At 43.4% G+C, this 72,089-nt stretch overlaps 1 protein-coding gene across 3 annotated transcripts; it reads right to left on the bottom strand.

Moving 5' to 3' along the window:
• Nucleotides 1-40,986: 40,986 nt before the first annotated feature.
• LOC122556940 (T-cell leukemia homeobox protein 3-like) lies at nucleotides 40,987-64,630 on the bottom strand. 3 transcript variants are annotated; one of them, XM_043704180.2, is made up of 4 exons: nucleotides 64,228-64,630; nucleotides 61,336-61,573; nucleotides 42,068-42,295; nucleotides 40,987-41,989 (listed from the first exon to the last, which is right to left on the bottom strand). In XM_043704180.2, exons 1-3 carry the CDS (start codon nucleotides 64,628-64,630, stop codon nucleotides 42,085-42,087), a joined length of 852 nt encoding a protein of 283 aa, XP_043560115.1. In that variant the 3' UTR covers nucleotides 40,987-41,989; nucleotides 42,068-42,084. The 3 variants fall into 3 exon arrangements, with proteins under 3 accessions (XP_043560115.1, XP_087851185.1, XP_043560114.1); XM_087995059.1 differs by having other exon boundaries at nucleotides 40,987-41,986; XM_043704179.2 differs by having other exon boundaries at nucleotides 40,987-42,295.
• Nucleotides 64,631-72,089: the final 7,459 nt, after the last annotated feature.

Below are 72,089 nucleotides of genomic sequence, written 5' to 3'. Positions count from 1 at the left end.
TAGAGTACAGTATTACTGCCTCTCCTTTGGATAGAGTACAGCATTACTGCCTCTCCTTTGGACTGAGTACAGTATTACTGCCTCATCTTTGGATAGAGTACAGTATTACTGCCTCATCTTTGGATAGTGTACAGTATTACTGCCTCTCCTTTGGATAGAGTACAGTATTACTGCCTCTCCTTTGTATAGAGTACAGCATTACTGCCTCTCCTTTGGATAGAGTACATCATTACTGCCTCTCCTTTGGATAGAGTACAGCATTACTGCCTCTCCTTTGGATAGAGTACAGCATTACTGCCTCTCCTTTGGATAGAGTACAGCATTACTGCCTCTCCTTTGGATAGAATACAGTATTACTGCCTCTCCTTTGGATGGAGTACAGCTTTACTGCCTCTCCTTTGGATAGAGTACAGCTTTTCTGCCTCTCTTTTGCATAGAGTACAGTATTACTGCCTCTCCTTTGGACAGAGTACAGCATTACTGCCTCTCCTTTGGATAGAGTACAGCATTACTGCCTCTCCTTTGGATAGAGTACGTCATTACTGCCTCTCCTTTGGATAGAGTACAGCATTACTGCCTCTCCTTTGGACTGAGTACAGTATTACTGCCTCATCTTTGGATAGAGTACAGTATTACTGCCTCTCCTTTGGATAGAGTACAGCATTACTGCCTCTCCTTTGGATAGAGTACAGCATTACTGCCTCTCCTTTGGATAGAGTACAGTATTACTGCCTCTCCTTTGGATAGAGTACAGCATTACTGCCTCTCCTTTGGACTGAGTACAGTATTACTGCCTCATCTTTGGATAGAGTACAGTATTACTGCCTCTCCTTTGGATAGAGTACGTCATTACTGCCTCTCCTTTGGATAGAGTACAGTATTACTGCCTCTCCTTTGGATAGAGTACAGCATTACTGCCTCTCCTTTGGATAGAGTACAGCATTACTGCCTCTTTTCAGACAGAGTACATCATTACTGCCTCTCCTTTAGATAGAGTACATTATTACTGCCTCTCCTTTGGATAGAGTATAGCATTACTGCATATCCTTTGGATAGAGTACAGCATTTCTGCCTCTCTTTTGGATAGACTACATCATTACTGCTTCTCCTTTGGATAGAGTTCAGCATTACTGCCTCTCCTTTGGATAGAGTACTTCATTACTGCCTCTCCTTTGGACAGTATTTCATTACTGCCTCTCCTTTGGATGCAATACAGCATTATTGCCTCTCCTTTGGACAGAGTACATCATTACTGCCTCTCCTATTGACAGATTATAGCATTATTGCCTCTCATTTGGATAGTGTACAGCATTCCTGCCTCTCCTTTGGACAGAGTACACCATTACTGCCTCTCATCTGGAATGGGTACATCATTACTGCCTCTCCTTTGGATAAAGTACAACATTACTGCCTCTCCTTTGGACAGAGTAAATCATCACTGCCTCACCTTTGGATAGAGTACGTTATTACTGCCTCTCCTTTGGATAGAGTACAGCATTACTGGCTCTCCGATTGATAGAGTGCATCATTACTGCTTCTCCTTTGGATAGAGTACAGCATTACTGCCTCTCATCTGGATAGAGTACATCATTACAGCCTCTCCTTTGGATAGAGTACAGCATTACTGCCTCTTTTCAGACAGAGTACATCATTACTGCCTCTCCTTTAGATAGAGTACATTATTACTGCCGCTCCTTTGGATAGAGTACAGCATTACTGCATATCCTTTGGATCGAGTACAGCATTTCTGCCTCTCTTTTGGATAGACTACATCATTACTGCCTCGCCTTTGGTCAGAGTACATCATTACTCCTTCTCCTTTGGATAGAGTTCAGCATTACTGCCTCTCCTTTGGATAGAGTACTTCATTACTGCCTCACCTTTGGACAGTATTTCATTACTGCCTCTCCTTTGGATGCAATACAGCATTATTGCCTCGCCTTTGGACAGAGTACATCATTACTGCCTCTCCTATTGACAGAGTATAGCATTACTGCCTCTCATTTGGATACTGTACAGCATTACTGCCTCTCCTTTGGACAGAGTACACCATTACTGCCTCTCATCTGGAAAGGGTACATCATTACTGCCTCTCCTTTGGATAATGTACAACATTACTGCCTCTCCTTTGGACAGAGTAAATCATTACTGCCTCACCTTTGGATAGAGTACGTCATTACTGCCTCTCCTTTGGATAGAGTACAGCATTACTGCCTCTCATCTGGATAAAGTACGTCATTACTGCCTCACCTTTGGATAGAGTACAGCATTACTGCCTCTGATCTGGATAGAGTACAGCATTACTGCCTCTACTTTGGATAGAGACCAGCATTACTGCCTCTCCTTTGGATAGAGTACAGCATTACTGCCTCTCATCTGGAAAGAGCACCTCATTACAGCCTCTCCTTTCGATAGAGTACATCATTACTGCCTCTCCTTTGGACAGAGTATATCAATACTGCCTCTCCTTTGTATACAGTACAGCATTACTGCCTCTCCTTTGGATAGAGTACAGCATTACCGCCTCTCCTTTGGACAGAGTACAGCATTACTGCCTCTCCTTTGGATAGAGTACATCATTACTGCCTCTCCTTTGGATAGAGTACAGCATTACTACCTCTCCTTTGGATAGAGTACGTCATTACTGCCTCTCCTTTGGATAGAGTACAGTATTACTGCCTCTCTTTTGGATAGAGTACAGCATTACTGCCTCTCCTTTGGACTGAGTACAGTATTACTGCCTCATCTTTGGATAGAGTACAGTATTACTGCCTCTCCTTTGGATAGAGTACAGCATTACTGTCTCTCCTTTGGACTGAGTACAGTATTACTGCCTCATCTTTGGATAGAGTACAGTATTACTGCCTCTCCTTTGGATAGAGTACGTCATTACTGCCTCTCCTTCGGATAGAGTACAGTATTACTGCCTCTCCTTTGGATAGAGTACAGCATTACTGCCTCTCCTTTGGACTGAGTACAGTATTACTGCCTCATCTTTGGATAGAGTACAGTATTACTGCCTCTCCTTTGGATAGAGTACGTCATTACTGCCTCTCCTTTGGATAGAGAACAGTATTACTGCCTCTCCTTTGGATAGAGTACAGCATTACTGCCTCTCCTTTGGACTGAGTACAGTATTACTGCCTCATCTTTGGATAGAGTACAGTATTACTGCATCATCTTTGGATAGTGTACAGTATTACTGCCTCTCCTTTGGATAGAGTACAGTATTACTGCCTCTCCTTTGCATAGAGTACAGCATTACTGCCTCTCCTTTGGATAGAGTACAGCATTACTGCCTCTCCTTTGGATAGAGTACAGCATTACTGCCTCTCCTTTGGATAGAATACAGTATTACTGCCTCTCCTTTGGATAGAGTACAGCATTACTGCCTCTCCTTTGGATAGAGTACAGGCTTTCTGCTTCTCTTTTGCATAGAGTACAGTATTACTGCCTCTCCTTTGAATAGAGTACAGCACTACTGCCTCTCCTTTGGATAGAGTACAGCATTACTGCCTCTCCTTTGGATAGAGTACAGCATTACTGCCTCTCCTTTGGATAGAATACTGTATTACTGCCTCTCCTTTGGATAGAGTACAGCATTACTGCCTCTCCTTTGGATAGAGTCCAGCTTTTCTGCCTCTCTTTTGCATAGAGTACAGTATTACTGCCTCTCCTTTGGACAGAGTACAGCATTACTGCCTCTCCTTTGGATAGAGTACAGCATTACTGCCTCTCCTTTGGATAGAGTACGTCATTACTGCCTCTCCTTTGGATAGAGTACAGCATTACTGCCTCTCCTTTGGACTGAGTACAGTATTACTGCCTCATCTTTGGATAGAGTACAGTATTACTGCCTCTCCTTTGGATAGAGTACATCATTACTGCCTCTCCTTTGGATAGAGTACAGCATTACTGCCTCTCCTTTGGATAGAGTACAGTATTACTGCCTCTCCTTTGGATAGAGTACAGCATTACTGCCTCTCCTTTGGACTGAGTACAGTATTACTGCCTCATCTTTGGATAGAGTACAGTATTACTGCCTCTCCTTTGGATAGAGTACGTCATTACTGCCTCTCCTTTGGATAGAGTACAGTATTACTGCCTCTCCTTTGGATAGAGTACAGCATTACTGCCTCTCCTTTGGACTGAGTACAGCATTACTGCCTCATCTTTGGATAGAGTACAGTATTACTGCCTCTCCTTTGGATAGAGTACGTCATTACTGCCTCTCCTTTGGATAGAGTACAGTATTACTGCCTCTCCTTTGGATAGAGTACAGCATTACTGCCTCTCCTTTGGACTGAGTACAGTATTACTGCCTCATCTTTGGATAGAGTACAGTATTACTGCCTCATCTTTGGATAGTGTACAGTATTACTGCCTCTCCTTTCGATAGAGTACAGTATTACTGCCTCTCCTTTGGATAGAGTACAGCATTACTGCCTCTCCTTTGGATAGAGTACAGCATTACTGCCTCTCCTTTGGATAGAATACAGTATTACTGCCTCTCCTTTGGATAGAGTACAGCATTACTGCCTCTCCTTTGGATAGAGTACAGCTTTTCTGCCTCTTTTCAGACAGAGTACATCATTACTGCCTCTCCTTTAGATAGAGTACATTATTACTGCCTCTCCTTTGGATAGAGTATAGCATTACTGCATATCCTTTGGATAGAGTACAGCATTTCTGCCTCTCTTTTGGATAGACTACATCATTACTGCTTCTCCTTTGGATAGAGTTCAGCATTACTGCCTCTCCTTTGGATAGAGTACTTCATTACTGCCTCTCCTTTGGACAGTATTTCATTACTGCCTCTCCTTTGGATGCAATACAGCATTATTGCCTCTCCTTTGGACAGAGTACATCATTACTGCCTCTCCTATTGACAGAGTACAGCATTACTGCCTCTCATTTGGATAGTGTACAGCATTACTGCCTCTCCTTTGGACAGAGTACACCATTACTGCCTCTCATCTGGAATGGGTACATCATTACTGCCTCTCCTTTGGATAAAGTACAACATTACTGCCTCTCCTTTGGACAGAGTAAATCATCACTGCCTCACCTTTGGATAGAGTACGTCATTACTGCCTCTCCTTTGGACAGAGTACAGCATTACTGCCTCTCCTTTGGATAGAGTACATCATTACTGCCTCTCCTTTGGATAGAGTACAGTATTTCTGCCTCTCCTTTGGATAGAATACAGCATTACTGCCTCTCCTTTGGACTGAGTACAGTATTACTGCCTCTCCTTTGGATAGAGTACAGCATTACTGCCTCTCCTTTGGATAGAGTACAGCATTACTGCCTTTCCTTTGGACTGAGTACAGTATTACTGCCTCTCCTTTGGATAGAGTACATCATTACTGCCTCTCCTTTGGATAGAGTACAGCATTACTGCCTCTCCTTTGGATAGAGTACAGCATTACTGCCTCTCCTTTGGATAGAGTACAGTATTACTGCCTCTCCTTTGGATAGAGTACAGCATTACTGCCTCTCCTTTGGACTGAGTACAGTATTACTGCCTCATCTTTGGATAGAGTACAGTATTACTGCCTCTCCTTTGGATAGAGTACGTCATTACTGCCTCTCCTTTGGATAGAGTACAGTATTACTGCCTCTCCTTTGGATAGAGTACAGCATTACTGCCTCTCCTTTGGACTGAGTACAGTATTACTGCCTCATCTTTGGATAGAGTACAGTATTACTGCCTCACCTTTGGATAGAGTACGTCATTACTGCCTCTCCTTTGGATAGAGTACGGTATTACTGCCTCTCCTTTGTATAGAGTACATCATCACTGCCTCTCCTTTGGATAGAGTAAAGCATTACTGCCTCTCCTTTGGATAGAATACAGTATTACTGCCTCTCCTTTGGATAGAGTACAGTATTACTCCCTCTCCTTTGGATAGAGTACAGCATTACTGCCTCTCCTTTGGATAGAATACAGTATTACTGCCTCTCCTTTGGATAGAGTACAGCATTACTGCCTCTCCTTTGGATAGAATACAGTATTACTGCCTCTCATTTGGATAGAATACAGTATTACTGCCTCTCCTTTGGATAGAGTACAGCATTACTGCCTCTCCTTTGGATAGAGTACAGCTTTTCTGCCTCTCTTTTGCATAGAGTACAGTATTACTGCCTCTCCTTTGTATAGAGTACAGCACTACTGCCTCTCCTTTGGATAGAGTACAGCATTACTGCCTCTCCTTTGGATAGAGTACAACATTACTGCCTCTCCTTTGGACAGAGTAAATCATCACTGCCTCACCTTTGGATAGAGTACGTCATTACTGCCTCTCCTTTGGACAGAGTACAGCATTACTGCCTCTCCTTTGGATAGAGTACATCATTACTGCCTCTCCTTTGGATAGAGTACAGTATTTCTGCCTCTCCTTTGGATAGAATACAGCATTACTGCCTCTCCTTTGGACTGAGTACAGTATTACTGCCTCATCTTTGGATAGAGTACAGTATTACTGCATCATCTTTGGATAGTGTACAGTATTACTGCCTCTCCTTTGGATAGAGTACAGTATTACTGCCTCTCCTTTGCATAGAGTACAGCATTACTGCCTCTCCTTTGGATAGAGTACAGCATTACTGCCTCTCCTTTGGATAGAGTACAGCATTACTGCCTCTCCTTTGGATAGAATACAGTATTACTGCCTCTCCTTTGGATAGAGTACAGCATTACTGCCTCTCCTTTGGATAGAGTACAGGCTTTCTGCTTCTCTTTTGCATAGAGTACAGTATTACTGCCTCTCCTTTGAATAGAGTACAGCACTACTGCCTCTCCTTTGGATAGAGTACAGCATTACTGCCTCTCCTTTGGATAGAGTACAGCATTACTGCCTCTCCTTTGGATAGAATACTGTATTACTGCCTCTCCTTTGGATAGAGTACAGCATTACTGCCTCTCCTTTGGATAGAGTCCAGCTTTTCTGCCTCTCTTTTGCATAGAGTACAGTATTACTGCCTCTCCTTTGGACAGAGTACAGCATTACTGCCTCTCCTTTGGATAGAGTACAGCATTACTGCCTCTCCTTTGGATAGAGTACGTCATTACTGCCTCTCCTTTGGATAGAGTACAGCATTACTGCCTCTCCTTTGGACTGAGTACAGTATTACTGCCTCATCTTTGGATAGAGTACAGTATTACTGCCTCTCCTTTGGATAGAGTACATCATTACTGCCTCTCCTTTGGATAGAGTACAGCATTACTGCCTCTCCTTTGGATAGAGTACAGTATTACTGCCTCTCCTTTGGATAGAGTACAGCATTACTGCCTCTCCTTTGGACTGAGTACAGTATTACTGCCTCATCTTTGGATAGAGTACAGTATTACTGCCTCTCCTTTGGATAGAGTACGTCATTACTGCCTCTCCTTTGGATAGAGTACAGTATTACTGCCTCTCCTTTGGATAGAGTACAGCATTACTGCCTCTCCTTTGGACTGAGTACAGCATTACTGCCTCATCTTTGGATAGAGTACAGTATTACTGCCTCTCCTTTGGATAGAGTACGTCATTACTGCCTCTCCTTTGGATAGAGTACAGTATTACTGCCTCTCCTTTGGATAGAGTACAGCATTACTGCCTCTCCTTTGGACTGAGTACAGTATTACTGCCTCATCTTTGGATAGAGTACAGTATTACTGCCTCATCTTTGGATAGTGTACAGTATTACTGCCTCTCCTTTCGATAGAGTACAGTATTACTGCCTCTCCTTTGGATAGAGTACAGCATTACTGCCTCTCCTTTGGATAGAGTACAGCATTACTGCCTCTCCTTTGGATAGAATACAGTATTACTGCCTCTCCTTTGGATAGAGTACAGCATTACTGCCTCTCCTTTGGATAGAGTACAGCTTTTCTGCCTCTTTTCAGACAGAGTACATCATTACTGCCTCTCCTTTAGATAGAGTACATTATTACTGCCTCTCCTTTGGATAGAGTATAGCATTACTGCATATCCTTTGGATAGAGTACAGCATTTCTGCCTCTCTTTTGGATAGACTACATCATTACTGCTTCTCCTTTGGATAGAGTTCAGCATTACTGCCTCTCCTTTGGATAGAGTACTTCATTACTGCCTCTCCTTTGGACAGTATTTCATTACTGCCTCTCCTTTGGATGCAATACAGCATTATTGCCTCTCCTTTGGACAGAGTACATCATTACTGCCTCTCCTATTGACAGAGTACAGCATTACTGCCTCTCATTTGGATAGTGTACAGCATTACTGCCTCTCCTTTGGACAGAGTACACCATTACTGCCTCTCATCTGGAATGGGTACATCATTACTGCCTCTCCTTTGGATAAAGTACAACATTACTGCCTCTCCTTTGGACAGAGTAAATCATCACTGCCTCACCTTTGGATAGAGTACGTCATTACTGCCTCTCCTTTGGACAGAGTACAGCATTACTGCCTCTCCTTTGGATAGAGTACATCATTACTGCCTCTCCTTTGGATAGAGTACAGTATTTCTGCCTCTCCTTTGGATAGAATACAGCATTACTGCCTCTCCTTTGGACTGAGTACAGTATTACTGCCTCTCCTTTGGATAGAGTACAGCATTACTGCCTCTCCTTTGGATAGAGTACAGCATTACTGCCTTTCCTTTGGACTGAGTACAGTATTACTGCCTCTCCTTTGGATAGAGTACATCATTACTGCCTCTCCTTTGGATAGAGTACAGCATTACTGCCTCTCCTTTGGATAGAGTACAGCATTACTGCCTCTCCTTTGGATAGAGTACAGTATTACTGCCTCTCCTTTGGATAGAGTACAGCATTACTGCCTCTCCTTTGGACTGAGTACAGTATTACTGCCTCATCTTTGGATAGAGTACAGTATTACTGCCTCTCCTTTGGATAGAGTACGTCATTACTGCCTCTCCTTTGGATAGAGTACAGTATTACTGCCTCTCCTTTGGATAGAGTACAGCATTACTGCCTCTCCTTTGGACTGAGTACAGTATTACTGCCTCATCTTTGGATAGAGTACAGTATTACTGCCTCACCTTTGGATAGAGTACGTCATTACTGCCTCTCCTTTGGATAGAGTACGGTATTACTGCCTCTCCTTTGTATAGAGTACATCATCACTGCCTCTCCTTTGGATAGAGTAAAGCATTACTGCCTCTCCTTTGGATAGAATACAGTATTACTGCCTCTCCTTTGGATAGAGTACAGTATTACTCCCTCTCCTTTGGATAGAGTACAGCATTACTGCCTCTCCTTTGGATAGAATACAGTATTACTGCCTCTCCTTTGGATAGAGTACAGCATTACTGCCTCTCCTTTGGATAGAATACAGTATTACTGCCTCTCATTTGGATAGAATACAGTATTACTGCCTCTCCTTTGGATAGAGTACAGCATTACTGCCTCTCCTTTGGATAGAGTACAGCTTTTCTGCCTCTCTTTTGCATAGAGTACAGTATTACTGCCTCTCCTTTGTATAGAGTACAGCACTACTGCCTCTCCTTTGGATAGAGTACAGCATTACTGCCTCTCCTTTGGATAGAGTACAGCATTACTGCCTCTCCTTTGGATAGAATACAGTATTACTGCCTCTCCTTTGGATAGAGTACAGCATTACTGCCTCTCCTTTGGATAGAGTACAGCATTACTGCCTCTCCTTTGGACTGAGTACAGTATTACTGCCTCATCTTTGGATAGAGTACAGTATTACTGCCTCTCCTTTGGATAGAGTACGTCATTACTGCCTCTCCTTTGGATAGAGTACGGTATTACTGCCTCTCCTTTGTATAGAGTACATCATCACTGCCTCTCCTTTGGATAGAGTAAAGCATTACTGCCTCTCCTTTGGATAGAATACAGTATTACTGCCTCTCCTTTGGATAGAGTACAGTATTACTCCCTCTCCTTTGGATAGAGTACAGCATTACTGCCTCTCCTTTGGATAGAATACAGTATTACTGCCTCTCCTTTGGATAGAGTACAGCATTACTGCCTCTCCTTTGGATAGAATACAGTATTACTGCCTCTCATTTGGATAGAATACAGTATTACTGCCTCTCCTTTGGATAGAGTACAGCATTACTGCCTCTCCTTTGGATAGAGTACAGCTTTTCTGCCTCTCTTTTGCATAGAGTACAGTATTACTGCCTCTCCTTTGAATAGAGTACAGCACTACTGCCTCTCCTTTGGATAGAGTACAGCATTACTGCCTCTCCTTTGGATAGAGTACAGCATTACTGCCTCTCCTTTGGATAGAATACATTATTACTGCCTCTCCTTTGAATAGAGTACAGCATTACTGCCTCTCCTTTGGATAGAGTACAGCTTTTCTGCCTCTCTTTTGCATAGAGTACAGTATTACTGCCTCTCCTTTGGACAGAGTACAGCATTACTGCCTCTCCTTTGGATAGAGTACAGCATTACTGCCTCTCCTTTGGATAGAGTACGTCATTACTGCCTCTCCTTTGGATAGAGTACAGCATTACTGCCTCTCCTTTGGACTGAGTACAGTATTACTGCCTCATCTTTGGATAGAGTACAGTATTACTGCCTCTCCTTTGGATAGAGTACAGCATTACTGCCTCTCCTTTAGATAGAGTACAGCATTACTGCCTCTCCTTTGGACTGAGTACAGTATTACTTCCTCATCTTTGGATAGAGTACAGTATTTCTGCCTCTCCTTTGGATAGAGTACGTCATTACTGCCTCTCCTTTGGATAGAGTACAGTATTACTGCCTCTCCTTTGGATAGAGTACAGCATTACTGCCTCTCCTTTCGACTGAGTACAGTATTACTGCCTCATCTTTGGATAGAGTACAGTATTACTGCCTCTCCTTTGGATAGAGTACGTCATTACTGCCTCTCCTTTGGATAGAGTACAGTATTACTGCCTCTCCTTTGGATAGAGTACAGCATTACTGCCTCTCCTTTGGACTGAGTACAGTATTACTGCCTCATCTTTGGATAGAGTACAGTATTACTGCCTCATCTTTGGATAGTGTACAGTATTACTGCCTCTCCTTTGGATAGAGTACAGTATTACTGCCTCTCCTTTGTATAGAGTACATCATCACTGCCTCTCCTTTGGATAGAGTACATCATTACTGCCTCTCCTTTGGGCAGAGTACAGCATTACTGCCTCTCCTTTGGATAGAGTACAGCATTACTGCCTCTCCTTTGGATAGAGTACAGCATTACTGCCTCTCCTTTGGATAGAATACAGTATTACTGCCTCTCCTTTGGATAGAGTACAGCATTACTGCCTCTCCTTTGGATAGAGTACAGCTTTTCTGCCTCTCTTTTGCATAGAGTACAGTATTACTGCCTCTCCTTTGAATAGAGTACAGCACTACTGCCTCTCCTTTGGATAGAATACAGTATTACTGCCTCTCCTTTGGATAGAGTACAGCATTACTGCCTCTCCTTTGGATAGAGTACGTCATTACTGCCTCTCCTTTGGATAGAGTACAGCATTACTGCCTCTCCTTTGGATAGAGTCCAGCTTTTCTGCCTCTCTTTTGCATAGAGTACAGTATTACTGCCTCTCATTTGGACAGAGTACAGCATTACTGCCTCTCCTTTGGATAGAGTACAGCATTACTGCCTCTCCTTTGGATGGAGTACGTCATTACTGCCTCTCCTTTGGATAGAGTACAGCTTTTCTGCCTCTCTTTTGCATAGAGTACAGTATTACTGCCTCTCCTTTGAATAGAGTACAGCACTACTGCCTCTCCTTTGGTTAGAGTACAGCATTACTGCCTCTCCTTTGGATAGAGTACAGCATTACTGCCTCTCCTTTGGATAGAATACATTATTACTGCCTCTCCTTTGAATAGAGTACAGCATTACTGCCTCTCCTTTGGATAGAGTACAGCTTTTCTGCCTCTCTTTTGCATAGAGTACAGTATTACTGCCTCTCCTTTGGACAGAGTACAGCATTACTGCCTCTCCTTTGGATAGAGTACAGCATTACTGCCTCTCCTTTGGATAGAGTACGTCATTACTGCCTCTCCTTTGGATAGAGTACAGCATTACTGCCTCTCCTTTGGACTGAGTACAGTATTACTGCCTCATCTTTGGATAGAGTACAGTATTACTGCCTCTCCTTTGGATAGAGTACAGCATTACTGCCTCTCCTTTAGATAGAGTACAGCATTACTGCCTCTCCTTTGGACTGAGTACAGTATTACTTCCTCATCTTTGGATAGAGTACAGTATTTCTGCCTCTCCTTTGGATAGAGTACGTCATTACTGCCTCTCCTTTGGATAGAGTACAGTATTACTGCCTCTCCTTTGGATAGAGTACAGCATTACTGCCTCTCCTTTCGACTGAGTACAGTATTACTGCCTCATCTTTGGATAGAGTACAGTATTACTGCCTCTCCTTTGGATAGAGTACGTCATTACTGCCTCTCCTTTGGATAGAGTACAGTATTACTGCCTCTCCTTTGGATAGAGTACAGCATTACTGCCTCTCCTTTGGACTGAGTACAGTATTACTGCCTCATCTTTGGATAGAGTACAGTATTACTGCCTCATCTTTGGATAGTGTACAGTATTACTGCCTCTCCTTTGGATAGAGTACAGTATTACTGCCTCTCCTTTGTATAGAGTACATCATCACTGCCTCTCCTTTGGATAGAGTACATCATTACTGCCTCTCCTTTGGGTAGAGTACAGCATTACTGCCTCTCCTTTGGATAGAGTACAGCATTACTGCCTCTCCTTTGGATAGAATACAGTATTACTGCCTCTCCTTTGGATAGAGTACAGCATTACTGCCTCTCCTTTGGATAGAGTACAGCTTTTCTGCCTCTCTTTTGCATAGAGTACAGTATTACTGCCTCTCCTTTGAATAGAGTACAGCACTACTGCCTCTCCTTTGGATAGAATACAGTATTACTGCCTCTCCTTTGGATAGAGTACAGCATTACTGCCTCTCCTTTGGATAGAGTACGTCATTACTGCCTCTCCTTTGGATAGAATACAGTATTACTGCCTCTCCTTTGGATAGAGTACAGCTTTTCTGCCTCTCTTTTGCATAGAGTACAGTATTACTGCCTCTCCTTTGGATAGAGTATCTCATTACTGCCTCTCCTTTGGACGCAATACAGCATTACTGCCTCTCATTTGGAAAGTATACATCATTATTGCCTCTCCTTTGGATAGAGTACAGTATTACTGCCTCTCCTTTGGACAGAGTACAGCATTACTGCCTCTCCTTTGGATAGAGTACAGCATTACTGCCTCTCCTTTGGATAGAGTACGTCATTACTGCCTCTCCTTTGGATAGAGTACAGCATTACTGCCTCTCCTTTGGACTGAGTACAGTATTACTGCCTCATCTTTGGATAGAGTACAGTATTACTGCCTCTCCTTTGGATAGAGTACAGCATTACTGCCTCTCCTTTAGATCGAGTACAGCATTACTGCCTCTCCTTTGGACTGAGTACAGTATTACTTCCTCATCTTTGGATAGAGTACAGTATTTCTGCCTCTCCTTTGGATAGAGTACGTCATTACTGCCTCTCCTTTGGATAGAGTACAGTATTACTGCCTCTCCTTTGGATAGAGTACAGCATTACTGCCTCTCCTTTCGACTGAGTACAGTATTACTGCCTCATCTTTGGATAGAGTACAGTATTACTGCCTCTCCTTTGGATAGAGTACGTCATTACTGCCTCTCCTTTGGATAGAGTACAGTATTACTGCCTCTCCTTTGGATAGAGTACAGCATTACTGCCTCTCCTTTGGACTGAGTACAGTATTACTGCCTCATCTTTGGATAGAGTACAGTATTACTGCCTCATCTTTGGATAGTGTACAGTATTACTGCCTCTCCTTTGGATAGAGTACAGTATTACTGCCTCTCCTTTGTATAGAGTACAGCATTACTGCCTCTCCTTTGGATAGAGTACAGCATTACTGCCTCTCCTTTGGATAGAGTACAGCATTACTGCCTCTCCTTTGGATAGAGTACAGCATTACTGCCTCTCCTTTGGATAGAATACAGTATTACTGCCTCTCCTTTGGATAGAGTACAGCATTACTGCCTCTCCTTTGGATAGAGTACAGCTTTTCTGCCTCTCTTTTGCATAGAGTACAGTATTACTGCCTCTCCTTTGAATAGAGTACAGCACTACTGCCTCTCCTTTGGATAGAATACAGTATTACTGCCTCTCCTTTGGATAGAGTACAGCATTACTGCCTCTCCTTTGGGCAGAGTACAGCATTACTGCCTCTCCTTTGGATAGTGTACAGCATTACTGCCTCTCCTTTGGATAGAGTACAGCATTACTGCCTCTCCTTTGGATAGAGTACAGCATTACTGCCTCTCCTTTGGATAGAATACAGTATTACTGCCTCTCCTTTGGATAGAGTACAGCATTACTGCCTCTCCTTTGGATAGAGTACAGCATTACTGCCTCTCCTTTGGATAGAGTACAGCATTACTGCCTCTCCTTTGGATAGAATACAGTATTACTGCCTCTCCTTTGGATAGAGTACAGCATTACTGCCTCTCCTTTGGATAGAGTACAGCTTTTCTGCCTCTCTTTTGCATAGAGTACAGTATTACTGCCTCTCCTTTGAATAGAGTACAGCACTACTGCCTCTCCTTTGGATAGAATACAGTATTACTGCCTCTCCTTTGGATAGAGTACAGCATTACTGCCTCTCCTTTGGATAGAGTACGTCATTACTGCCTCTCCTTTGGATAGAGTACAGCATTACTGCCTCTCCTTTGGATAGAGTCCAGCTTTTCTGCCTCTCTTTTGCATAGAGTACAATATTACTGCCTCTCATTTGGACAGAGTACAGCATTACTGCCTCTCCTTTGGATAGAGTACAGCATTACTGCCTCTCCTTTGGATAGAGTACGTCATTACTGCCTCTCCTTTGGATAGAGTACAGCATTACTGCCTCTCCTTTGGACTGAGTACAGTATTACTGCCTCTCATCTGGAATGGGTACAGCATTACTGCCTCTCCTTTGGATAAAGTACAACATTACTGCCTCTCCTTTGGACAGAGTAAATCATCACTGCCTCACCTTTGGATAGAGTACGTCATTACTGCCTCTCCTTTGGACAGAGTACAGCATTACTGCCTCTCCTTTGGATAGAGTACATCATTACTGCCTCTCCTTTGGATAGAGTACAGTATTTCTGCCTCTCCTTTGGATAGAATACAGCATTACTGCCTCTCCTTTGGACTGAGTACAGTATTACTGCCTCTCCTTTGGATAGAGTACAGCATTACTGCCTCTCCTTTGGATAGAGTACAGCATTACTGCCTTTCCTTTGGACTGAGTACAGTATTACTGCCTCTCCTTTGGATAGAGTACATCATTACTGCCTCTCCTTTGGATAGAGTACAGCATTACTGCCTCTCCTTTGGATAGAGTACAGTATTACTGCCTCTCCTTTGGATAGAATACAGCATTACTGCCTCTCCTTTGGACTGAGTACAGTATTACTGCCTCATCTTTGGATAGAGTACAGTATTACTGCCTCTCCTTTGGATAGAGTACGTCATTACTGCCTCTCCTTTGGATAGAGTACAGCATTACTGCCTCTCCTTTGGACTGAGTACAGTATTACTGCCTCATCTTTGGATAGAGTACAGTATTACTGCCTCACCTTTGGATAGAGTACGTCATTACTGCCTCTCCTTTGGATAGAGTACGGTATTACTGCCTCTCCTTTGTATAGAGTACATCATCACTGCCTCTCCTTTGGATAGAGTACAGCATTACTGCCTCTCCTTTGGATAGAATACAGTATTACTGCCTCTCCTTTGGATAGAGTACAGTATTACTCCCTCTCCTTTGGATAGAGTACAGCATTACTGCCTCTCCTTTGGATAGAATACAGTATTACTGCCTCTCCTTTGGATAGAGTACAGCATTACTGCCTCTCCTTTGGATAGAATACAGTATTACTGCCTCTCCTTTGGATAGAATACAGTATTACTGCCTCTCCTTTGGATAGAGTACAGCATTACTGCCTCTCCTTTGGATAGAGTACAGCTTTTCTGCCTCTCTTTTGCATAGAGTACAGTATTACTGCCTCTCCTTTGAATAGAGTACAGCACTACTGCCTCTCCTTTGGTTAGAGTACAGCATTACTGCCTCTCCTTTGGATAGAGTACAGCATTACTGCCTCTCCTTTGGATAGAATACATTATTACTGCCTCTCCTTTGAATAGAGTACAGCATTACTGCCTCTCCTTTGGATAGAGTACAGCTTTTCTGCCTCTCTTTTGCATAGAGTACAGTATTACTGCCTCTCCTTTGGACAGAGTACAGCATTACTGCCTCTCCTTTGGATAGAGTACAGCATTACTGCCTCTCCTTTGGATAGAGTACGTCATTACTGCCTCTCCTTTGGATAGAGTACAGCATTACTGCCTCTCCTTTGGACTGAGTACAGTATTACTGCCTCATCTTTGGATAGAGTACAGTATTACTGCCTCTCCTTTGGATAGAGTACAGCATTACTGCCTCTCCTTTAGATAGAGTACAGCATTACTGCCTCTCCTTTGGACTGAGTACAGTATTACTTCCTCATCTTTGGATAGAGTACAGTATTTCTGCCTCTCCTTTGGATAGAGTACGTCATTACTGCCTCTCCTTTGGATAGAGTACAGTATTACTGCCTCTCCTTTGGATAGAGTACAGCATTACTGCCTCTCCTTTCGACTGAGTACAGTATTACTGCCTCATCTTTGGATAGAGTACAGTATTACTGCCTCTCCTTTGGATAGAGTACGTCATTACTGCCTCTCCTTTGGATAGAGTACAGTATTACTGCCTCTCCTTTGGATAGAGTACAGCATTACTGCCTCTCCTTTGGACTGAGTACAGTATTACTGCCTCATCTTTGGATAGAGTACAGTATTACTGCCTCATCTTTGGATAGTGTACAGTATTACTGCCTCTCCTTTGGATAGAGTACAGTATTACTGCCTCTCCTTTGTATAGAGTACATCATCACTGCCTCTCCTTTGGATAGAGTACATCATTACTGCCTCTCCTTTGGGTAGAGTACAGCATTACTGCCTCTCCTTTGGATAGAGTACAGCATTACTGCCTCTCCTTTGGATAGAATACAGTATTACTGCCTCTCCTTTGGATAGAGTACAGCATTACTGCCTCTCCTTTGGATAGAGTACAGCTTTTCTGCCTCTCTTTTGCATAGAGTACAGTATTACTGCCTCTCCTTTGAATAGAGTACAGCACTACTGCCTCTCCTTTGGATAGAATACAGTATTACTGCCTCTCCTTTGGATAGAGTACAGCATTACTGCCTCTCCTTTGGATAGAGTACGTCATTACTGCCTCTCCTTTGGATAGAATACAGTATTACTGCCTCTCCTTTGGATAGAGTACAGCTTTTCTGCCTCTCTTTTGCATAGAGTACAGTATTACTGCCTCTCCTTTGGATAGAGTATCTCATTACTGCCTCTCCTTTGGACGCAATACAGCATTACTGCCTCTCATTTGGAAAGTATACATCATTATTGCCTCTCCTTTGGATAAAGTACAGTATTACTGCCTCTCATCTGGAAAGAGTCAGCATTACTGACTCTCCTTTGGATAGAATACAGCATTACTGCCTCTCCTTTGGATACAGTACATCATTACCACCTCTCCTTTGGATACCGTACAGCATTACTGCCTCTCCTTTGGATACCGTACAGCATTACTGCCTCTCCTTTGGATAAAGTACAGCATTACTGCCTCTCCTTTGGATAGAGTACAGCATTGCTGCCTCTCCTTTGGATACAGTACAGCATTACTGCCTCTCCTTTGGATACAGTACAGCATTTGTGCCTCTCCTTTGAACAATGTACAGCATTATTGCATCTCATCTGGATAGAGTACAGCAATATTGCCTCTCCTTTGGATAGAATACATCATTACTGCCTCTCCTTTGAACAAAGTAAATCATCACTGCCTCTCCTTTGGATACAGTGCAGCTTTTCTGCCTCTCTTTTGCATAGAGTACAGCATTACTGCCTCTCATCTGGAAAGTGTACATCATTACTGCCTCTCCTTTGGATACAATACATCATTACTACCTCTCCTTTGGATACAGTACAGCATTACTGCCTCTCCTTTGGATACAGTACAGCATTTGTGCCTCTCCTTTGAACAGTGTACAGCAATATTGTATCTCATCTGGATTGAGTACAGCATTATTGCCTCTGCTCTGGATACAGAACAGGATTACTACCTCTCCTTTGGATAGAGTACAGCATTAATGCCTCTCCTTTGGATAGAGTACAGCATTACTGCCTCTCCTTTGGATTGAGTACAGCATTACTGCCTCTCCTTTGGATAGAGTACAGCATTACTTCCTCTCCTTTGGATAAAGTACAGCATTACTGTCTTTTCTTTGGATAGAGTACAGCGTTACTGCCTCTCATCTGGATAGAGTATGTCATTACTGTCTCTCCTTTGGATGGAGTACAGCATTATTGCCTCTCATCTGGACAGAGTACAGCATTATTGCCTCTGCTCTGGGTACAGTACAGCATTACTGCCTCTCCTTTGGATAGAGTACAGTATTATTGCCTCTCGTCTGGATGGAGTACATCATTGCTACCTCTCCTTTGGATACAGTACAGCATTACTGCCTCTCCTTTGAATAGAGTACAGCATTATTGCCTCTCATTTGGCCAGAGTACAGCATTATTGCCTCTGCTCTGGATATAGTACTGAATTTCTGCCTCTCCTTTGGATAGATTACAGCGTTATTGCTTCTCATCCGGATAGACTACAGCATTACTGCCTCTCTCTAATCAGGTAGAGTACACCATTAATGTTTCTCTCTCTCTCCTCTGGGTAGAGTACAGCTTTACTTAACATCTGTGTTCTGGATAGAGTACAGCATCACTGACCATTTATCCTCTGGTTAGAGTACATCATCACTGCCCATTGTGCCTCTGCATTGCTTTCCATGGAAGACACGTGTCTGTGGATCTCCTGTGTGTTTGCCACCCCATGATGGTTCTTTCACTGGATACTCAGCAGGAGGTGGTGGCAAGATGTGAAAGATCTTGCCATCTATAGTCCAAGATGTGAATTGAGCAGCTCCTGCTCCTTTTACAGACTGTGGGAACTTGGAAAGTGATTGCCATTTTTACATTGAGGTGAACCTTTGCAGATTATCTGACATTGTTTGTTCCTCACAGCCAATAGTAAGATTGACATCTACCGCTGACTAATGGTCAAGAGTGCTCGGGGTCAAGATTTTTAGTTAACACAGTAGGTTGATGTGTGGAGTCCACATAGAGCATTTTGTAGTCATGGTGTCTTTCCCCAGCACTATGTGAGTGTCTGCTTAGTGCTGTTGCCCTATAAAGGGCTTTACCTGGTATAAAAGTACCTCCCTCACTCTAGGTTTGGTGGCAGCCATTTTCATTTCTATGTCTTTGTGATTTGGATGAATATGGAGGACAGCAGCAGTCGGGTTTCATGGAGTGATTCACAGGCTCAGCCTCTCAGTCTACGTGACCACCTACTCCCCCCTCTGCCTCCAACATTCATGGTCCTTTCTGCCTCACCCTTGCTGTCAACCCCATCAGCTTTGATCGTCCCCACATTCTCAGCCAAACACTTATGTACCTGCTCATGTCCCCAGTCTAAACCTGTGTCCCAGGCCTACACCTTAGTATTACCAGACTTGGGCAAGCAATGTCCACAATCAAAACCAGGGTGATGGTGACCATCGATGACCCCCCTGCTCCGACCCCCAACGACCTCCAGTGCACCCTTGCCTTTGCATGTTCTATAGATTCCAACTTTAAATGTTGAGTTGCCCTCTGTCACAATTCTTGTCCCCTCTGCATTCTAACACACTGCCTCCAATCTCCACAACTCCTCCAACTTGCCTCACAACATTGGCCCCTGATAATCCCCCACTTTGACCTTCAATGCACGACCACCCCCCTGGACTGACAGGTCAACTGCACCACCCTGACTGACTGTTGAATGACCAGAACCCTGGCTGATAGCAGCGCAACTACCACTGCCTTACTATAAATCTCAGACAGGTTTAACTAGATCTTGTAGGAGTAAATGAGTCCCAGTCCCCTGGACTGTAGTAATGCAGCCCCCCTGACACAAATGGTTGCCTGACAATGTCAGAGCCCCTAGACTAATATTGGATGTTGCCCTTGACTTACTGTCTAAGTTCCTCCTAATTGACAGCAGACTCTCTTGATTTAACCCAGACCTGTTTCCCTAGACTTGTACAGACCATAAGATCACATGGGAATAGGAGCAGAAATTAGGCCATTCAGCCCATAAACCTGCTCTTCTACCCAATCATGGCTGAAACGTTCTCATACCCATTCTCCCACCTTCTCCCTGTAACTCTTGATCCCCTTGATACTCAAGAACCTATCTGTCTCAGACTTAAATATACTCAATGACCTGGCCCCCACAGCCTTCTGTGGCAATGAATTCCATAGACCACTCTCTTGCTGAAGAAATTTCTCCTTATCTCTGTTCTAAAAGATCTTCCCTTTACTCTAAGGTCCTAGTCTCTCCTATCAATGGAAACATCTTCCCAACATCCACTCTGTCCAGGCCATTCAGCATTCTGTATGTTTCAATTAGATACCCCCTCATCCTTCTAAACTCCATTGAGTATAGAACCAGAGTCCTCAGATGTTCCTCATATGTTAAGCTTTTCATTGTTGGGACCATTCTGGTGAACCTCCTCTGAACACGCTCCACAGCCTTATAGAGTACATCCTGAGAAGTACATCCCTGCTTTTATTTTCAAGTCTTCTCAAAATAAATGCCATCATTGCATTTGCCTTCGTAACTACTGACTCAACCTGCAGTTTGATTGAAGCATGTGCAGTGTGTTTGTCATGTTGGCTTCTAGCACATGCTGTTGATGTGAGATTGGCATAGCACACTGCTGTGCAGGAACATGCCCACCCCTGACTGGTCATCACTGACAACCACGATAAGCTGTGTGGCTTTGTGTCTGCACTAATCAACAGAGCAAGACAAAGTGCCATGTGCCTTTCAGCTCTGGCTGAGGGGATGAAAAGGGATAAGGCGAACTAGAGATGCGAGCATTTAAGTAGGAGCCAGGACAGTGAGTGCTAAGTGATTCAGTGAGGATCCCTGAGGTAAATGCTGTCCCAATCTATTAGCTGGGGACTTCTCCCTGAACAGAAAGTGATCTGGCAGAAACATGACAATGAGAGGCACAGGTGTATTCCAAAGTGCAGAGCTGGAGTTGCTGGTTACGTGCTCTGACCTAGATGGTGGGAATAGTCACCATCTTGTGCTATCTGGCATGTGAGAGATTAGAAAATTGCTCATCAATGTAATAAAACAAAGAACCCCAGGAGCTGACAATCTGAAATTAAAACAGTAATTGCTGGAGAGAAAAGCGAAGTTAATATTTTGGGTCCAGTGACCCTTCTCCAGAACGTGAAACGTTGACTCTGTTTTCTCTCCACTGATTCTGTCAGACCTGCTGGGTTTCTCCAGTAATTTCTGGAGTTTTTTTGTATTTTAATGAGACAAGAATAGATAAGGATGGCATGCAAATGGATGCAAATAGGCCCCTTGCCACTCACTAGTGGGATTCTCATCGTGTCTTGTCATTCAACAGTTGGTTGCTGAGTCTGATTGCTTTTCTTCAATGATGAGAATCTGATTTTTCCAATTTTGCCATATTTTCCCAACTGACTCACCACTGGGGCTAAGGGCTCAGGGCTAGGAAAATTCTGTCCCATATTGTTGCATTCCAGCCAGTCTCAGTACCATTGCACTCCACTCAGTTTCAGTGTTATTGCAGTCCCTTCAGTGACAATATCAGAGCCCTCCACAGTTTCTAATAGCTCACAGTAGTTCTGCCTTGCCTTGTCTTTTAGCACAGACACAAAGCTAGGCAGTTTGTAATGGTTGTCAAGGGAGTGGACATATTGCTGAACAGCACTGACCTATGTCAATCTCATGGCTGTGCAATGTGACTACAGCTTACTCAGCAAATACTTGCATGTCTTCAGCCAAATGGCCTCATCCCAAAGTCGAAGGAGAGCAATCCTCACTCAAGTCTAGGGGGACTGTCATCAGTCAGAGTGTCTGACTACAGTCGGTCAAGGACATGGTTGCTACCAGTACAGGGGCTTGAACACAGTCAATCAGCCTGCTTGGGCTTCCAGGATCAGGGGTTCTCTATCATTACATTCAGGAGTGGGCTATGGTCAGTCCTCCAAGTCCAGTACAATCAGGAAATGAAACAAATTAATCAGGAAGCTGCACAGTCAAGGATCTGGTCTGTCATTGGTCAGGGGTGCTTTTCCAAATCATTTGGAGGATAGGTCATGGTCAGCGCTGGAGTCTGTTCACTGAAAGTCAAGGGGGAGTTATCAAAACTCACTGCTTTGCGAGGATGGGTTGGGGAGTTCATTCTGGGGGACTGAAGGCAGTATGTTGGGATACATAGACGATAATAATTGTGACAGAGGGCAACTCAACAGCTAAGCATGGGAGACCTTAGAATATATGAGGACATAGGCTAGCGCAGGGGGCGATGGGTCATTGATGGTCACCTTAGCTACAATGGTGGGAAAGTGCATCATGATGTTTGGAATAACTGAGCTGTAGACATGAGGCTGTGTGTGTTAAGTGGGGAGATGAAAAATTAACGGAAAGAGTTGGGTGGGGACCTGAGGAAGATCAAATCTGATGGGGTCAATAGAGAGGACAAGGAAGAAAGGAGCATATCGGTTTGAGGGTTCACCGAGACTGAGAGGCTGCGCCTGTGACTCACTTGGTAAAGTACAACCTGGATTACCTTCTTTCTTCATATGAATCGCAAATGTGCAATGGAAATGAAATGTTCCTGCCAGTACACCCAGTGTGGGCCAGGTGAGGGTTTGTTTTCCTCTGAAGATGCAGGTTTGATTTGTGAACAATGCGAGGACCTTTGAGGAACAATTGCATTAGCCAGACACTAACACAGAACAGGATAAGCACACTGATAGTCACAGAGGTTTGCATGTGAACCTCACACCATGACAAAGTCTGTCGATTAAAAATCCTAGCCACATCTTAAACATATTGTTGGTCATTACAAATTGATGACAGTCATCGCAGGTGGCCTTTAAATATTATCTGATGCCAAACTGAAGGCCAAAATGCACAAAGGCCTCACAGGCTGCACAGGGGTATGGAGCTGCTTCACCCTCACATTGAACGTGTTCTAATAAACATTGCTTTCTCTGGTAATGTGGGAATGGAATGTGACAAGGTTTCGCTACATATACCACATCATTAATCTCCTACTGTATTTGCTAGATGAGGCTTGTGCTGTTACATTGGAACACGGTCCCCTATGTCAAATATCCTTATAGAGGCATTCTATGATTCTCCTTTCAGAGTCCAGTATGCCCCATTGTATTGAGGGCTATGCTAAATCATTATTTGTGCATCTTACGAATAGTGACTGATCATGTTATTAAGGACAGAAGCAGAAAGTGCTGGAGAAGCTCAGCATACGTGGAGAGATAAGCAGAGTTAGCATTTTGAGTTCAGTGACCCTTTGTCAGAACTGAAAATTGCTAGGAAGGGTTTTTTTTATGCTGATGATGTGATGGCGGGGTGGATACAGGGGATGGGGGAGCGGGGGGGGGGGGGAGGGTGTATGTTGGGCTGGGGTGTGGCGTCCAGAGAGAGAGAGAGAGAGACAAAAGAGACAGATATGTAAAGAGATCGCTGATGATAAGCCAAGAGGTACTCATCTGAAACAGGTCCTAGGTGTGTGGATGTTGATAACAAAAATGAAGGATCGTGCTTACATTCTCCTTGTAACTGCATGGGTTTCCTTCCAAAAGTGTGCTGGATAGGTGAATTGGCCATGCTAAATTGTCCATAGTGTTCAGGGATGTGTAGGCTAGTATTAGTTCGAGGAAATGTAGAGTAATAGGGGAATGGGTCTGGGTGGGATACTCTTTGGAGGGTCATAGAGTCGTAGAGTCATAGAGATGTACAGCATGGAAACAGACCCTTCGGTCCAACCCATCCATGCCGACCAGATATCCCAATCCAATCTAGTCCCACCTGCAAGCACCTGGCCCATACCCTTCCAAACCTTTCCTATTCATATACCCATCCAAATACTTTAAATGTTGCAATTGAACCAGCCTCCACCACTTCCTCTGGCAGCTCATTCCATAAAAGTACCACCGCTGCGTGAAAACGTTGCCCCTTAGGTCTCTTTTATATCTTTCCCCTCTCACCCTAAGCCAATGCCCTTTAGTTCTGGACTCCCCAACCCCAGGGAAAAGACTTTGTCTATTTATCCTCTCCATGCCCCATCCAGGGAAAAGAGTCCTAGCCTGTTCAGCCTCTCCCAATAGCTCAAATGCTCCAACCCTGGCAACATCCTTGTAAATCTTTTCTGAACCCTTTCAAGTTTCACATCTTTCTAATAGGAAGGATACCCGAATATTCCAACAGTGGCCTAACCAATGTTCTGTACAGCCACAACATGACCTCCCAACTCCTGTACTCAATGCTCTGACCAATAAAAGAAAGCATACCAACTACTTGTTGGGCCAAATGGCCTGTTTCCACACTGTAGGGATTGTCCAAACCTGAAAACCTGAAAAGGTGGCCAAGCTATTCCAGTAACCATCAAGGTGACTGCTGCATTAACCAATCAATGCATATAAAATTTAGCTATGATCACCTATATCCTTTGATAACTTTCAGGCTTGTGCTGTGATTCAAAAGCTGGGTGTTTTGCCAGAACAGTAAGTGGGAGACAGGGTTACTGAAACGACTGCACCGAGGCTGGTTCCCATCACCAAGTCAGCATTTGTGCACGGTACACAGGCTGTGGCCAGCCAGCTCAGAGTCAGTTCTCAACTGAGAAGATTGCAATCTCCTAGTTATACTCTTTATCCCAGCTTTTCATTGAACTCAAATTCCAGAATCTGCTATCAAGGGATTTGAACTAAGGTCCCCAAAACATTACCTGGGTCTCCAGATTAAAAGTCCAGTGATAATACCACTAAGCCATCTCCTTCCCCCTCACCTGGTCATACTGGTCAGCTAAGGCTTTCCCGATCAGCCCAGGTTAACAACCCCAATCAAGAACCTCGTAGTTAATGGGGTGTACCTGTTCCAATCACTACAGTTACCATCTGCACCATGGCTGATGACTCCGTTACACAACCTCCTGACTAAGGCTGAGTGCAGATAGAATGCAGCCCGCACTTCCACCAGGACCATCACAGAGCAGATGATAGGCCTCCTAAGGATGAGGCTCTGATGCTGAAATCAGACTTGGAGGCACCTTCCAGTACAGACCAGACAGAGTGTGCTGTGTAATCCCAGCATGCCATGCTTGGCAAAGATGGGATGTGATAGACAGTGGGATGAGCTGAGAGGGCAGGAACACTCTCTGAGGAAGAAGACAAGGTTATTGATCTGGAGGAGCATCCCCTTCAACAAGATAGAGTGGTACAGTGTCAGGTGCAACAAGCCAGACACCTGATCTGAGCTGGGTGAGGTCATCAGTCATTGATTGTAAATTTGTTGTTGCTTGAAGGGCAAGTTATCTTGTTTATTCCCAGAAGGAAATTCAGTTTGTTTTGTTTACTTTTCCTGCTGTCTAATAAAAGTGAATGTTTTCAATGGTTTGAAGGCTTAACAATATGATACTCTCACATTAACCATTGATGAGATGTTATGCTACACTTAGCTTTTGGAAAAGAGAAGCTCTCCCTAAGACATTAATATGGTACTAAGGACAGGTAACTTCATTCTTATGTCTACAGTGAAAAGGACAGTCGATCATGTATAGAGTGTATGATGATTATTAGGATATTGCAATTATATGATTCCAATTCCAATAAATGCTATTCCAATAAATACTCTGCTATCTATGCCCCCTCAGAAGTTTTATTTTTTTCATTTCGTTTACCTCTACATTCCTGGCTGGATATGCTTAACCTGGCACACAGCTGGGCTTTCAATAGGGTGCCAGAGAATGCCAGCACGGGTGAGTACCTACACTGCAGTGAGCACACAATAGTCCAAAATGTGGTGGCTGTTGAGTTGGGGCACACGGTAATTAGGAGAGAACTGAATTATCATGAGATATCTCATTAGCCCTCACAAGGAGAAAATCTCCATGAAACTCCCAGAAATGGATACAGATGATTTTTGAGAAACTTCAGCCCAGTATTATTACACTCCATCCATCCCAAACTTATTACAATCCAACCAGTCTCAACATTATTACATTCCACCAACTCCCAACATAATTGCACTCTATTCATCCCAAAATTATTACACTCCATCAGGTCCCAGAATTATTACACTCCATCCAGTCCCAACATTATTGCATTCAATCAAGTCTCAATACTGTTACACTCTATCCAGTGCCAATATTGCTACACTCCATTCAGTCCCAACATTCTAACACTCCATCCAGTCCCAGTATTATTACACTCAATCCAGTTATAACTTTATTGCACTCCATCATGTCTGAACCTTAGTATACTCTATTCAGTCCAAACATTATTACAGGCAGCATCCAAGGAGCAGGAGAATCAATGTTTCGGGCAAAAGTCCTTCATCAGGAATGAAGCCGTGGGCCAACGGGGTGATAAGATAAATGGGAGGAGGAGTCAGGCTGGGGGGAAGGTAGCTGAGAGTGCGATGGGTAGATGGAGGTGGGGATATTGGTTACCCCTCCTGATGAAGGGCTTTTGCCTGAGACATCAATTCTCCTGCTCCTCGGATGCTGCCTGACCTGCTGTGCTTTGCCAGCATCACACTTTCAACTCTAATCTCCAGCATCTGCAGTCCTCACTTTCGCCAAACTTTATTACACTTCATCCATCCCAAAAGTTTTGCATTCATCCATAGAACATGGACAATACAGCACAAAACCAGGCCCATCGGCCCATCACATCTGTGCTGAGACTATGATGTTAACCTCATCCCATCTGCCTGCCTATTGTCCTTGTCCCTTAATTCTCTGCCTGTTTATGCGTCTGTCTAAATACCTCTTAAACTTTGCTTCTATCACCTCCTGCGGCAGCATGTTGCAGGCATCTACTACACTCTGTGCAAAAAACTTACCTCGCACACCTCCTTTAAACTTTATCTCTTTTACCACAAACCAAATCCCCAGATTTTGACATTTCCATCCCGAGAAAGAGACTTCAACTATCCACCCTAACCAAGTCTTTCATAATTTGAAATACTTCTACCAGGTCACCCCTCAGCCTCTGACGTTCTAGCGAAAACAATCTCAGTTTGTCAAACCTCTAGTTATAGTGAACACACTCCAATCCAGGCAACATCCTGGTAAACCTCTTAGAGTCCCTGCAATGTAGAAGCAGGCCATTTGGCCCATCAAGTCCATACTGACCCTCCAAAGGGCATCCCATCTAGACCCTGACCTTGTCAGATGCTCCTATCTCATGAAGAAATATAAAACAAAAACAAACTTAAAGACAACTTTTGAGAAAATGAGGACTGCAAATGCTGGAGTGTAGTGCTGGAAAAGCACAGCAGGTCAGGCAGCATAAGCCCTTCATCAGGAATGATTCCCGGTGAAGGGCTTATGCCCGAAACGTCGATTCTCCTGCTTCTTGGATGCTGCTTGACCAGCTGTGCTTTTCTCGCACTCCACTTTCAACAGAGAGATATACAGCATGGAAACAGACTCTTCGGTCCAACTTGTCCATGCCAACCAGATATCCTAAATTAATCTAGTCCCATTTGTCATCACTTGGACCATATCTCTCTAAACCCTTCCTATTCATATACCCATGAAAATGCCTTTTAAATGTTGTAATTGTACCAACCTCCACCACTTCCTCTGGCAGCTCATTCCATACATGATACCCCTTCGGTCCCTTTTAAAATTTTACCCCTCTCACCCTAAATTTATGTCCTTGAGTTCTGGACTCCCCCACCCCAGAGAAAAGACCTTGTCCTATCCATGTCCCTCATGATTTTATAAACCTCTATAAACCCCTCAACCTTCAATGCTGCAAGGTAAAACAGCACCAGCCTATTCAGCCTTTGCCTATAGCTCAAACTCTCCAACCCTGGAAGCATCCTTGTAAATATTTTCTGAGCCCTTTCAAGTTTCACAACATCCTTCCAATAGGAGGGAGACCAGAATTGCCCAGAATATTCCAAAGGTGGCCTAACCAATGTCCTGTACAACCGCGACATGACCTCGCAACTTCTATACTCAATGCACTGACCAATAAAGGAAAGCATGCTAAACCCCTTTACTATCCTATCAGTCGCCCTAGGCTGGAATTGAACCCAGGCCCCTTGTTCAATGTAAACCACTAAGCCACCGTGCCGCACTTTCCCCCAAGCCTCCTTGTTATAGTGCAGCAACCAGAATTGCATACAATACTCCAAATGTTGCCTGACCAAAGTCCACTCTCAATATTACTACACTTCACCCAGTCTAATGTCATTACATCCATTCAGTGCTAACACTGTTATGCTCCATCTAGTCCCAACTTTATCAAGAGCCAGCCAGTCTCAACATCATTACGCTCCACCCATCCTCCCCTCCACCCAGTCTCAATATTATTGCATCCAAACAATCCCAACTTTATTACCTTCAATGCAGTTTCAACATTGTTAAGCTCCATCCAGTCCCACTATTATTACACACCACCCACCCCAATACCACCATAGTCTATCCAATCACAACGTATTTTCAGTTCACCCAATTTCAATTTTTTTTTATTCCACTCATCCCAGTTACATTCAACTGCTGCCAGTCACATACTCCACTTCATCTAACCCCAATCTCATGGCTCTGCTCTCAGCCACTCAATCATCCAATTGCACTCAGTTTTGATTAGCTACTCCTAGAGCCAAGAATATCCACTTCATCTTGTTGCAACATGATGCAAATGTATCCAGTTTCAATATCATTAAATCACAAGTCCCAATAATGCTGAGCCATATCCAGTTTCAACATTATTGAACTGCCTCACATTGCTGTCCTGTTCTATAGCTGAAGGCTTCCTCAGAACAGGAGTTGTCCTCAAGCCGGTTCAGCCATTTATTACCTCAGTAAATACCACCTTTGACCCGATAATTGCTCTATTTCCTTAATCTTTCACACACGAAACAACATCAGTCTGTCGTTTAAGCTAAAATTGTGCAGCATCCTGAACTTTTGTGGAACAGAAATCCAAAATGTTCTTAACCCTTGAGTGAGCATTTTGAACTGATGATTCCTGTAATGCTGTCGGTTACTTTTTCAATTTGTAGGCATAAGGAGATAGATCAATTGGCAAGTTTTATAATGGTCTCAGTGAGAGAGGCTTTGCTGTTTAACAACAAGTTGTTTCTATATAGCACCATAATGCCAAACAATATCTCAAGGCACTTCACAGAACCGGTAAATAAATAACATTTGACCAAACAACGTAAGCATTGGCTTGGCCAAATAAGTGCTTTGTATGGTGTGCCTTAGAAGAGTACAGTGAATTATTGAGCCACAGAGGCTTCGATTTGCAATTCAGGAGCTAAGGTCCTGGGCAACTGAAGGAGCATTGAAGATTGGGAGTATGCAAATGGACATAGTTAGAGATTTACAGGAAACTCAGAGGCTAGAAGAAGCTCCAGAGATAGGGTAGGTCATGAAGGGATTTGAAAGTGAGGAGGACAATTTATTGCTCATCCCACTACATCCCACTCAGCATTCCTCATTTGCCTAAACTCTAATGAATAAAGACCTGACCTGTCTAGTTGCTATGACAAATCAATTCCTTCATAACAGCAATCAGTCTAGTGAATCTCTTTTGAACTGACTCCAAATGCCTATCTATCATTATCAAAAACAAGGTCCAAAATTATACACAATATTCCAGCTATAGCCTCACCAGCACCCTATACAATTGTAACAAGACTTCCCTTTTTTTAAATTCTAAACCCTATCAAAAAGCACTAAAATTTCATTTACATTCTTAATTACTTGCTGCACCTGCATGTTGACACTTGGTGTTTTTTTGCACATGAACATTCAAATCCCTGTCTTAATTTAAATAATGATCTTCCTTTTGATTCTTCCTATCAAATTGCATGACCTCACAGATAGAAAGTTATGGATTCTCACCTGACCTTAGAGATCTGAGCACATGAAATGGGTCCACTCTACTCAAGGTGCCATTTTGTATAAAGCATCAAACCAATAACCTTCTCAAATCCCCAGGACCTGATCAGGTGTAACCTAGAACTCCGTGGGAAGCTAGGGAAGTGATTACTGGGCCTCTTACTGAGATATTTGTATCATCGATAGTCACAGGTGAGATGCAGGAAGACTGGAGGTTGGCTAACGTGGTGCCACTGTTTAAGAAGGGTGGTAAGGACAAGCCAGGGAACTATAGACCAGTGAGACTGACATCAGTGCTGGACAAGTTGTTGGAGGGAATCCTGAGGGACAGGATGTACATGTATTTGGAAAGGCAAGGACTGATTAGGGATAGTCAACATAGCTTTGTGCGTGGGAAATCATGTCTCACAAACTTGATTGAGTTTTTTGAAGAAGTAACAAAGAAGATTGATGAGGGCAGTGCAGTAGATGTGATCTATGTGGACTTTAGTAAGGCATTCAAAAAGGATCCCCATGGGTGACTGATTAGCAAGGTTAGATCTCACGGAATACAGGGAGAACTAGCCTTTTGGATACAGAACTGGCTCAAAGGTAGAAGACAGAGGTTGGTGGTGGAGGGTTGTTTTTCATTGGAGTGCAACAAGGATCGGTGCTGGGTCCTCTACTTTTCATCGTTTATATAAATGATTTGGATGCGAGCATAAGGGGTGCAGTTAGTAAGTTTGCAGATGACACCAAAATTGGAGGTGTAGTGGACAGTGAAGAAGGTTACCTCAGATTACAACAGGATCTGGACCAGATGGGCCAATGGGCTGAGAAGTGGCAGATGGAGTTTAATTCAGATAAATGCGAGGTGCTGCATTTTGGGAAAGCAAATCTTGGCAGGACTTACACACTTAATGGTAAGGTCCTAGGGAGTGTTGCTGAACAAAGAGACCTTGGAGTGCAAAGAGCTCCTTGAAAGTGGAGTTGCAGGTCGATAGGATAGTGAAGAAGGCGATTGGTTTACTTTCCTTTATTGGTCAGAGTATTGAGTACAGGGGTTGGGAGGTCATGTTGCAACTGTACAGGACATTGGTTAGGCCACTTTTGGAATATTGCATGCAATTTTGGTCTCTTTCCTATTGGAAAGATGTTGGTGAAACTTGAAAAGGTTCAGAAAACATTTACAAGGATGTTACCAAGGTTGGAGGATTTGAGCTATTAGGAGAGGCTGAACAGGCTGGGACTGTTTTCCCAGAGACTGAGGGGTGACCTTATAGAGGTTTACAAAATTATGAGGGGCATGGAGAGGATAAATAGACAGTCTTTTCCCTGGGGTCGGGGAGTCCAGAACTAGAGGGCATAGGTTTAGAGTGTGTGGGGAAAGATATAAAAGAGACCTAAGGGGCAACTTTTTCAAGCAGAGGGTGGTACGTGTATGGAATGAGCTGCCAGAGAAAGTGGTGGAGGCTGGTGCAATTACAACATTTAAAAGGCGTTCGGATGGGTATATGAATAAGAAGAGTTTGGATGGTACTTGCAGGTGGGACTAGATTGGATTGGGATATCTGATAGGCAAGGATGGGTTGGACCGAAGGGTTTGTTTCCATGTTGTACATCTCTATGACTCTAATATGACTAAAAAAGTGATCGGATGATTACCCTGGTCTGTTTGTGGGAGCCTGTTATGTACAAGTTTGCTACATTACAATGGGTCTTAAGTGCTTTGGGGCTACCTGAGGTGACGATAGCATTCTGCATATACAGATTCTTTAAGTTAACTAACCAGGAGCAATTTATGTAGATTTGAAAATAGGTAGCAATGCACAATCATTGTCACCAATGATTGGATGAGCCCCTAGCTAAAGCTAACACTATTAATTGTAATAATTGAAATACTGTTACCCTGAATCAATACAAGAACATGTGCAAGGACTGACAGAGAGTTACTGATCTGATTCCTTCCCTCGAGATAATGGCTGAGATATCAAGGTTTGTAAATGTGCTAAAGGTGAACAGTCCTCTCAGTATGGCTGGAAATAGTCATTGACCATCTGGCGAATCCCCAAAGTTTGACATTCATTCATTCATTCATTCATGTGTGGGATCGACTTGAAGGCAGCTCCGTAACATATTGCTTGTTGATTCTTCAACTTGAGCCATTTTCTTGGCCGTTTATGTCAGTAGCAGTTTGCCATCATCTTGCCTTCCCAGGGCCTGATGAAAGAGTCAGTCACCCAGTCTCACTCAGTTAGAACAGGAATTGAATATGCACTGGTGGCATTATTCTGAATTATGTGCTAGCTATTGAGCCAACTTATTCCTTGAAAGTGGAGTCTCAGGTAGATAGGATAGTGAAAAGGCATTTGGTATGCTTTCCTTTATTGGTTGGTGCATTGAGTATAAGAGTTGGGATGCAAGTTGCAGCTGTACAGTACATTGGTTAGACCACCTTTTGGAATACCATATTCAATTCTGGTCTCCCTCCTGTGGGAAGGATATGATGAAACTTGAAAGGGTTCAGAAAAGATTTAAAGAATGTTGCTGGGAATGGAGGGTTAGAGCTATAGGGAGAGGCTGATGAGGCTGGGGTTGTTTTCCCTGGAGCATCGGAGGCTGAGAAGTTATCTTATAGAGATGTATAAGATTATGAGGGGCATGGGTAGCGTAAATAGACAAGGTCTTTTTCCAGGGTTGGGGGAGACCGGAACCAGAGGGCATAGGTTTAGAGTGAGAACGGAAAGATTTAAAAGGGACCTAAGGGATGGTGCATGAATGGAATGAGCTGCCAGAGGAAGTGGTGGAGGCTGGAGGGTGACACTGTGGCTCAGTGGTTAGCATTGTTGCCTCACAGCGTCAGAGATCTGGGTTTGATTCCAGCCTAGGGCGACTGTCTATGTGGAGTTTGCACGTTCTCCCAGTGTCTGTGTGGGTTTCTTCCAAGTGCTCCGGTTTCCTCCCACACTCCAAAGATGTGCAGGTCAGGTGAATTAAGCAAAGCTAAAATGCCCCATTGTGTTCAGGGTTGTGTGGGCTCACTGCATTAGTCAGGGGTAAATCTAGAGCAATAGGGTAGGGTAATGGGTATGGTTGGGTTATTCTTCAGAGGGTCTGTGTGGACTTGTTGGGTCAAATGGCCTGTTTCCACACTGTGGGGATTCTATGAAATGTCTGTGAAATAACATTTAAAAAGCATTTAGATGGGTAGATAAATAGGAAGGATTTAGAGGGATATGGTGGCAAATGGGACTAGATTAATTTAGGATATGTGATCGGCATGGACGAGTTGGACCGAAGGGTCTGTTTCCATGTTGTACATCTCTATGGCTATGCCTCTATAACTGGCCTAACCAACCCTGGTTTTGAATCTTTCAATGGTTATGGCACAGAAGGCCATTCAGATCATCTTTTTCTGTTAAATTAATGACCTGCTAATAAAACTCTATCTCATGAAAGACTTTGACTAAAGTGTACTTTTTAAATAAGAAAACTTACCGTTCCCCAAAGAAAATATTGCAATGCATATTGTTGTTAACTTGTAACTGAACAGTTACAGAGCTGCTGATCAGAGGGTAGAGAAGTTTGTCTGAACAGTATTAATATTTCAGATGGTTCCCACTCTCCTTTATCCCTTTGACTCCAACTTGCTTGTTATTCCTGTATTATTCCCAGACAATTCTACTTCCGATTACAGGTAGTAACATCAGAACAATGGAAATTTAATCTCCTGACACAAGAAGACTGTTCCCTAATTTGTTTTAAAAAATATGATTAATAATAGCAATAAGTTTTATAAAAAGTATTAGTTATTGTGTAACTGCTATTGAATAGCAATGCTAACAATAGCAATATTATGATGAAGAACTAATATAAGAATGAAAATATAGTAGCACTGGCTTTAACACTAAAATAGATCTCCCATATTTTGCCGTGATATTAACAGTGAAACTGTCGGTGCGGTTTGTCCTTACTCCACTGAAACTGATGGCAATTTCGGAGGTCCAGGCAAGCACAGAGTAAGGAGGAAATACAGAATTACTGTCAGTGAGTTAATGCTCCTCCAGAGGGTGGACTATAGAGGTTCCCACAGACTGCAAGATACTTTGTAATCATGAATTGACAAAAACCTCTATTTCTGTACTTTTTGCTTTGATGCAAAAACTCTCACAAACGTTGATGCTTCTTAAAACTAGGTCAGTAATGATAATGACTCAAAGTTACTGCAAACACCCTCGTTGTCCCTGATGGCAACTGATGTCAAGGTTGAAAGGAGATTTGATCAAGCAGTTCATAATCCTGCAAGACCTGTGCAGAATATAAAGAGTAACTTTACTGATTGGTGGAAAGATCAAAATCCAAAGGTCACAGATTTACAGCAATTGGCAGAAAAAATAATGACAACATAAGGAAGAATGTTTCCACGCGTTGAATGGTATGGATCTATAATGCACAGCCTGAGAGTATGGTGCAGACAGATTCAATCATGGATTTAAAACAAAACACTTGGATAATTTACCTGAAAAAAACGTGATGAAAAAATTGCAGGTCCAGAGAAGAAGGTGAAAGAGTTGGACTCAGTGAATTGCTCTTGGAAAAAGCCAGCACAGACATGATGGACCAAATAGCCTCCTCCTTTTGTCTTGGGGCTACCTGCGGTGATGATAGCGTTCTGTAAATACAGATTATTTAAGTTAATTAACCAGGAGGTATGTATGTAGATTTAAAAATAGATAGCTATGTGGGATCATTGTCACCAAAGATTGGACGATCCCCTAATTAACGTTAATTAGCCATTCTACATTTAACAACAGCTGTCATATATATTGGGTATGGGCGTTTGCACTCCCTTTTTGATTTTCTTAAAAACCTCCTCCTCTGCTTTTGGTTGCACTTCAGTCCCACGCTCCTGATCTTCGGGCACCCGGTACGGAGGAGAGAGGGCAGGTCTGAAGATCTCCTCGTGGGTCTGCTCCTGGGCCTGGCCAAACTGGCCATAAATAGGTCCAGGCAGCGGGCCGTGGAGGGGGTCGTTAGGGCTAACTGCCTGCCCCTCTTCCATGGTTACGTTAGAGCCCAGGTGTCTCTGGAAAAGGAGCACGCGGTGTCCACCAACAGGGAGAGGTGGGCACTACAGGAAGAGCAGTGCATTATTTCCCCCTCCAACTCTATTTTGATTTGATCCCTGCCCTCCCCTTCACTGTTTGATCACGCAGCATTGGCCTTTGATGTGAAGGGCACTGCTTGTCACTGGCCACTCGGGTGTTTCCTTTCTTCCTGGTGGTGGAAATTTGAATAAAGATTCGTGCACCTTGTGTCTTTCACTATCTCTTTAAAAAAAAGAAAAAAAAAGAAAAAAAAACAACTGTCAGTCGAAAGATGTGTCAGGGCTGACCGGGAACTGAAAGGAACACTGGGTGGACCGAGAGCCGGAAGGTGCGTAGGGGCGGGCTGCCTTAGAGTGGCTGGAAGGTGGGAGGGACGGGGGCTTGCTGGGTCTGTATTGTGTGCGCTGTTTTTTTATGTGTTTGGACTGTCTTTTTATGTACAAATGTTGATGTCTTGCCATGCTTGAAACTGGGATTTGAGGTTTGTCCTCATCTCCCTGTAAACTGGTTGAACAGTAGGGTTTGGGGCCTGGTTTTGCTGCTCCTCTCCCTTGTAAAATTGCTGTCTCTCATATACAGCTGTAAATGTTAACTTTTTTGAAAACTGTTTTGTAATTGTTCAACAAAATTAAAAAAAAACAGCTGTCAACAAACTGGCCATAAAGAGGTCCAGGCAGTGGGCCATGGAGGGGGGTCATTAGGACCGACTGCCTGCCCCTCTTCCGCGGTTACATTAGAGCCGGGTGTCTCTGGAAAAGGAGCGTGTGGTGTCCACTAACACCCTGGAGTTGTTCAGGGAGAGGTGGGCACCGCAGGGAGTGGAGTGATTATTTCCCCCTCCAACTTTATTTTGATTTTATCCATGCCCTCCCTTTCACTATTTGATCACACAGCACTGCCCTTTGATGTGAAGGACACTGCTTGTCACTGGCCACTCAGGTGTTCCCTTTCTTCCTGGTGGTGGAAATTGCATAAAGATTTGTGCACCTTGTGTCTTTCACTGTGTCACACACATGGGTGCAAGGGAAATTAAAAAAAAACAGGAGAGTCAGACATCTTGTTCACTGTGAGAGCTGGCTCTAAGGGAGCTGGTACAGTGTCAAGGACTCTCCCCATGTAAATAAAGGGTGACTTGGTGATGGGATATGGGTCTCTGCAGTGTTATTTCACTGTGAAGTAGATCATTCCCATTAATTACTTCAGTACTAATTCTTTCAGTTTCTCACTCTCACTTGTTCCTTGGATCATTCTTTAAGTACTTTAACGCCTATGGTGGTTCAGTGGTTAGCACTGCTGCCTCACAGCACCAGGCACCTGGGTTCAATTCCTGCAACTATTTGTGTGGAGTTTGCATATTGTCTGTGTGGGTTTCCTCCGGGTACTCTGGTTTCTTCCCACAATCCAAAGATGTGCAGGTCAGGTGAACTGGCCATGCTAAATTGCCCATAGTGTTAGGTGTATTAGTCAAGGGTAAATAGAGAGTAGGGGTATGTGTCTGGGAGTGTTACTCTTCGGAGGTCAGTGTGAACCTGTTGGGCTGAAGGGCCTGTTACCATACTGTAGGAATCTAAGTTAAACTATGAGCTACTTCCTGTCTACAAGTTTTCCAATCCATCAGAGCCAACCTGGTCTTCATGCCCTAATAATTAAAATAAAGAAAAAAAAGTAGAAAAAAACCAACAGCTGTCAACAAGCTGGCCATAAACAGGTCCAGGCAGCGGGCCGTGGAGGGGGTCATTAGTGCCAACTGCCTGCCCCTCTTCTGTGGTTATGTTAGAGTCTGGGTATCTCTGGAGAAGGAGCACGCAGTGTCCACCAACACCCTTGAGCTGTTCAGGGGGAGGTGGGTGCCGCTGGGAGTGGAGTGTATTATTTCCCCAACTAACTCTATTTTGATTTAATCCCTGCCCTCCCCTTCACTGTTTGATCACACAGCATTGCCCTTTGATGTGAAGGGCACTGCTTGTCATTGGCCACTCGGGTGTTTCTTTTCTTCCAGGTGGTGGAAACTGAATAAAGATTTGAACACCTTGTGTCTTTCACTGTGTCTCACACCTGCACACACAACTTGGGTGCTGGGGAAAAATAAGCACTCCCGCAGTTAGGTGGTAGTGTGGGGATAAAGGAAAAAAACAAAGAGAGGAATGTCAGACATTCTGAAAGAAAAGAGTAAAAAAAATAAACAGGAGTGTCAGACATCCTGTTCATGCTAAAAAAAAAGAAAAACAACAGTTGTCAAGTTTCTGAGTCCTATGATCCTGCCCCACTAGCTACATGGCAAAGGAGCAGTGCCTATGGACTATGGCCTGGTGTTGCGTGAATTTTAACTTTGTCAAATTTCTCCACAGTGATAAAAACATTTCACTTTTTAAAAAACTTTTTTTCATGAAAATATTGTTTAACTTTAAAATAAAACAAAAAACTGCAGTCGCTGGAAATCTGAAGCAAACACAGAAACTGCTGGAAAGACTCAGTTGGTCTAGCACCATCTTTGGAAAGAGAATCCAAGCTAACGTTTCAAGTCCAGAGACCCTCCACTTTAACTTTATTTTGGCTGCCATCAGAATGCTCTTTGCTGTCTGAACATTATAGGTGAATGTTTTCTTTTTCACTCCCTGGTTTGTAGTGTGCATGAATATTTGATTGTTTGTCTTCCTGCTTATTGCCATAACTAGGATATCTCCAGTAGTCAAACTCTTTGTCCCATTGGTGACCAACGTTGGAGCTGACATTGCTGGTCATCACTGTTTGTGGGATTTTGTTGTGCGGTGATTGTCTTTTGGTTGAGAGACTTCAAAAGTACCTCATTGGCTCTAACAGAATTGTGAAAGGAGTTAGATGGTTGCAAAACTCTCTGGTGCTACCATGGTAATAGACATGTCGTCTTTCACTGTTCCCACTGCTTTGTCAACATTGTTTGTTTTAGAGAATTGATTGTCATTTGCATTAAATGGTTAAGAATCAATGTTTTTCCCTTGTTTCCATTGTGCTCACACTGGTTGGGTGTGTGTATGCGTGTGTGATGGAATAGCTGAGAGGGTCATGGATTCTACTTTGCTTATTACTGCTGTGTGGACAAGGAGTCCCAGTGACAGCCTGAATCATTGTGCGGTCTCAAGGCAGAAATCAACAGGTTTCTGATGACATAAGGGGATATGGAGATAATGCTTGAAAATGGCATTGAGATGATCAGGCCGTGACCTGGAAAGGCAGGGCTGACTTAATGGGCTGAATGGCCTTCACTTACTCCTATGAACATCTGAGCACAGATGGGGCATGGGTTCAGAGCTCACCAGCCCTCACAGCTGCACTGGCCTCATGCAAAGAAAGTTTGGCAGCCTAAAACATGACCTTTTCGATTGCACCTTCCTCCTAAAGATTCAAACAAATAAAACCCCCACCCTCAAAAATAGAATTGGAAATGGAAAGGTCAGGCATAAATCTTGTCCTTCTGCTGCAGTAATGTTCTCTGCCCTCTGCACCACCCCCCACCAATGTGCTGGGCTGACCCCAGGTTTACCTACTCTGTGCCTGTCGGATTATTGCAGTCATTTATCATTGGTTCAGTGCAGTGCTTTTTTCTCCCTGATACTGGTTGGAGATTTACTTCCATTGTCTCAGAGATGGAGTCCCGGAGGATCCCAGCGATGGAAAGTAATCACTTGGATTCAAGCCACTACTTAATGTGTTCCAGTTTCCAAATTAGAAACCTTTACTCACACAACATTAATAATGTGCATTGCTGAGTGTGACTGGCATTTCAGAAGCGAGGTAACATGCCTCTGGTTAAAAAAAGAATTTCGCACAAACCGCTGATTTTAACAACATTTTCCAAAAATAAAAATCTTCCCAACCCCACCAAAAAGGAAAGATGGCAAAATATCTCCTAAGGGGAGAAACTAATGGGATATATAGGAAATATATGGGAACATATATAAGGGAAACAATGTCACAAAACGTAACTGAAGTTTAATATAAACTGGGTTCTCTTTTCTACAGATAGTCTCTCACCTGCCACACTCTTCCAATCTTTTTTCTTTGAATATCTATTCCTCTGGTTTTCTTTTATTGGTTTGCTTGCCAGTGCTTGGAATACACTGGATGCACTCTGTCATTAATGTGGAAAGCAGAGATGCTGCTAAGAACTCCAGCCTGAGTTCAGACACTGAGCTACTGATGCACATGTTGATGCTGAAAGAGGTGAAAGGCTCCCCTCAAACCCAAACCAAAAATCTTCATTTTACAAACTTGGGCATCTTGCTGATGATAGTACTTCATGAGTCAACCTACTACAAGTGTGAGAAAGATCAGGAAATACATTGTGAGTGAATTTGACCAGGATAGGGTTGGGAGAGAATAGACGTGAAAGGTCAAGGAAGAGATAGAGATTGTCATGGATGGCAGAACTCAGGTGAGGTCAGCAACCTTGCCTTGTGCAAAGCATGCTGGGTTCAAATCCCACTCTAGGGGTTATAACACATAGTCCTAGTTGGAACAGAAGTAATAGAAGCAGAAGTAGCCACCCATCTGATCCACCATTCAATAAGATCATGGTTGGTCTGATCAGAGCCATCACTGGACAGAATGGATAACTGGAGTCTTTTTTGGATATAATGGATAGTCAGAGTATTTTGCCTAGGGTAGAAATGTCAATTACCAGAGGATATAGATTTAAAGCAAATGTGAGAGGCAGGCTTTTTTATACAGGGGTTGGTAAGTGCCTGTAATGAACTGCCAGAGGAGGTGATAGACGCAAATACATAGCAACATTTAAGAGGCATCTCGACAGATCCATGAAAAGGCAGGGAAAAGAGGGACACCGACTGTGCAGGGGTGAGGGCTTTTTGGTTTAGAAGGGTGTGATGAGTTGTAGCAGTCTTGTTGTGCTGAAGGGCCTGTTTCTGTGCTGTACTGTTCTTTGTGCCTGCGCCCCTAGCTCCCCAACCTTCACTCACTTGTAGAGAGAGGAGAACTTCTTCAAGGTGGGCATCCTTGGAAGTTTTAACCTTAACTCACTTGTCAATCAAATACTTGTCTAACCCAGCCTCAAGCATACTCAATGAGGCAGCCTGCAGTACTCTATGGGAATGGGAATGCAACAGATTCCCAGAAGGACCCTCTGTGATAATACATTCCTCCTCATTTCCGTTTTGAATAGGAGGAACCTTTATTTTATAACTGTGCGCCCTGGCTCCAGAACCCCCCATCCCCAGAGGAGACATCCTGTCCAGTCCCTTCAGGATCTTGTAAGTCTCAACAAGAGCAATCTTCCAAACTCTGAGTATAGGCCCGACCTTTCCAGGTGAAAATGTATTGTTAGAGGCATGTTATGAAATACCCGCAGGGAGCTGTTGAATTAAGAAGTGGGGACTTCTCCCCTACGCCTCCTGCAATATTGATCCCGCAGCCAACAGCATTAGAACTTGCCCTAACGTAACACAAATAAACATTGTTGTTTATGGTGCATCCGCTGGTACATTTCTACCGTCACTGCAAAAGCGCCTGGAGACTTTGAGGAGGTGAGTGCAAAGCTATTCATCTTTTGTATTCATTACAAGAGTGAGGGAGATGGGATACGGTTGGATATGTAGGCAGAGTAGCATTCACGTGAACAACTGGTCAAGACTGAGGTCTGAATGGCTCATTCCCACATGGGGTCAGGGGTTGTCGTGCCCTGGAGTGCTGTGATAACAGTGCTGGTCACATTTAGGACGTGGACTCAGATACAGATATTCTTTTTGTAAAGAAAGCCGACTTTTATTTACACATTTTGTAGATACAAATTAATAGTGTACAGTGCTTGTTATATACATTATATTACCTTCAGTCAAACCTATAATCGATGGCCCTTACATAAATCCATACATTTTTTAAAAAATGCTCTGGCGCATGCTTCTCGAACAGAGCGGGGAAAAACAGCTCCTCTCCCGGGCTCGCAGCTGGAGTAAAGTGAATAACAGGGAATTCAAAGAAAGACAAGACTGAGCAATAATATATGACCGCTGTTCTGCTTGGTGGATGAAGCACATTAATAACATTCGGTGAATTCTCTCTCTCTCTCTCTCTCATTCACATACGCGCACACACACACACACACCAGTGATCGATCCAGTTCACAATCCCTCCTGTCTCGTCCCTTCAATCTCTCAAACTTTCTTCACGGTCCCAATCATAACCTGCGGAGGACACAGGCACTTCCCCGGCTGTTAATGCGACAAGCAGGAGAGGGGCTACAAGTCAGGGAGCCGAGAGTAGCTCTCCCCGCTTTCCCTGTGCTCGAAGGGACCCACACTCACCCCAAGTCGGAGAAAGGAGGAATGTTCAGTGACCGCCCACATTCCCAACATTAAAAAAAAGTTACTTTCCTCTGTCTAAGAGCACGTTACTTTCCTCTGTCCCAAGGCCAGTGCTTCACGTCAGCAATAAATATGTGGAGATGCTTCTGTTTTCATTCTTTCCTGAGGGATTATTTAAAAATATATAATTATTAACAAAACAAAAGGAAGAAATTCTTAATCCTCGAAGATTGAACAACAGGCAGTTTTGCTGCAGGTATGTCTCTCGCCAGCTTTTCAAGCAGTCTTTGAGAAGTTTTATTTTGCTGTTTAATTGTTTCACGGCAGTGCCTTATTGTTTATTCACCCTCACGTTGTTGTCTTTGAGTTCTGTTCAGTTCAATAAAGATTCCCCTTCGTTTCCCGATCCCTGGTGTTGAGATTCTCTGATGCGCTGCTCTCCCCCAGTTCAAACTTCTAAAGAAAGAATAAAATTAAAACGAACTCACAGATTAATTTCTTGGAGAGAGAGCCGGGCTCGGATTTGCTGCTCACCTCACTCTCTCAGTCTCTCACACTAACGATGTAACAACTGGCATCTTGCTATTATCTTCAGCCCAGGGCTGCAGGTTTTGCAACGCGTACAGAGACGAGTTGTGCAGACACAGAGGATCTGGCTGAATCGAGTCGCTAAGAGATTTCTGGAAGGCGTCGTGTTGTAGTTGCAGCATCAGTCTGTTGGCCTGTTGTCTCTCGGCCTCTCTCTCCTCCGCTGTCTGCCGCCTGGGTGAGATAAACACATAACTCCGTTAACTCAGAGGCGAAGCTCTTCACCCGGGGCCCAGTGGAAATCCAGGCCTGGCTATCTCCCTTGGTTCAGCAAGATCTCCTCCCCCACTGCCTCCCTCACATAATCCCTCCACATGATCCCGCTATTTACAGAGACTACGCTCAACTCGCACAACCGAGAGGGGGAACGGAACCCTTACCAGGAAGAGTCCTGCTCCCAGGTCAGATACAGGGCTCCTCGTTCACTCACTCTCCTCCTGTGAAAATCCCCCTCAAATAGGCTCCACTGAGTCCCGGGTGAGCGGATTAACAGCAGGCACTCTGTCCTACAGCTACATGTGGATTGTCCCTGTCCACTCTCAAGGGGCCTTTCTCTTTCCCAGCCTCCTCATTAACCCCCACCCTCCTCATTAACCCCCACCCTCCTCATTAACCCCCACCCTCCTCATTAATCCCCACCCTCCTCATTAACTCTCACCCTCCTCATTAACTCCCACCCTCCTCATTAATCCCCACCCTCCTCATTAACCCCCGCCCTCCTCATTAACTCCCACCCTCCTCATTAACCCCCACCCTCCTCATTAACCTTCAGCCTCCTCAAAAAATACACTCCTCAGCATCACCTTTCTCAAACGTTATCTTCCTCAAACACCATCCTCCCCAGCCCTCATCCTCCTCAAACACTATCTTCCTCAACCCTCATCCTCCTCGATCACCACCCTTCTTAAGCACCACCCTCCTCAATCCTCATCTCCCTTAAACAGCACTTTCCCCTGAAACACCACCCTCATCAACTTCTATCCTCCTGAATCTCCTTCCCTCCCCACCATTCCACCTTCCGGAACTTTCTCTCCCTCTTCAACCCCTTCATTCCCGCCTCCTTAGCTCCATCCTGCCCCTCGACACCGGGACAGTTTTTATTATTCAAGTTCACAAACACAGATATCTGGAGCTGCGTGAAAGCTCCGACTCAGTGACCGTGCGGTGAACGGGGGAATAGGGTTTGAGTTCCCCAGTCAAACCCAGAGTCAGGTTCCTGGACAGGACGTTTTCCATACTCCCCCGAGAGCGTCAGGGCAGGCAAAGATTTCCTCTTTGCCAAATGCAGCAGCTGGTGTGGAAGCAGCTCTGCTCAGCTGCAGGAGCCTGGGTTCAGTCTGATTTGGGTTTCACTGCTTTGGGTGTGGCAGAATCAGACCGACTGGAGGAAAGGTCCATCGTCAAACTGTCTTCAAAAGCTAAACACTGGAGCAGTCCCCGAGAGCATGGCTCTCAGCTTTGAACACTCATAGACGAATACGTCAATATTTCACTGGGAATGATACCCATTGTGTGAGTGTGCGTCCCTGTGTTAGTGCACTGCCACAGGAGAGATTCCTGCCAACACACCCAGAGAGGTTTCTAAAACCCAAGCAAGCAGTGGGGTTCTGAGGGATAGGCTGTTCTAGATCATGGGTTATTCAACTCACTCACACTTCCTGCTGTCGCTGTCAGTGCATTGGCCCAATTCACTTGTCACTCTGTTCCTCTCCTTACATCCACGTACAAACACACGGCTTGGGTGTCTCAGAGATCCCCGGGTATTACATAGTCACTAAAGAATGTGCCTGCAAGAGTAATCTGGGAATCCCTTTCAGCCGGCCAACACAGATCTATTACAGCATCGATACAGCCACTGTCACATCACCAGGTGATTTCCCCTTCGGGGAATACACTCCTTGTGTATTGAAACCCTATTCGCTATAGTGCTGCCTCGCTGACTCCATATTAGAAATTTATGTCTATGTAATTTTTATTTGATCTGACTTATACCTGTCTACTGGCGTGAAATATCATGGGATGGGTTGGAGAGGGTGAATGGTCATAGATCCACATAAGTCAGAGACCATTCAGCACACTGGTCAAGGGCTATCTCTTTGGTCCTACCATCTCATTGATCGCATTACTCTACAGGCCGATTGATCCTATTCTTTTGTTGAGCCCTTGATCCCATTTTCCTGTTTTCCCAATGAGGGCATTCCCTTGTGATCGGACTGATCCCATTTCCTACAATCCATCTGATTTCCCTCCCTAGGAATCCACCTGATTGCATCTCTCTGTGATTCGATTGACTCCATTTGACTGTTGTTCCATTGATCCCACCCCTTCAATCTAATTGTTCCCTTTCCTCTGTTATCCCATTGATCCCATTCCCCAGCTATCTTATTGATACCATTCAAATGCTATCTGATTCATAATATTTCCCTGCTAACCCATTGATTCCATTCTCCTGTTATTCCATTAATCCAATTCCTTTGCTATCCCAAATACTATATTCTTCTACTATCTCATTCCATACTATCCAATTGATCTGTCTTCTGCTATCCAATTGATCACATTGCCCTGCTGCCTCATTTATCCCATTCCTCTGCTGTCTGATTTATCCCATTCCATACTATCCCATTGATCCCTTGCTATCCCACTGATCCATCTACCTGCAATCTGATTGATCCCATTCCTCTTTTATCCCTTGATCTGATTCCCCAGTTATCACATTTATTCCATTCAAATATTATCTGATTGATCCCATTCTATCACATTGATCTCATTCCTTTGCTTCCCAATGACTCTATTCTCCTATCCTATTGATCCCATTCCCCACTATCTGAATGATCCCATTCCCCTGTGAGCTGATTGATCCCATTCCTCTGCTATCCAAATGATCCCATTCAGCTTTTATCCCATTTATCCCATTCCTCTGCTATCTGAATGATCCCATTCTCTACTATCCCATTGATCCCAGTCTCCAGCTATCCAAGTTATTCCATTTGATTGATCTTAGATTAGATTACTTACAGTGTGGAAACAGGCCCTTTGGCTCAACAAGTCCACGCCGACCCGCCGAAGAGCAATCCACCCAGACCCATTCTCCTACATTTACCCCTTCACCTAACACTACGGGCAATTTAGCATGGCCAATTCACCTAACCTGCACGTTTTTGGACTGTGGGAGGAAACCGGAGCACCTGGAGGAAACCCACGCAGACACAGGGAGAATGTGCAAACTCCACACAGACAGTTGCCTGAGGTGGGAATTGAACCTGGGGCCCTGGCGCTGTGAGGCAGCAGTGCTAACCACTGTGCCACCGTGCCGCCCCAATTATTCCATTTGATTGATCTTATTCCCCTATGATCGCATTGATTCCATTCCCCTGTGATATGATTGATCCCACTCTTCTACTAATCAATTGATCTCATTCTCTGCTATCTCATTCATCCCATTGTCCTGCTATCACATTGACCCAATTCCATTGTTATCTTATTTATCCCATTCTCCTATTATCCAATTGATGCTATTCCTCTGGTGATCTGATTGAACCCTGTTTCCCTCTTATCAAATTGATCCCAATCCTTTTGAATTTGATTGATCCCATTCCCCTGCTATCCTACTGATCCTATTCCCCTGCTATTACATTGAGTCTATTCTGCTGCTATCCTACTGAGCCCATTCCCCACTATCCCATTGATCCCATTCTTCTTTTATCCCATTGACCTCAAACTATTGCTAGCCAGTTGATCCCATTCTCTTGCTACCCATTTATCACATTTCCATACAATTTGATTAATCCCATTCCCCATTTATCCCATTATCCTGCTGTCCCATTGATCTCAAATTCATCCCATTGCTCTGCTAATCCATTCTCCTGTTATCTCATTGATCCCATTGATCCCATTCTCCTGTAATGCTATTGATCCTTTCATCTGTCATGCTATTGATCCCCTGCAATCCCATTGATCCAATTCTTCTACTATCCAAATGATCTCCTGCTATCAGTTTAAGCCCATTCCTCTGCTATCCAAAAGAGCCCATTCCTCCACCATCCCATTGATCCCATTTCTCTACTATCCCATTCCTCTGCAATTCAACTGATATTATTCCCCTACTTTCTGATTGATCCCATTCCCCTACGACTTCATTGATCTTATTCCTCTGTTCTCCCATTGATCCTATTCCTCTGCTATCCCATTGTCCCATCCCCCCCTGCTATGTCATTTCAATTTCCTTGCCGTATCTTCAAACTCCTGGAAAAGTTTTTTCCTTTGAGGATTCTCTTCAAAGATTGATGTGTATACATTGCCAGGTCTCTCTGCTCTTGCATCTCTACTAAAATTGTACCATCAATTTATATTGTCATTTGTCACTAATCTGACCAAAATGTATCACTCCACGTTTCTGTATTAAATTTCATACAGATTTTGTCTGCCCAGTTTTCCAGTTTGTGTCATCCTGAAGTTTGTACCATCGAAGAATTTCGTACTATCTGCGAACCCAAGTGTGTGTGTGTGTGTACGCGATGTATTTTAAAAATAAGAGGCTCTAATTCAAAGCTTTGAGAATTATCACTAATATTAGCCTCCAGCCTGGAATCTAATCATTCATGACTATTGCCTGTTCACTGATCCTTAGTCACTTTGGAATCATGTGACACTGTACCTTTCGTTCGTTAGACCTTAATTTTGTCATTAAATTTATTATGTGATACCTTGTCAAATTCCTTTTGAAAGTTCATGAGCTCATAATCATCTGAACTAATCTCATCAACCCTCTGCACTACCTTATCAAGTCACTTGATCAAGTTAGCCAAACACAATTTGGTTTAAAAAATACTGTCATTGATTAACCTATGTCTTTCAATGTGACAATTAATTTTGGCTCAAACTACTGCCTTGAAAGTTTCCTCTGATACATGTTAGGCTAGTTGGCTTTCTGTTTCAAGATTTATCTATTTATGTAATATTTGCAATGTCCCAGGCCTCTGGCAGCCTCCCCCTGCACCACCATTGCCCCCCCCCCAAAAAAAAATCAAGAAATGTTGGAAAGCTGTGGCCAGAACTTTCACCATCTACATCCTTAATTCCAAAAGCAACTGCTATTTCCCCTGGACTGGATGAGTTTTCTATTCTGAGGAATGGCAACTTTTAAATTATTTTCTCTTTATCTATTTTCCAAAAATGTTATGATCTACTTCTCTGACTGCTGGATGAGCAAAATCCTATTTTTTAGTGAAGGTACAAATAACTCATTTCACATCATGCCCGCTGACTTCACATGGTCTACCTTTGACCATCCTCTTCTAGATATTGTTTGGAAAGCATTTTCTTTTGGCTTCTTCTTCCATATTACCTGCTAATCTAGTCTTAGGAACTTATTTTGCATCTTCTTTACATTTCTGCTCTTCTCTACACTCTTTATACTAAATTTGATTAGCTTCCACATTACCAACCTTGCAAGTGACCCTTTTCCTCCATTCCTGGCTCATGTTACCATGTATATTGTTAGCTGGCTAGGGTTTGGTGACCTGGACTGTCTCCTGTTTGAATGTTTCATATGGTCCAATTCTGCGCTGCATCAGTCCACAAGACTAATTATTGTTTTATCTGCCAAGTTATGATCCCAATGGACCTGAACCATATCCCCAGTGAACTTACTGAAGTAAGTCCTCTGCTGGTTCAGGGTTTTTGTGCTTATTGGTGTGTACCATATGTGACAATATTATGGCTTTAAGAGGTTATTTTGGCCTTTTTTTTAACAGAAGTTTTAAGGCAGAGGTGCTGAGCAGTTTCCACAGAACACTAGAGTAAGCAATTTGTGAGGCCTTGGATTTTTTAAAATGTAGGAACAATAGAAGCAGCCTGAATGGGTGTAGCCAAGCTCTCACAGAATCAGAATTTTTAGTTTCTTAGTTTTTCTGTAGCAGTTGTTGTTGGGTTTGTTGCTGTAGTACATCTCTTCCTGCTATGCTCTCTCAGATTTCTCTTGATGCTTTTCCTCCTGGGCTGCTGGAGTTGTATGTGGGCAAACTATTTTCTGAATTTGCCTATTGCCAACAGTGTATTTATGGGATGTTACTATATTGGAACCATTACGGCTTAGTAGCTAAATAATCTATTATTCCATTAAGATTTCAAATAGAGTTATAGCTAAGCCAATTCTTTTCTTCATTCTTTCTTTTGTTGCATTTTAACTATACTGAATGAATAAATTATGCTTTGCTTAACATTGAGTAGTTTGACCAAGCAAATTGCATCTGGAACACAACACCTTACATTTATTCATAAAATAAAATAAAATTAGGATCTCAACTACCTTCTTAACATATTTTGAGAGGGTTTGGTCCATAATACATAGTCTCCATAATAGTCTCAGTCTAATGATATTATAATCATTCTTTTTTAGATTAGATTAGATACAGTATGGAAACAGGCCCTTCGGCTCAACAAGTCCACACCGACCCTTCGAAGAGTAACCCACCCAGACCCATTTCCCAACCCTATATTTACCCCTGACTAACGCACCTAACACTATGGGCAATTTAGCATAGCCAATTCACCTGGCCTGTACATCTCTGGATTGTGGGAGGAAACCGGAGGAAACCCATGCAGACACGATGAGAACGTGCAAACTCCACACAGACAGACGCCCAAGGTGGAACTCGAACCCGGGTCCCTGGTGCTGTGAGGCAGCAGTGCTAACCACTGAGCCACCATGCTGCCCAATAGTCACAGATGGTCTTCCATGCAAATATCATTTCCACTTCATTCCCACTTCCACTTCATTCTCCAGGATCTGATGCAGGAGTACTCATTACTGATCAAGGAAATTCTCTTTTACACTCTTTAGGAGTTCCTCCCACTCTTTGTCCTCTACATGGCTTCTGTACCATCCTGAGATTTCTCATGATCACTGTTTGGTAGTTCTTATATCCTTTTCTCATTCTCCTGTAAATATGCTCCAGTAACTCACTATTCGGTGGCCGAAAATGTAATTACACAGCATAGTATTTCCTTTATTATACATTAATTCAAACCAAACAGATTTTTACTTTGAATACCAAAGTACAACACTCTTTTGCAGTACTCTCCTTTTCATTAGATCAATCTGCGGGTCCCCTTTCATTTCCTTCTCTATTCTTTTCTGAATGTTTTGAGAAGAAGAAATTATCTCCCAATCCTCCACTTCTTTGAGACAGCTCTCTCTGTTATCACTGATGCAATAATTATGGATAGAAACCTGTACCTGCAGCTCACACTATGTAATTCTGTACTAGTACAACAATCCATCACTTGGTTTCACATCTTGATCACTCCCAATTCTGATTTATTCTTTTGGTTCGGTACTGTCTGCCTCCCTCAGTCCTCTGTGCACCTTTGTCATCATCTCCAATGTTTTTTGCTGCTATCTGCCCCCTGCAAAAATGAAGTTAAATTCTCCATCGTAACATGAGATAAACATTCCAAGAGGACATTAACCTAGCTCTATTGAGGTTAAATCTGCCCATCTTAAATGGGTGCCCATTTGCTCCAGGTCTGTTCCAAATCTCTCAGGAATCTGAACCCTCCTGTCCATTTCTCCAGTTGGAAATGAGTTGATCCAACTATCTAATTTATCCTATTATTCCTAAACTCACTTATACTACCTCCCTATTTAGGGAATTTGTGTGTGGAGTCTGAGGAGGAAGGGAAACACCTGAATGAGTTTTTTGCTTCTGTCTTTATGAAAGAAATGAATTTTGTAGTGAATGAAACCTTTGAAGAGCAGGTGTGCATGCTGAAATGGATAGAGATAGAGGAATCTGATGTGCTGAAAATTTTGTCAAACATTAAGATTGACAAGTCTCCAGGCCCGGACCAGATTTGTCCTCAGCTGCTTTGGGAAACAAGAAATGCAATTGCTTCGCCACTTGCGAAGATCTTTTCATCCTCGCTCTCCACTGGAGTCGTACCTGAGGACTGGAGAGAGGCAAATGTAATTCCTGTCTTCAAGAAAGGAAATAGGAAAATCCCCAGCAATTACAAACCAGTAAGTCTCACGTCTGTCGTCTGCAAGGTGTTAGAAAGGATTCTGAGGGATAGGATTTATGACCATCTGGAAGAGCATGGCTTGATTAAATGCAGTCAACATGGCTTTGTGAGGGGCGGGTCATGCCTCACAAACCTTATCGAGTTCTTTGAGGATATGACTAGAAAAGTTGATGAGGGTCGAGCTGTGGATGTGGTGTATATGGACTTTAGCAAGGCATTTGATAAATGGTAGACTCATTCAGAAGGTCAGGAGGAATGGGATTCAGGGGAACATAGCTGTCTGGATACAGAATTGGCTGGCCAACAGAAGACAGCGAGTGGTAGTAGAAGGAAAATATTCTGCCTGGAAGTCTGTAGTGAGTGGTGTTCCACAGGGCTCTGTCCTTGGGCCTCTATTGTTTGTAATTTTTATTAATGACTTGGATGAGGAGATTGAAGGATGGGTCAGCAAGTTTGCAGATGACACAAAGGTTGGAGGTGTCATTGACAGTATAGTGGGCTGTTGTAGGCTGCAGCGGGATATTGACAGGATGCAGAGATGGGCTGAGAGGTGGCAGATGGAGTTCAACCTGGATAAATGCGAGGTGATGCATTTTGGAAGGTCGAATTTGAAAGCTGAGTACAGGATTAAGGATAGGATTCTTGGTAGTGTGGAGGAACAGAGGGATCTTGGGGTGCAGGTACATAGATCCCTTAAAATGGCCACCCAAGTGGACAGGGTTGTTAAGAAAGCATATGGTGTTTTGGCTTTCATTAACAGGGGTATTGAGTTTAAGAGTCATGAGATCTTGTTGCAGCTCTATAAAACTTTGGTTAGACCGCACTTGGAGTACTGCGTCCAGTTCTGGATGCCCTATTATAAGAAAGATGTGGATGCTTTGTAGCGGGTTCAGAGGAGGTTTACCAGAATGCTGCCTGGAGGGCTTATCTTATAAGGAGAGGTTGACTGAGCTCGGACTTTTTTCATTGGAGAAAAGGAGGAGAAGAGGGGACCTAATTGAGGTATACAAGGTAATGAGAGGCATAGATAGAGTCGATAGCCAGAGACTATTTCCCAGGGCAGAAATGACTAACACGAGGGGTCATAGTTTTAAGCTGGTTGGAGGAAAGTATAGAGGGGACGTCAGAGGCGGGTTCTTTACACAGAGAGTTGTGAGAGCATGGAATGCGTTGCCAGCAGCAGTTGTGGAGGCAGGGTCATTGGGGACATTTAAGAGACTCCTCGACATACATATGGTCACAGAAATTTGAGGGTGCATACATGAGGATCAGTGGTCGGCACAATATCATGGGCTGAAGGGCTTGTTCTGTGCTGTACTGTTCTATGTTCTATCTCAAATGTAACACTATAATTTCCTCCTCGGCCTCTAATATTCTGCAAGACTTCCTTTTCTTCTGTCATTGCTTTGAATATGGAATGAATTCATTTGCATTTGTTCATTCTTCCCTCCATCAAATTCTCATTGATTTATCTATCTTTGTTATACATTTGTGCAGTTATTTATCTCACAACCCCATGGGCTGGGCAACGAAGAGGTTCTACTAGTAAGTCTGTTCCATGCATTTGCAAAGAGCTGGCTAACATTTAGCGGGGAATGGGGTGAGATGATGGTCAGTAACTGGGATGTGAAGATGGCCAGTAACTGGAATGTGGGGGCTATCAATAATTAGGATGTGGATGGTCAGCAATTGGGTTGTGTGGAATGGTCAGTAATTGGGGATGTTGTGGTGTTGGGGTTTGTGAATAAATACAAAATGTTTTGCATTTTAACACTAGGAGTGAATTGTAAATAAGACAGATGTAAATCTGAATATTCCTTGTTTAAGATAGAGAGTTAAATGGGCAGATTAGTGAGTAATAATCTGACACCTGTTATTATATAAAGCTTAATTAGCCTAGTCAGTTATAAGTGAGAGAGTGATTTGTTCGCATGGATTGGCAGGTGTATCACCTCAAGGAACTGATGGATCCTGGAATGTGTGAGAAGACTGGTGGATTGAACACAATCTTGAACATAAGCTCCTGCACTAACACTGTCATAGATTAAATATTCTGTCCCCCACCCCCACACCTGTACTGTGAGAATATGGTTCAAAATTTGTTTATTTGTTCAATAACTAACTAGAATAGAGTAAATATTAGTTACTTACAGCCCATTGAAACAGATGCACACCTCACAAACAGATTCACACACAACCAGATAAACACACACTCTCAGAAACAAGTAATTTAAACCAACCTCTCCTATGCACACAGTCACAGAGACCAACTTTAATACTCCAAACCCACTCACACATTCCCTTAAGCAGAATCAACATAGCTTCATGAAGGGGAGATCATGCCTGCCAAATTTACTATAATTCTTTGAGGAGGTAACAAGCAGGATGGATAAATGGGGAGTAGTGGATGAAATATATTTGGTTTCCAGAAGGTGTCCCAAAAGTACCACAAATTAGACTTTTTAATAAGTAAGAGTCCATGGTGCTGGAAGTAGTATATTAGCATGAATAGACAATTGACTAACTAATAGAAAACAGAGGGTTTGGATAAAGGTGGACAATTTCAGTAATGGCAACCTAATCTTCAGGGATAAGGACTGGAACCACAATTATTTATAATATATAAAAGACTAGTGGTGTGTTTAACCTGGGGTCACCATACCTCAGGGCAAGGGGTGAGGTTGAGAAGGCGGGACCTTCATTACAACCTCAGCTGGTACTGAACGTGTGTTGTTGCCATCACTCTCCATTGCAAACCAGCTGACCAGGCAACTGAACTAACTGTACTCCTTGGAGATTTAGATGAAGAAAGTGAGTGTACTATCACCATGTCTGTGGGTGACACAAAATGGCAAGTGATATGAATGACACAAGGAATATATAGAGGGGTACAGACATGTTAAACAAGTGGGCAAAAACCTGGGCATATGAATGTAATTTGAGGAAATGAGTGGTTATGCACTTTGACAGGAACAATAGAGGAGCTAAGGATTATTCAAATTGAGAAAGACTGTAGGAAGCTTTAGAGACTTGGAAGTTCCCTTCCATGAATCATAAAATCTAGCATCCAAGTTCAGCGGGTAACAAGAAAAGCAAATAGAACGTTAGCCTTTATTTCAAAGGGAAGGGAGTATAAAAAGAGGTTTTGCAAAAACTATGCAAGGCACTTGTCAGACCATAGCTGGAATACTTTGAACAGTTTGGGGTCCCTTATTCAAGATGGATGTATTGGCATTGGATGCAAAGAAGGTTCGCTTGGTTAATCCAAGGTATGGATAGACTATCATATGAAGAGAGTCAAAAGGTGTGGTGCTTGAAAAGTGCAGCCGATCAGGCAGCATCTGAGTAGCAGAGAGTTGACGTTTCGACTCTCCTAATCCTCAGATGCTGCCTGACCAGATGTGCTTTTCCAGCACCACACTTTTCCACTCTGATCTCCAGCATCTGCAGTCCACCTATCATATGAAGGGTAGGTTTTGTGAAGGGTAGGTTGTGCCGAGCGAATCTTATTGAGTTTTTTGACAAAGTGACCAAACAGGTAGATTAGAGTAAACAGGTTGATGTGGTGTATATGGATTTCAGCAAGGCGTTCGATAAGGTTCCCCACAGTAGGCTATTATACAAAATGCAGAGGAATGGGATTGTGGGAGACATCGCAGTTTGGATCAGTAATTGGCTTGCTGAAAGAAAACAGAGGGTTGTAGTTGATGGAACATGTTCATCTTGGTGTCCTGTTACTAGCGGCGTACCACAAGGGTCAGTGTTGGGTCCACTGCTGTTCGTCATTTTTATAAATGACTTGGATGAGGGCTTAGAAGGGTGGGTTAGTAAATTTACGGATGACACTAAGGTCGGTGGAGTTGTGGATAGTGACGAAGGATGTAGTAGGTTGCAGAGAGACATAGACAGGATGCAGAGCTGGGCTGAGAGATGGCTAATGGAGTTTAATGTGGACAAGTGTGAGGTGATACACTTTGGGTGGAGTAATCGGAAGGGAAAGTACTGGGCTAATGGTAAGATTCTTGGGAGTGCAGATGAGCAGAGAGATTTCGGTGTCCATGTACACAGATCCCTGAAAGTTGCCACCCAGATTGACAGGGTTGTTAAGAAGGCATACAGTGTTTTGGCCTTTATTAATAGAGGATTGAGTTCCGGAACCAGGAGGTTATGCTGCAGCTGTACAAAGTTCTGGTATGACCACACTTGGAGTTCTGGTCACCGCGTTATTAGAAGAATGTGGAAGCTTTGGAAAGGGTGCAGAGGAGATTTACTAGGATGTTGCCTGGTATGGAAAGAATGTCTTATGAGGAAAGGTTGAGGGCCTTGAGGCTGTTCTCGTTAGAGAGAAGAAGGTTGAGAGGTGACTTAATAGAGATATGCAAGATAATCAGGGGGTTAGATAGGGTGGAAAGGGAGAGCCTTTTTCCAAGTATGGGAACAGCAAACATGAGGGGACAACACTTTAAAGTGAGGGGAGATAGGTATAAGACAGATGTCAGAGGTAGTTTCTTTACTCAGAGAGTAGTAAGGGTATGGAATGCTTTGCTGCAATGGTAGTAGATTTGCCAAGTTTAAGTGCATTTAAATCATCATTGGACAGGCATATGGATGTACATGGAATAGTGTATGTGGCTTCAGATTAGTATGACAGGGTGGTGCAACATCAAGGGCCGAAGGGTCTGTACTGCACTGTAATGTTCTATGTTCTATATGAGGAGAGTTTGAGTAAATTGAGCCTGCACTCATTGGAGTTTAGACTTTATTGAAACGTGCAAGATTCTTGAGGGACTTCACAGTTTAGATGCAAACAGGTTGTTTTCCCCTTGTGGGAGAGTATGGGACTAGAGGACATAATCTCGGAATAAAGATCACCCATTGAAGACAGAAATGAGGAAGAGAGTAGAGAATCTGTGAATTTCTTTACCACAGAGTTTTTAGAGGTTTGGTCACTAAATATATTCAAGGCAGAGATAGGCATATTTGTAATCAGTAAGGGAATTGAGGATTATGGTGAAAGGATATGAAACTAGAGTTGAGAATTATCAAATCAGCCATGATCTAATTGAATGATGGAGCAAACTGATGGGCTGAATGGCCAACTTCTGCTTATGATTAATGTACATGCTCAAAGGCAAGCATGCACACTCTCACACTCACACACAACAGAGCTGACTTGCCCTCTTTCTCACATGCACACAAACACACATGCATGCGTACATACGCACGCACACACACACACTCACATACCACAGGGCAAGTGCTCTCTCTCTCTCTTTCTCTCTGTCTCACACATACACACACAAACACAAGACTGCACTCTCTGAGACACACACAAACAAACATAACTGCACACTGAAACACACACACACGTGCACTTTTTTTCTCTATCTCACGCACATATACACAGGCTCAGTGGTTAACACTGCTGCCTCACAGCAGCAGGGACCTGGGTTCAATTCCACCCTCAGGCAGCATTCTGTGTGGAGTTTGCACATTCTCCCTGTGACAGTGTGGGTTTGCTCCGGATGTTCTGGTTTCCTCCAAACTGTAGTGATTCTATAATTCTACATATTCTCACTCCACCCCATCTCTCTCTTTCTCTTGCAAGTACATTTATAAACCCTAGAGCTCATAAACACACTTACACAATGCAGTTGTCTCTTTCTCAAACACATATACTTACACATTGGAGAACACTCCATCCCTCACAAAAATGCCTGCATGTGCACTTGTATTCTCCCTCATATACACACATACACACATTGGTGTACATTTTCACATAACACACTCTTATTCACCAGAATCAGTCTCCGTAGAATCCCTCCAGTGTAGAAGCAGGCCATTCAGCCCATCAAGTCCACTTTGACCCTCCAAACAGCATCCTACTCAGATCCATCCCACCACCATGTCACCCTGCATTCTCCATAGCTAACTCACCTAGCTTGCACCTCCCTGCATGCTGTGGGCAATTAAGCATGATCAATCCACCTAACCTGCACATCTTGGACCGTGGAAGGAAACCTGAGCTCTGTCCACCATATCACACTTTGACATAATGCACACTTACAATACCAGAGTCAGTCTCTCTCTCTTACACACAAATACACAGAGACAAACACTGGAGCACGCTCTCTCGCATGCACATACTTACAACACTCACACATACCGCAGCACATGCAGATACACACAAACACTAGAGAACACTGTCTCTCTCACACGTACACACATACAAATTCATGCACATTACAGCACGCATGCATACACACACACCCCAGAGCACTCACATACTCCTGCTGTCATACACACACTTACTCATACACAGTACAGCTCAGGCATGCATGCACACAAGAGCAAACACTGTCTCTCACACACAATCACAAACTGGAGTAGACACACACATTGACATACACCTACAGACACACATGCAAGATCACACACACATTGACATACACATACAGACACACATGCAAGGTCAAACACACAGACACACACACAGATGCACACACATACATAGACACAGATGTGTGTATACAAATGCACACATACAGAGTACACTCGCATGTGCAAACACATATACACCAATGTGTACTTACTGACACACACTTAACACCAGATTGCACACATTGGAGCACACTCTTACAATTAGAGGACATTTTCTCACTTTCTCACATACAGGCGTTTAAACACTGAATCACACGTAAAATGCTAGCGCACTCTAACACACTCTAACACAATCTACTAACACTCTCACTCTAACACCCTCACATGAACACACTACACGAACATACTCTAACACACTCACATAAGCACACATTTGTAGCACTGTCACTAGAACACTCACTCACTCTCACACTGACACACACACGCACACACTGACACACATACACTAGCATACATTCGAGCACACTACACAAACACCCTCACTCCGATTCACCCACACGAACATACTCAATCCAACATTGTCACTCTAACACACTGCACTAACACACTCAGTTTGACCCACCCATATTAACACACAAACAATAACACCCTACACTAATACACTAATTTTGATACCCATACTAACACACTTAGTTTAATCCACGCAGGTATGCACTGTCAAACCCACTATCACATTCTGAGTTGCTCCGACTTTCTCTCCGTACAAACACAGCCATCCAAACATGGAACACTGCCGATGATGGAAATGTGAAATAAACTCAGAAACTGCTGAGAAAACTCAGCGAATCTGCAGGAATTTCGAAAAGTCGAGCGAGCCTCCTCTTGAAAGGTTCCCTCTGTTCCCCTGTGTACAGAAGCTGCCGGACGTCCCGAGTCACTCCTACAATTCTGTTTTTGTTTAATTTACGTGCTCGTCCCGTTCGGACTGAGAGAAGGAGCGGGAAAGGTAACGCACCCGGCCCATGTGCAATGTAACCTGTGGGCCTCTGTGTAAGTCTTTTGATCTGTCCATTCTTGCCCACTATGATCTGCCAGTATTGCTCGTAAACAAAACACTGCACTTCGATACACGTGACAATAAATCAATGAATCAATCAATCAGTTCATTGAGGGCGATTCCCCCATTTTAGGGAGAGACAGAGTTTCTGCCTCTGTGTTCAGGACTGGGAGTTACCGTTTTCAATCTTCCTGCCTTTCAAGGCTGATAACAAGAGACCCCCATCCCCAGCTCCACAGTTCCCTATTCGGCAGCGGGAAACTGCAGGCTGCAGTTCCGATAACAGATTGTTCTATAATCCTGTTGCTGTTGCTTACTGATGTTATTACAGATGTTATCATCTTGTCCAGAATCTATTTCGTCAGACAGAGCACTGTAAATGGGTCAGTCCCCGCTAACAAGCCATTAGTGTCAGTGTCTGCACAACTCGCGTCTCTCTCTGGCCCAGATTATTCTTCCTTCTGAATAAATAAAACCCGGGGAAGGAAAATAAAGAAACCAGCTTGCGAATCCCAGTTACAACATTCATCATTGCACTTTCCATCGTCCATGTCCTAATGTTGCAGTCAATTTATGAAGCGACATTTTAACAGGCAGAGAGATTGTAAACAGAGCTGTCTTGCTCACTGAATGGCACCCTTTTCCAAAAAAAATTTGAATAAAAACTCAGGCCGATGTTCTTCGTTTAAATAATGAAAACTTCCTGATTTACTTGTATTTATGTATCACTTTGGATTGTGTTATCCATGTACTCCTCGCAATCTGTAAATCTGTAGCCGGTTCTCTCTCCCATTCTATTCCAACTCGTTTTAAGTCATTGTTTCACAATCAGAGGGGTTATTACTGCTGAGAAAGTTTATTAGAACAGCCCTACGGTGAAAAATCGGATTCCAAGGTCAGCCGAGTCTTACTTAATTATTAAATAAAATGAAAATTACATAAATCAAAACTAACCTTCTGTGAAAATAAAAGCCAGTGTTAGATTCAGTTTCCCACAGCCCAAGAGGAATGAGGGATTTTGATTTTATTGGAGCACTTCAGAACGATCGTCTCCCCTTTTTCCATTGTCCCTCTCCCTCTCGGACAGAAGCATCCTCTGTCTCCATATTCCAGAAATAATTCAGCAATTAACAGACACTAGTAACGCCGAGGTGTGTTACTGTACGTCCAACTGCAACGCTGACAACGGAAAGATCTTTGCATTTAACTTCCTGTGACATGGAAGTTATGACATGGCTACCTGGCTTTACATAGGAGCCGCAAACCTAACTCTCGCCAACCCAATTTGATGGACCTGAGCCCCGGAATTCAGGGACACGGACCGTTCTCCTACCTCAGATTAAGGATTACTTTGGGCTCAAACACAGTGATTTTTTAAAAAATCTCAGTTCAATCCTTTGGAACGCGGTTTTAAAATCGGACAGTTTCTCACCAACCTCGACATTCCCGGTATCATTCACTATCTGTTACTGTGAATTTTACCCAAGTTCCCACAGTTTAGGTCAATCGCTGTCAGTTCCTGCGTTGAAATAGGTTCATGTTACTAACTCTCAGTCACCTTCTCGTCTTTAAAATATATTAAATTTCGCCTGTCGCCACATCAGTCCGCACTCTGTGAACTCTGCATTAATTTTATCCTCGCTCCCTGTCACTCACCTTATTAAATCGTGTAATTTACCAAGTTCTACATCACTTCCTTGTTTTTCAAATGATTTCCATTTACTCCATTTTAAGTCGATGAACGTTACTTTCTGCATCTCATTCACCTTATTAACTTCACATATATCACTCACTTTGTTACAAACGTATCACTCAATCCACATTACAACATGGTTCTCTTGTTAACTTCACACCCCTCTGTTCAAACTCTACAACAGTTACTAATTATATTTAGAATTTAATTCTAGTAACGTTATTCGCTATCGTTGTATTTTAATTCACTTACTCTTACCATCGAACCCTATAAATTACATCAAATTTTACTTTCTATTCCTGAATTTTAATTACATTAACATTACACTCTATCTCTATATTTTAATTCTATTAATGCTAATCTACATCCCTTAATTATAATGCTGCTGTTACTCTGTATCCGTTTATTCTAACGCTGTTAATGTTACTCTATCCTTAGAAATAAATTTGTTTTTAGTCTTGGCTCCACATTTTAATTCTATTAACATTGTTCTGTGTTTATATCTTAATTCTATTAATGATACTCTATCTTCGTATTTTAATGCTGTTAATGTTATTCTGTATTGCTGTATTTTAATTTTGTCTTGTTAGTTTCTATCATGTTACTCCCTAATTTTAAAATCTTTTAAATCTCTTAATATTTCATTCTTTCCATCGATTTTAATTCTCTATATGTTACTTTCTATCTCTGTATTTTTATTGTGAATGTTACTCGCGATCCTAGTAATTTAGTTTTGTTAGCGTTACACTTTATTTTACTTCTAGTTCTGTTATTCCCAATCCCTCTATTTAAATTCCAATAATGATCTACCCCTTCATTTTAACTCTATTAAACATTCTTTCTATCCTTGTATTTTAATTCTGCTAATGTGACTCCTCTCTGCATTTCAGTTTTATTTACACTGTCTCTGCCATACCTACATTTTAAATGTAATAATTTTATTCCATCTCTGTATTTTAACTGGACTAATGATATTCTCTTTCTCTGTAATTTAATTCAGGTTACCGGGACACTCTATCTGCTTTTAATTAGATTAATTCTCTGTTCCATTCCTGCATTTTAAATATATTAATTTTATTCGAAGTTTATATTTCATTATATTGATTTGGCTGCCTCTCTCTGTATTTTAACTATTAATTCTCTGTACTATAATTCCATTAATTTCACTCTATTGCTGCAGTTTTAATTCCTCATTTTACCATCTTCCTTTGTAAATTCTATTGACCTTGTTTCCAATAACGGATTATCTCCTCTTTCTATGTAATTGTATTCATTTTACTTTCTACTTTTAGTTTAAATGTACTAATTTTAGTTTGCTTCGCTGCATTTTATTCAATACTGTATTTTCCACATCTCAAACGTTTGTCTTTTAATTACAGTAGTTATTATCTCGGGTCACGGGTATCTGGCTCTGTGAAAATGTAACTCTCCCTACCACCACCCGCTGTGTTTAAATGTCGAGATTTCACTGTTTTGCTCCTTGCCACCACGCTCTATTTTCAATTGATTAATTTTGTTCTATTTTACAAACATTTAAAGATATAATTACAATTGATCTCCTTATTATTAAACTCAATTCATAAATAAAATCACCAGAAAGTGCTGGGAATACCCACCAGGTATCTCTACTCTCTCTCCCCAGATGTTGCCAAACCTGCTGAGTTTCTCCAGCAATATCTGTTTATTAGATTTCCCGCATCGGCAGCATTTTGCCTTCGTGTTTTGTATGGATTAATTTAAAGTTTTTTTTGTGATTTCATTTCCCTGCATATAAATGTTAATCCCCTCTTTTGTTCTTATTGCGAATATTAATTTAACTCACTGTCTGTCCTTTGTTAAAACTAATTCAGCCAAAGCCGAAATTCTTGGTGCTCTTTCTGTATTTGTAAATGTGGGAATTTCACGCACTCTCACAGCTTCTCCCTGTTTGGCGGTGAACAAGTTACACTGTCCTCCCCATTCTCTCTCTCCTTCCCTCCCAATTCCGTATTTCTCTTTTTCGTTGTCTCCCTCCCAGCCCCACTCCCTCTATCCCCCTCCCTCCAATCTGCCTCCTCTCACCTCCACTTGGTTCTGCGGTTCTGGAACCAGGTCTTGACTTGAGCGTCGGTCATTTTGAGGGATTTTGCCAGCGCCGCTCTTTCCGCCGAGGCTAGGTACTTCTGGCGGTGAAAGCGCTTCTCCAGCTCACAGATCTGAATCCTGGTGAAAGAAGTTCGGGGCTTCTTCCTCTTCGGGGGGGTCCTGTTCTGGTAAGGGTGGCCGATCCGCCGTGTCACGGTGAAAGGGGTCAAGGCTGCTAACAGAAACAAAGGGAACAGGCCCCTCAGTGAACTCCAGCGGACTTGTCAGAGCCGGGACCGGCTTCGCTACTATGTTTTTGTATATAGGGCTCTTTCCCAGAACGAGTAAACAAGCCGAAGGAAGAAACTTTAATCTGCCCTCTCTCTCTCACACACACACACTTAAATTCACAATCATACACACTCCCTCAAACACGCAATCACACAGACACACTCCTTCTAACTCACAATTACTCACAAACTTGCACTCCCTCAAACTCACATTTACACACACTCTCTGAAACGCATAATCACGCAAGCCCACTTTCTCAAGCCCAAACTCACACGCAGTCACACACATGCTTCCTCAAACACACACACACAAACTCCCTCCCTCAAACTCAGTCACACCACACACTCCCTCATGCTCACAATTACGCACACATACTTTTCTTCAAACTCACAATTACACACACACTCCTGAAACTCACACATACACACTCCCTCAAACTCTCGATCACACACACACTCAGATCACACACACCCTTTAGTCTCACACACACACACAGACACACTGATACACACGCACAGCCGCTCACAACAAACACTCTCTGAATCCAGTCATGATCACAGAAAGACTGTTTTCCTAAAGCGATTAGCGATTTCAAATCGCCCAATTTTGAGCTGAACGGATTTCAAAACAAAAATGCAATCTAGATGCTTGTATTTATATTGTGGAATTTCTGTAAAATATATCAAGCGGGAATGTCTTCTGTTTGAAATGTAGTCTTTCAAATGGATTCTTTATGGCTAAGGTTTTATTTGAAAATTGCAAACAAAACTTTTTTTTGACCAATTCGATATATTTTGAAGGACCAGAGCCCTGACTGGTAGGCAGTTAAACAGCTGAGCACTGACAGGAGATTGTCACGGTCACGGGTTCGGGTCTCTCTGTGTTCTACGAGAAGCTACTGGAACACGATCCAGAAAGAAGGGCAGTGGGGGCAGGGTGTGGACGGCCGATTCCCCGCTTCCAAACCTCGGGGAGATTCAGCGCTAGTGTAGTAGCAGCCAGCATTGGGGGAGCAAGGGGAGTGCTATTTAGCGGTGTGCAGGAACAGTTTAAATTGTTTTTCTTGCCATTATTTAATTGGTGTAGTTTGTTAAGGACTGAAGGGGTTATTTTATTTGGGAAAGAGATGCATCTTGTACATGGTATTGGTTAGTGTTTAAAATGGAAAAGATAAAAGATTTTTATAAAAGATTAAGATAAAAGATTTTATGGTTTGCTGGTGATTTGAGGATGCAATTCTCCCTCTAGCGCTGGTCTGAGCTTTGGTGGGGAGGGGGCGGTGGGGAAGGTATTTTGGAGTCAATTTAATCCGGGTGGACTCGTATTGACTAGGAGAAAGTGAGGACTGCAGAGATTGGAGATCAGCAACACATTTTTCAGGACTTGCATTGACTGCAGTTTCGAAGGGGTGACAGGATTTTACTGAAACAAGTGAGATTCGGGGTGATTTTGACGGGGGAATACAGGGGTGAGTGGAATCTGGGACTTGGGGTGGATGAAGGGGTTGGGGGGGGCGATGGCGTGCACAGATTAAAAGTCAGGGGTCACCCGTTTAAGATGGAGTCGAAAGGACTGGCTTCTCTTTTGATTTGACTCCATTCTAAATGACCACATGTCAGTCATTTCCAGCGGATCCCAGTCTTCACGAGATCAGAGACCACATTAAACCCTCGTGAAGTGCATCCTAACCCGCTGTCTCAGTCTGAGTTGGGGTTTTTTATTCCACTTCTACTAATTCAGTTTGAACACAACCCGGAGGATTGACCGTTCGTAACCCCCCTCAGTATCACCAAATCAAAAAAAATCAAATGTTTATTATTAAAATCTATTGTTTTTTTTAAAATGATTCCTTTTGCTGAGCAGATGGCCAATCTTTTTCAACTCAATGTTTTTTCCGTTCAAGCACAAAGTGTTTTCGAAATTATAAATAAAAATCTGTGAAATCTGACGAATTGTGATTAATCGAATTGTGGACTCGAAACGCGAAGTCTGTTTCGCTCTCTCTCTCTCGACAGCTGCTGGTAGAGTTTCTACAAGCAAATTCGCTTCGGATCTCCAGCATCGGAAGGTTTTCGATTTATGTTTGAATTTTAATGGAACATCGGTTGTAGAGAATGACCGAACGAAATGGAATTTGCAAAGTGCGCCAGAGTTGGACAGAAAGGCACAAACTTTGCTGCGGTTACTCGCTGACATTGTGTGTGCGTGTGTGTTGGGGGTCTATGTGTGTTGGTGTGTGTGTATATGTTGGGGGTCTATATGTGTTGGGGGTGAGTGTTGGGGTGTGTGTTGGGGGTCTCTGTGTTGGGGGTGTTGTGTGTGTGCGTTGGGGGTGAGTGTTGGCGTGTATGTTGGGTGTGTGTGTGTTGGGGTCTGTGTTTGTTGGAGTGTGTGTTGGGTGTGTGTGTGTATGTGTTGGGGGTCTGTGTCTGTTGGGTGTGTGTGTGTGTTGTGGTGAGTGTTGGGGTGTGTGTGCGTCTGTGTGTGTGTGCTGGGGATGTGTGGAGGTGTCTGGAATTATTACCATTAGGGGTTGGGGAGTTTTGACAGAGCCCAGGGTATCAGTTAGCCTCCCCCACAGCCCTCCCCTCCCCTTACCTGTGAGTCTGTCCTTTGCAAACCTCCGGCTGCTCTCCATCCAGGGGAAGTTGAGGCTGCTCAAACCGGCCACGGTTGACACTGTGGGCATGGCCGTTTGAGGGACCGGGCGATGAGCGGGCACACGGATGACTCCGGCGGACGCCAGGCCGTTGACGTTCATGCTCAGGTTAACACTGTAAGATCCCGACACGCTGTCCTCGTATGTAGCCCCCATGGCTGGGTAAGCCGTGGCCAAGCCCGGGTAGGCGCCGCTGACCGGACTGCTCAAGTAACCGGCCTCCGAGACCCTGGCGCTGGACTGCAGGCAGCTCTCCTGGTCAGAGCCACTGAGGATCTGGTCGATGCCAAAGCTGATGGGTTCGTGTTGAGGCTGGGTCTGCGTGGTCCCAGACTGATCCATCGCGGAAAGGAGACCCCACCTCAAAACCCCCCAAAACAATTGCCCCCCTCTCCTTCCCCAAAAGAGAGAGAGAGCGAGAGAGAGAGAGAGACCCGCACAAATCTCCTAGAAGAAAATTCTGGTTAGTTCAGGAAATCCAAGGAGCATGTTGGTAAAGCGGGACTTTGTGGAGTCAAGGTGTGAGCTCTGAGAGTGGAGGAAGGAGGGAGCTCTCATCTCTCCGGCTCTGCATTGGGTTGGAGGATGTGTTCACCTTCTCCCTCCCCCCTCCCCACTCCTCCTCCTCCTCCCCACCCCCCCCACCTCCTACTCCTCCTCAGCCCCTCACTGGCTGCAAGTGAAGGCCTCCCCCAGCCCCCCGGCCATTGGCTAAGCGCTGGCAAATCCACAGCGAGGGGCGAGCTCCGAACATCCCACAGCGCCTTCCAGAATCTCGAACCAGACAAAATTCGATGCCGAACTAAACTGGGCAACGCCAGCGATTTCCCGAATGAGCTTTTTTTTTACCCGGCGGCCAATTGTCCCTGGAATACCCTGCCCCCCCCCCCCCCCCCCCCACCTCCAGGTTCACTGACTCCCCCTTTCCCCCGACTCCAGGCCCTCGCTCCCCTCCCTGGGTTGGCTGCTCCGATCGACCCGGGCTCCAGACTGTCCCAGAGTCTGGGACAGGCCAGCCGAGCCGAGCCCAGGAAAACTCACGGAGTTTTGACGCAAGAGGCCGTTCGGCCCCTTCACAAGCCTGTCCACTTGTTTTAATACACTAAACACTCGTGGCTATCTCAACGAATTGATTGCAAGGTCTCCCTTCTTGCACCAAAAAGGAGTGATACAAAGTTCGGAACGGAGTCACAACCCGGCAATCTCAGGGAACCGCTCTCTCGGGAAAGCTACGGTCGGGCAATCCGCTTTTCCAGCTCCCCCACCCCCGTGACAGGACTGTGCCAATTCCGATTCAGAGCCATGGTAGACTCGAAGCATTCACTCTGCCTCTCTCTCTCTCCTCAGACCTACTGAGTTTCTCCAGGGCTTTTTAAAAACAAAATTGTTTAACTATAAGCGCAATTCGTTTTGATTAGAATGAAACTGCCTGGGATCGCAGAAGGGATTTCGAAACCTCCAAAATTCCCCACTTAATTGCTCCGATTCCCCTGCCTGGGAAACTTGCGCTAGTGGTTCAGGGCAGGGGAACGGGGGCCCTCCCGAATTTCAGGGATTTTGGGGCCTGAAGGAAGGGAGGAACGAGCATAAAGGGCTTCAGTTTCTTTTAAATAAAAGGGCGGATGGCAGAGAGATAGATTTGCCCCGACTAATCGCTCCAGCCCGTTGCCGGTAAACCAGTCGATTGAGCTAATATCTATATAGAGTTTGTTTAAGACAAGTTGGCATTTGACAACGGTCCCTAGACACGCCCAGTCCAATAAATACTCCAAGTGTTGAGTATCAAACGAGTTTAGTCTCAGGGTCACGCTCGAGTCAAGCATCCTTGCTCTGACAGAAATGGAAAGAGGGAACACAATTTTACATTAATAAAGTCAGCATTTTATCAGCGCGTGTTAGAACCATTTGACGATTTTATAAAAAAAAACAGCAACAATGCGAGAGTTTATTAGTTTTTCAGAACCTTCCCATTTAATTACACAAACGGGTTGAATCATTTAAATTCCGGTAATAAAAGCAGGGCAAACAGAGCGATTCTGGAGTGATCTCAGTTATTTCCTGATTGCGGTTTAGTGCATTAAATGTTCCTGAGATGTCACAGTCCGTGCATTTCAACAATTTTTTTTAAAATGTACTTAAATAAAGTGCTGGGCACTTAGCAAAAACCACGGGAAAAGCTACCTCCCATCTGTGACAATTGAAAAAGCTCTTCTTAACAAGAATTCATTTCCTTCCAAGGAATTTTAAACTGTGATTTTTCATTACACATTCCATTAAGTAAACACAAATGATAAACATTTCATGTTTACTCCTAACCACCCCCCCTCCCCAACCCAGAAATTGACCTGTATTTGTCCTAAATCGATGTAAAGCGCCCCTTTCAGAAAGACCCACTTTCCCGATAGCTGAAACAGTTTGATGAACGGTTTTATCTTTCAAACGGTTTCACCCTTACTGGTGATAAAGTCAGCTCGGCAGCGCGAAAAAAAAACAAATGCAGATCCCGGAAAATTAAAATCTCGTGTTAAGACTCGCTGAGTACGGACATTTCCAAAGAAAACGCACAGGCCACAAAATATACTGGAACATACTCTATACATGACGGAAAAACAAGGCATCTACAACTGATGTCAGTAAACGCAATCACCTCACTCTCTCTCACTCTCTTATATGTAGAGAATTAAAGTAGCCGTTCCAATTGTTCAATATTTTAATTGCCTATTATTAACACACAAATGATAAACTAAATTAAATGCCATGTTTATAAAATCCGGTATTGCGGATATGTGTTAAGCAGAATATTTGTGCACTAAGTTGGGTATATCTCGGCTTGGTATATGTACCTAATTAAATATACAGTATATAAGGCTTGTTTATATCGACACGATCACAAACAGAGGTATATTTGTACAGAGCTAATTCACGGGGTCTGGATGTGTACAGTATTAAATACACGAAACTGCCCCTTATCCGTAAACTGTAACTATTTGTATAGAATGTACACGAATTGGAGATATATTGAGATTGGATGGAAAAACGGAGAAGTGGACCCCAGGCAGTGGTTCACATTCAGGTCGCAGTGGGAAGTGGTGGTGACTGTCAGCAGCCGGGTGTTCCAATATCTCCGCTAGCCCTAGACTTTGTATTGAGATCGGAGTAAGTTCTGGAGGAGTCTTTTTCTTCTCCTTCCTGTGTTGTTTACAGCCGACTGTTAAACGCCAGAGCAGGCCCAGTAGGAACCAGCAAATCCCGACAGGTTCACACCCCATTGTCCACGAGGTAGCCCCGACCCACAATCTCTCCAAATAGTTACCCCGTTCACCTCGGCAGCCGGAACCCGGGGCTGTTTCAATAAAAGGTTTGATCGGAGCTTTGCAATGAGGAATTTAATTTCCCTGTAACGCGGGAGGGGTTGGGTGGGGGTGGGGGAGTGGAATTCATTTACAAAACTAAAATCAGCGACTCTTTTCCTGATCTGTGCGTTGCTGCTGCAGCTTGGAACTTTTCGCTGAAGGTGAAAATAAGAGGGATGTTGAAGATCTGAGGGGATTTTATTGTCTCTGGTTAAGGATCGCTCAGCTCCTGACACCAGCCACAGCGAACTGATCTCTCTCTTTCCCTCTCTGTCTGACTTTCTAATGGGCTCTTGCTGAGTGATTATTTCTCGATCAACTACCAAAAGGAGCAATCTGGTGGTTCTTCACTGAGAGCAGACTTTAATATCTTTGGACGCGGAACACCTTCACACGGCTAAATAAAATGCCGGGGTTGTGTTAATCAGCGATGTTGTTGCTGTGAATCGGATGAATTACAGAAAGAAACCCTAGAAATATTCACAGCGCCCAGCCTCACGGACTGGTCTTAACTTTGTAAAGGGGGATTAATTAAAACATGCACTGGGCCATGGGACAAATGTAATCACTCAACTCATGGAACTTTGAACGCGTCAAGTTCAAATGAGCAGCGACAGCCCGGGCTGATTTCAAATTGCTAATCGGGAGGAAGGACATTTCGGTCGCTCTAAGATTCACTTTGAGGTGGGGTCTGTTATCCAGTCGCTCTATAAATTGACGCGAATTGCTTCTGTCTTTGTTACATTCCGTATGTATAACCTTTGGTGTGTTTGCATGTTCCATAAAACTTACATGGAGTGATGTTACACGTGGAAACATTACAGAATGTTTTACAAGAAGTGAACAGTATTTGTATTAATAAAACAAAAAAAACCCCACTATGCACAGGATGACATTATTCTTTTAACAAACGAGATATATAACAAATATTCGTTACTGTACAGACATATGAGCACTGGCTTTGGTACATATTACATTTTATGTTTATATATAAACACTGCCTGTAGAAAATATAAAAAGTGTGCTTTTTAAAATAAGCAAACACCGTTTATGATGTACATTTGATATTGTACATTTAAGTAAGCAATATTTGTGATGTGTTTGTATGTTTGTGTACGTAAATACTACTTGCTTTGTACACTTCAGCTTGCACAGATTTACCAACACCGTGTCGAATACACACCATTAATTTACAATGTACAAAGGTACTGCTTATGTCTATTTACATACAGGCACTTCCGTTAATGTGTGGATTTAATTTAGCGCCTATAAACAAAATTAGATGTTAGATTAATTTTGTACATTTAACTCCAGCCACGGGAAGACTGTAATGCAATTGGATGTTAAAGAAATACATCTACAGTGTATACAAACACGAGCTCAGACTGACTACAGACATTGCAGAGAGCGAGTACAGTCAACTTGCCAGATGCATAAATCATGACATACCGTGGTTAAAGTTTAGCACATTTATAAACGCATTTTTACATTTGCATCTGTCCACACATCTGGTCTATAAATCCATCTTAATGGACGTTGCCACGTACAAACTGCAGCCGCCGCTTCGTGACAAAAGGATTGGATTGCTCGTTTAATGAATTCCATTCTATTTATTTAATTCGGTTAAGGGTTAGATAAAACGCTGTATCGAATCCCTGAATATCCGGTTGATATTAAAAGCATTTTCTTACTGTTGATCTATAAGGATAAATCTGGGGAATTTTTTGGACATTATTCTCTGTTATCTGTCCCAGCCGTAACATAATATTTAACACCCATTTAAAAAAAACGTCATGGCGAATAGATAGCAGCTAGAGTGTGAGAAATCAAGTTATTTACCGAGCTCTCCGAGGCTGCGGCGCTAGTCGTTTTCTTAAACGACTATTTTGAGAAGTGACTGGTTGAGGTATCTGCAGTATTATTAAAATCTTCAGGGGAGAAACGGAATGAACGAAAAAAAGCAGAGTTTAAAGCGGACACGGACCAAAATTAGGGAGAGAAAGGCGATTCTCTCAACATTTACAGCAAAAGGAAAAAAGTTCCTAAGATTTTAAAAAAAGTAAAGCTATAAAGATACTGACGGGTTTGCTGCAGGGTTGGAGGTTGGCGGCGGATCCAAGGCGCGAGACATTGACTAACCGGAGAAATCCCACCGCGGAGACTGAACATCGTTACCTCGTTGTTATTTTATTACAAAAGGCATTTGTAGATTCTAAATAATTTGATGCAGTTCATTGAAAATACTGCCCCATGTGTTCTCATTTTGTTTCCTTTTGAGTAAATCTATTGATGAAACAATGTTGCAAGGGGGTCGGCAGACGCTAACCGGATGGGAACACAACCGAATGAATTCACAAGCCTGTGCCCCAGGTCTGGACATTTCAGGTTAATAATTGGCTTCAGATCTGACCCAACTTTGGGGGAATCTACTTGTAGGAAAAATCGTAACAATTAGTAGGGGGTGAAGTCACACCCTCAGAAGCTGCCCTGACGCCCCATGACATATAGACGGGGTTAGCAGCCGTCCCTGATATTGTTGAGGGGGGGGGGGGGTGCGGGGAGTGGCTGGCTCGACCTTTGGCTTCCCTCACCCTGAGCCCCAGTCTCGTCTCATGGTCTTGCCCTATCCAAGGGAAGAGGACTAGAGGCGCTTGTTGAGCGGACCGCAGTGGAGTGGTGGAGGGGGAATTGGAGAGAAAGCGAATGGCGAGGCGTTCAGTAGGCTCTGTCTCGCCTTGAGGGTACATCGCTCTCACCACCATAGAGTTTCTTTTGGAATGGTTACAAAGGGACGTTGGGCTGGGGAGTGATATGGAGTTACAAAGAATCATAGAATCCCTGCAGGACATTCGGCCCAAAGACCCACCCAGAACGCAACCCATGACTAATGCACCCAACCTACACATCCTTGAAAACTGTGGGCAATTTAGCTTGGTCAAGTCACCTAACCCGCACACCTTTGGATTGTGGGAGGAACCCCCACCCCCATCCCAGACACGGGGAGAATGTGCAAACTCCACCCAGACAGTTGCCCGAGGCTGGAATCGAACCCGGGTCTCCGGCGTGAACCATTAAGCCACTGTGCCGTCCCAAATGATTTTAATTTGGATAAATACGAGGTGTTGCATTTTGATAAAACAAACAAGAGCAGGACTTGTACTGCTAATAGTAGGGCCCAAGGTAATGTTGTCGAACGGAGAGACCTAGGGATTCAGGTATAAAAGGTCTATGAAAGTTGAGCCACAGCGAGACGGGGTGCTGAAGAAGGCTCAGCACACTTGCCTTCATTGTTCAGACCACTGAGTGTGAGATTTGAGACTTCATGTTGATGTTGTACATGACAGGAAGTGACAGTTGCAGGTATCGTTACGAAATTGAAAAGACATTTAGACAGGGACATGAATAGGAAAGGTTTAGAGGGAAACGGGCCAAACGCAGGTAAGTTGGATTAGTTTAGTTTGGGAACATGGTCTGCATGGACGAGTTTTGTAGAATCTCTTACTGTGCTGTGTTCCTCAATGGCTCTGTGAGAAAGGGGAGAGTGTGAACAGCTGAGAATGATTGAGACAGTGAGTGGATGGGTAAGTATGAGTGCGTGTGAGAGTGAATGTGTGAGTGGGCGAGCGAGTCAAGGTGAATGAGTGACAATGAGGAACGAGCGAGTGGGTGAGTATTAGAGAGTGAGTAATAGTGGGCGAGAGTGAGTAATAGTGCGTAGGCGACGGTACGTGAGTGAGTTCGTGCAAGAGGATGTTAACGTAACAAGTGAGTTCCAACTGAAAGTCGGAATTATGAATGAACAGGAGAGTGAGTGGTAATGGAGTGTTTGATATAAAAGAATGAAGCAGAGAGTGAGGAGTTGAGAGGTTGAGAGAGAGTGAGGGACTGAATGTGAGTGACCGAGTATTGTGACAGTGAATGTGAGTGTGTACGGTTGCGAGTAACTGTAGGTGCGTGGGTAAATGTCATGAGTGAGTGAGTGTGAGTGAGCGTGTGAGAATGTATGTGAGTGAATGTGAGTGCGTATGTGTTTGCGTGTACGTCTGAGTGAATGTGTGTGTAAATATGTATATGAGCATGTGTGAGAGCTTATATAATGTGTGTGAGCGAGTATATGAAAGAGAGCTTGTATAATGTGTGTGTGAGCGAATGGGAGCTTTTATAATGTGTATGTGTGTGAGCGAGGGTGTGAGAGTTTATATAATGTGAGAATGTGGTGAGTGTGTGAGAGGCAGTTTATATAATGTGTGCGTGTGAGAGCGAGTGTGTGAGAGTTTATATAGTGTGTGTGAGCAAGTGTGAGTTTATATAATGTGAGAGTGAGTGTGAGCGAGTGTGTGTGTGAGTTTATGTAAGTATGAGGTTGTGTGAGAGCGAGTGTGTGAGAGTTTATATAGTGAGTGTGAGGAAGTGTGAGTTTATATAATGTGAGTGAGTGTGAGCGTGTG

The sequence above is a fragment of the Chiloscyllium plagiosum genome, unplaced genomic scaffold (assembly GCF_037043375.1).
Source record: "Chiloscyllium plagiosum isolate Xiang-an unplaced genomic scaffold, Cpla_swu_hap1 HiC_scaffold_16, whole genome shotgun sequence".
Taxonomy (NCBI): Eukaryota; Metazoa; Chordata; class Chondrichthyes; order Orectolobiformes; family Hemiscylliidae; genus Chiloscyllium; species Chiloscyllium plagiosum.
Note: the sequence above shows the minus strand (reverse complement) of the source record. Positions and strands in the feature narration are given on the sequence as shown.

Excerpts from the sequence above, each read along its gene's own strand:
- LOC122556940 (XM_043704179.2), bottom strand. The coding sequence starts at position 64,630 with ATGGATCAGTCTGGGACCACGCAGACCCAGCCTCAACACGAACCCATC. Across the intron at positions 61,574-64,227 it reads TGCAAAGGACAGACTCACAG|CAGCCTTGACCCCTTTCACC; the intron begins GTAAGGGGAGGG and ends TGTTTCTGTTAG. Across the intron at positions 42,296-61,335 it reads AACCGCAGAACCAAGTGGAG|GCGGCAGACAGCGGAGGAGA; the intron begins GTGAGAGGAGGC and ends TATCTCACCCAG.